The sequence below is a fragment of the Taudactylus pleione genome, unplaced genomic scaffold, assembly GCF_031769625.1.
Source record: "Taudactylus pleione unplaced genomic scaffold, aTauple2 ptg000758l, whole genome shotgun sequence".
NCBI lineage: Eukaryota > Metazoa > Chordata > Amphibia > Anura > Myobatrachidae > Taudactylus > Taudactylus pleione.
The window spans coordinates 7,621,153-7,693,241 of NW_028285160.1; the positions used below are offsets into that span (position 1 = coordinate 7,621,153).

The following is a 72,089-nucleotide window of genomic DNA, read 5'->3' on the forward strand; positions in this document are numbered from 1 at the left end:
AGACCCTACTGCTAAAGATTTTACCTTTTACTCACCTGTTCACGATGTCCACACAAGGCTAGATATGATTTTTCTAAGTGTTGATCCCACTCAATTAATACTAGATGCCAACATTCACCCCAGCACTTGGTGAGACCACTCCCCATTTACAGTAGATATTGAATCTCCTTTTCCTCATAATTACTCTCAGATTTGGCGCCTTAATAACAGGCTCCTTATAAATCCTGTCCTACGGTCACAACTGGCCTCTGAGATTAAAGATTATTTCTCTTTTAACTCCAGCCCAACTATCTCACCCCAGATTCTCTGGGACGCTTATAAAGCTGTGATCTGGGGAACTTTGATTAAGTCGGCGGCCTTTGCTAGGAGAGCTAGGAATAAGAGACTACTTGAATTCATGGACCTCGTGGCTCAATTAGACAGAATCCATAAAACCTCAGGTTTGGCTGATGATTACAGTAAACTCGTGGCTGCCAGAAGGGTACTTGGCCTCCTTCTTACAGCAAAAGCTGAGACTTCTCTTAAGTGGCTTAACCAAACATTTTACAAAAAAGGGGATAAAGCTGATAAAATACTGGCATCTAGATTATGATCTAAACTCTCACAGAACAATGGAGTTGAATTTCAGACCAGCACACTAATCTGCGCTCTCTCACTGCCAAAAGGGGCCGGGTATGCAAATTCTGCGATCGCACTGTCTGGTGTAAGGACGCCCTCTATGTATTAGAGAGCGACGGCAGAGTGAGCGCACACCGGTATAAAGACGCTCACTTTTCTTTCTTAACAAACGTCATCTCCAGGAAGTGTATGATTAATCAGAACCATTGAGAGCCATCGGAGCTGCACGCAGCGTCTGAGGTAGACCCTACTCCACCGCAAGCACTGCGATCACTACAGGCTGAAATACAACCAAGTGACGTGTACAATGACGCTTCCATGCTAATAATGCACACCCATAAAACTCAGTTTTGACACCCAGACACGCCTGCGTACGCAGCACCACTCCCCCGTTCACAAGCACCTTCCCGTTACCACCCACAAACGGCACTACCTGTCACTCAAAGTAGCACTCGGTCTTTGTGTTAAGAGCACACGATTCACAATCGCAATGACTGGTTCGTGCACACGCACTGCGATGCATACGCATGCACAGACGGACGGCAATCGCCCATAGCCTGCTTCCGTAGCTTAGCGTCCGGGTCTGAATCAACCCCAATGTCCAGTAGATTAAATCCCCATCAGTTGAATGCATTAGGGATCCCACACGTATCACTGAGTTTAGAAAATTCTATACTAAGCTGTATAACCTCTCGTCTCCCTCGGGTAGCTCTCTCCCTGCTGTGAACTCTATACAGAACTTTTTAACCAGTTGTCACCTACCTAAACTATCCTCCTTGGCCCTCTTAAATCCTTATGTGTCAGAATTGAGATGCAGGAGATATCAGAGGTGATCAAGAACCTTAAGGCAAATAAGGCTCCTGGCCCAGATGGCTTTTAACTCCTTACTCTCCCCCCATCTTGCTTAAGTGTTCGGTGTGATGTCCGGTGGCTCTTTTTACAAGGAGTCCCTTGAGGCTAGGAATATTGTTATTCCCAAAGATAGAAAAGACCACTCAAACTGTGCTCATTACAGACCCATCTCGCTGTTGAACACTGCCTAAACTCAGTGTTGCCCGACTTGATTCATAATGATCAAGTTGGCTTTATCCAGGGGAGACAGACCAGGGACAATACCAGGTGAGTTATTAGTCTCATTCACTCCATCAGTTCTTCCCGCACTAAAGCCCTGGTGCTTTCCCTAGACACTGAGAAGGCCTTTGACTGGATTTGCTGGCCCTTCATGCTCCAGACACTGAGGGCCTTTGGCTTAGAGGGTATTTTCTCCAAGGCATCTAGGCACCCTACTCTTCCCCTTCAGCAAGTGTCTCCGTAAACGGTCTTCTCTCAGAATATAAAGTGTCCCTCTTTGCCGATGACGTTCTCCTAACCCTAACTTCTCCTCATATGTCTCTTCCAAAACTTTTTCAGATCCTGGCTGAATATGGTTCACTCTCAGGCTACAAGATCAATTTTTCTAAAACTGAGTCTCTCACCCTCAATATATCACCCATAGCCTTAGATCTCTTGCATCACAATTATAACTTTGCCTGGCACCCCTCTAAAATCAAATATCTGGGAGTTTATATAACAAGCAGGTATGACACCCTATACTCAGCAAACTTCCCCCCTATGCTTAAAACAATTAAACTGGATCTCCTCCGTTGGCAAGAACTAATAATTTCCTGATTGGGCAGGATAGTGGTAGTTAAGATGAATCTTATGCCTAGACAACTCTACCTCTTCCAGGCCCTCCCTGTTGCTGTACATAACTCAATTTTATTACAATTACACAGGTGGTTTGTCCAATTTGTATGGAAATCCAGACCTCCTCGTGTCAGTTGTCTCCTTCTCCATCGCTCTACCACCAATGGTGGCAACTGATGTTAATCTTTATTACCATGCTACCCATCTAAGTCAGGCAATAGCTTGGTTTATCTCCTCTATTGTAGGAATGGCTGCATCTCACACAAGGTTATTTCCTTTACATGCTCCATTTGTGATCACTGGGCCTGATTCAGAGACGGACGCTCTGAAACGTTTTTCTAGGGAGTCCACCTGATGAGGACACATGGTCTGTGGTGCGGGAGAGGGTGTCTAAATCCTCTATTTCCTCCTTAATCAAGGAGAATGCCTATAAGGTTTACTATAGATGGTACCTGGTGCCTGCCCTTTTGCACAGAATGTATCACTCAGCTTCTGATCAGTGTTGGAGAGGTTGTGGTGAGATGGGTACTTACCTACATATATGGTGGTGATGCCCTAAAATAGCCCAATTCTGGGATGGGGTTGTTAGTCTCCTATCAGAAGTTCTTAAAGTACCACTGACTAAGTCTCCCTGGTCTTACCTCCTTGGCTGCCCACTTGAGGGTCTTAATAAACATGCTGATAAACTCTCTTCACATATTTTAAATGCAGCTCAATGTCTAATTGCAAGACAATGGGAGGGTATTGACCCTCTTTCTCGCCAACAACTTATAAATAAAATTTGGCACGTGGCGGCCATGGAGAAAATATCAGCTTATCTCCACAATACCGCTCATAAATTTCTCATGGTTTGGTGTGACTGGTTCTTATATAATAGAACCACGCCACATGGGACCCTGCCCTCAGGCTTTTCGTATCTCCTACTGTAACGACTACAATTTTTTAATTTATTTATTTTTTCTCCATTCTGCCATGGTGATTTTTGTTCAGGCTACCTCAATGTGTAACATAGGCCCAGATTAGGCCTCCTTCCTATTTACCCAACCCCCTCTCCCCCAACACTCTCCTCTTCTCTTCCTTTTCTTCTTCCTCTCTCTTTTCCACGCTCTTATGATTCCCATTTGCTCTCTTCATATGCTTTGCACAGTTATTTACAGTCTATTTAATTATGTGTTTTGATATCGAGCAGTTTTCATTCTCTATATATTTTTTTTCAGATCAATTTATTGCTATATGTGCCTATATGTTACTATGCAAATCTGTATCTTTTGCTTTTGTTTATTCCCGATATCTTTTATGCCTATCCATATATTGTTGTACTATTTTATTTTTGTAAAACTCAAAATAAATTTATTGAAAAAGAAATAAAAAAATGCAGTCAGCCCCACTAAGCCCTGCCAGTGATAGTTGATACTTCAATGTGTCTAGCTTGTACTGTTCCTGTCACCTCTGTGTCCTGGAATAGTTCTACTACCTGCATCTCAGTGCATAGCTCCCGGTTATTCCAGCCTGTACTGGATTTGTTTATAGCCCTGTCTCAGTGGCTTTTCATTATTGCTGTTCAGGCTGTTCGCTCCTGCTGCATTTACTACCTGCAGGCTACTCCACCATTAGCCCTGATCAGCTAATGTGTTGTATATATACCATTGTCAGGTTGCCTCTGTCCAGCCCTGTGATTTACCTTTTGCGGCCCCATTTCTGTGGCTTACTATTGAGGTCAGTCCTGCCTCAGTAATTGCTCTGTATACTCACCTTCCAGCATAATCTGCGATCTCCTGATAATTGTATGAGCCTCTACTGTCTGGAAGGTTAAGACCTTGCAGTATCCTAAGTATCAGTGAGTGTATCCAACTCTAAGGGAACAACGTGTAGTTGTTATAGACAGAAGCCCTTCCTAGCGTGACTCTAGGGGTCTTATACAAATTATTCATGAGCATCATAACACCCTCCCAGGGAATTGGACTGTCCATCCAGGAGACTGCTGCATAGGGATCTTGTCTAACTGCCTCTGGAGCCCAAATTAAGACAGAAAGAGTTATAAAGTCCTCCAGCAGAATCCTGTAAGGAAAGTTTGGGAGGTAAGCATTCCCCAAACCCAGTGACCACTCCCCAGTGTCTATTATGGACACAAGTTAAATGTGTGCATGCATAGCACGTGTTTACCTTGATTGGATAAGGTGCACCTCAAGGTTAAGGTATATCCTCTGAAAAGACAATCTGTTAATGTATGGGAGCAAATGCCAATCGTCCGTTTGCTTCCAAATGCTGGAAAACATACAAAAAAAGTTGTTCAAATTGGTTAAATCAAAAGGATGTTACCAATTTGTCTGAATGACCATTTCAATAGTTTTCCAGTGTTTATGAGCAAATAATCGCTTGTCTTTTGCTCCCATACATACTTATTTTTGTTTCTGGCCACTATAAAGTTGGCTGGTTGTAAAGTCTATAGATTGTAAGCTTGCGAGCAGGGCCTTCCTACCTATATAACTGTCTGTTATTACCCAGTTTTGTTCTATTAATGTTTACAATTGTAAAGCGCAACGGAATATGCTGCGCTATATAAGAAACTGTTAATAAATAAAGTTAACCTTTAGATGTATGGGCAGCTTTACTCAAAGGAGTAAATCTGCACTAAACCCATAAAAAATCATTGCCTGACATGTAATAAAATAAATTGAGTTCCTAATTGGTTCCTATCAGTGGTGGCTCTAAAGCAGGGGCTGCAGCACAGCCCTAAAACTAAAAGAGGGAGAGCACACCAACTGCACCCCCAAATGCTGCCCAGCCACCTCAACATTGCTGGCCGAGAGTCGGCAGGAAGCCACTGGGGACCAGTTGGGTACAGCACACACAGGAGCAGCGACGGATCACCTGTCTTTTAGCTTTGGCCTGCATTGGAACCCCCAGCTTCAGAACCACAAATGGTTCCTATGGTTTTAGTGAAGACATTAAGGACCTCTGTAAAATCTTTTGTTTTTTTCTCAATCCTCACAAAGGACCTAATTTAAGTACTGTATTTGTATTTCTCAACTAGCTAAATGATGACATAAACAGTGTATTTTGTGGCATAAAATGCTGTTTTCTGCTGCATTAGCCTTTCTACATATGCATACAATTATTAAGGATTACATAATGCAGAGTAAGAACTACGCTAGTTCATTTAACATAAATTGCAGCTGGTCGAGGGCAGGTGCACATACATGACAATGATGATGAAGAATGCAGTAGCAAACTTTGTGATTATGAATGCAAGACTGACGTTTTCTTTCTTGCTCAAGCAAATATAAGGGTTCAACTGTACGCAATACGGTGCCAAACATCACACGTTGTTCGGCTGCGCACATAAATGCATATAAACATGGAGATTAATACAAACGCCAATACTGAATAGTATTTGGAAACAAGATCTGTGTTTAGCAGTTTCACTTCTATTGTGGTTATTGGATTAGCTATATTAGGCAATTTAAATCATTGTTAGGTGAACTATAACTTGATTGTAGGAATATTCAATGTCCCGCAAATCTGTAAAGTCAGTTGTAGTTGTTTCGGGTTGTAAATCCAACATATTTGCTTTTTGTGGCTTTATCTTAGTTAGTATACTAGACACAGGAATGTACGCTCATACCCCCAGACTGGATAATGGGCCTGATTCAGCAAGGATCGCTATTCTGCTTATATGCACGCAGCGCAGTTGCTAATATCAGCGGTGATATGTAAATGTTTGCATTCGCATTGCGATCGCAGCCTAACATAAGGATGCCCACTTCCCCTTACTCACATCCGTATACTTGGGCAACATAGCGAATCAATCGGTAACATCGTACCCATACGCACAGTTAAGGCAGGTCAGACCTCACTCAGGAATTGCTTACTTTGCGCATGCTATCAGGCCTCAGGCTGAATCAGGCCCAATATTGCCACAATCAATTACGACCACCAGCAAAGGACCTCTCACATCTGAGGGAACATCCAATACAGGTAATAGTCCTCCAAAAAGCTGTACAGCTAGGCACTGTGATAACTTGGGGTAATTAGCTCGGTAGATTGGGGTCAGTGGTGCAGTGATTAGGTGCAGAATTAGAGTCCTCACATGGCATTCCAGTAAAATAAATAAAAATGGTGCTCTTACTTCCAGCATGCAAATCAGGAAACAGAAAATAAAAATAATAAACAACCTAGCCCCTATTCAGGGCGTCTAACTCACTTCTTGAACCCTCTCTATAAGGGTGCAGCTAATCTGCCAATAACGTCTCAGCCTGCTTCTCTGCAGGTCTATCGCCAGCTCCAGCCGGGCTTGGCTGCCACAGCTACACAAACACAGTCAGTCTCTGTGCCTTCCCTGTATCCTCCAGGTATACAGTAGGCCCTGGCTTCCTCAGCCTGCAGCCCAGCTGCTTCAATGTCACACAGCCTGAGAGTTTGGGGTCCCCCCCTGCCTCCTGCAGGTACAGACCCAGGCCTCCTGGCCCCCCAATGGCTTCCTCAGCTTCACTGGGTTCTCTGGCTGCCACAGTCCCACATAGACTGTCTCCAACAGCAGCATGACTGGTCTGCCTCCTCATCAGCCCACACCTGAGCTCTCTCCACAAGGCAGCCCTTAGGCATCTTCCCACAATACTTTTCTGCTCTGTGTGGGTGGATTTGTCCTGCCCCACACAGAATCAGCTGCTCACCAGTGCCATCTCTGGTGATACTGCCACAGTACACACTATGGGCCTGATTCAGATACGTATGCTAATGCAATCACAGCTGCGATCCCGTACACAGCTAATGCATGCAGCTGTCTGGAAATGCATTGAGGCATCCACTGGCAGCTTCCCAGATCCAAGGAAATACGTACAAACACACAGTTGTGGTCACAGATCCTATAATCGACCATCTGATCATCATGGTCTCGCATAATAGCCACAGGAATCGAGACACTGGTGCCAAGTTTTCTGTGAACAGGATCACGGTAGTCTGAGACCCCCCCCAAAAAATGGCTGTGACGCACCTGTATTTTTGCCGCCACTCCCCATAACTACCCCTAAACGATCTCTGAATGTAAATCACTTTGCTAAGAAATCCACACTGCGAGCGGCATCGCTAATGCAGTCGACCAATAATCACTCAACTGCATAAATATTGGCATTGTGTCCACATCTGAACCAGGCCCTATGCAATTATTTGGCAATAATCAGGTAATCAGCCTGTTTTATTGTGCAGTGTGAAGGCCTTATGAATGTTTCAGCGATAAAGCAGTAAAAAAAAAAAAAGACCACAAATGCTCTCCTTCGATTATCGTATCGGTCAGACTTGCCAGAAGATATTGGCAAAAAGGTCCCGATATCGCGTAGTGTGTGGGCATTCACGAAAATCAGACCGGGGGGGGTAAACGTAATAGCCTGCAGACTGCAGGAATGGGCGAGTTCCGTGCGAGACTGCCAGATGTTTTAAAGTAGCAGTCATTTTAAAGCAGGGATGGGGAACCTCAAGCCCGGGGGCCATATAAGGCTCTCGGAGTTATTTGGTCTAAGGTCCTTGGAGTTAGCAGGGTGCCCTTTTGACATCGCTGCTATTACACCTCACCGCAGCATCTTCAGGTTAGGTTTAGGGTTCCCGGGGGGGACTTAGGTTTAGGCGGCGGGGAAGGGGGGGTTAGGTTTAGGCACTGGGGAGAGGTTAGGGTTAGGCACCCCTAAGGGAGGGTTAGGAGAGGGAATTAGGTTATTCAATACTTACCTTAGGGATGATCGGGATTTTCACCCATGTCGGGCAGCCGTTGTCGGGATTTCAACCGCCGGACAATCATACTGATTCCCACATGACGGACTCATGAATTTTTGTATGCAAGACTATGGGGTTGCAACAAAAATAAGTGAGTTCAGGGCTACCGTAAATGCCACATAGGTGCAAACTTACTCGGTGCTAATTGAATTGATCCATATGTGTGAATAAGCTCTCCTAGTGGTAAATTGCGAATATTAAACACCTTGATAAGCGTGGTATTCAAATCACCTTTGGATCCAGGAGTTTCCAGTCAGGGATGTGCAGTCGGGGTAGGCAGAGCCTCCCCTGTCATACTCCTGAGATTTAATATAAAAATGATTAGAATAATACAAAGATATTTTTAACTCATAAACATCTTTGTTTATTGTAATCATTTTTATAGTTAACACTCACCAGCTTTTTGTAGCTCCCTGGGACTGCAGGGAGAAGAAAGATGAGACAGCAACAGCTCAGCCTCGCTTCTGTATAGTCAACCACTGCTTGCAGAGTTGGGCTGGGCCACACCATGGGCAGTACATAGCACAGAAAGAGAGCTAATAGAGGCATACCTCTGAGTATGGTGGCATGCCTTGAGCACTTATGGACACCTTGGATGTGTCATGTGACCAGGAGAAGTGCACTGCAGTGCTTAGAGTTCGGAGCACAGTCAGAAGCAAAATAAGACACAGAGATGCAGGTAGGAGAATCAATGGACACTGAAGCTTAGTGTAGTCAGGGGGGAGTTACAGTGAGTAGGGGGTGAGACAGGCTCCAACAATCAGACCCATCTCTATGTGTGCCTCCCTAGCCATTGACCTCACCGCACGTCACTGCTTCCAGTATACACAAAGTATGCACTTCAACGTTAAACAATATGTTATTATTAAACTAAATGGTCCCTTGTTTTTTGTGTTACATATAAGCAATGTTTTATTTATTTTATATAAATTATTTGTTTTACAGTGTTTCACACAAAAACCTATATTTATTATACACAACACATATAATCCTACATTATAATTGTGTGTCACAACCCTGGTGAGCAGGACATACCTCAATTCAGGAAGTCTGCACCCAAATCCAGGTGGCATATACAGTAGCAGTGAAACTAACCTTTATATCTTAGCACAGACACTGTGGGGTCTATTTATCAAGTGTGAAAAGTGTGGAGAAGTAAACAAGTGGAGAAGTTGCCCATAGCAACCAATCAACTCCTACCTAATTTTTATAGACTGTATTATTTATTTATTTATTAACAGTTTCGTTGTATAAGACATACATACATACATACATACATGAGGGTAAGATGGCCCTGCTCGCAAGCTTACAATCTACAGGGAAATAGGTGTTGATACACAAGGAGAGGTGCTACATATTGCAAATTTGTCCAGCCTGATTGCAGATTTTCTTGGTGGGCTGTATAATCCAATCACACTGGAAAGTTGGCCTAGGGTTAGGAGGATGTTAAATTGAAGAAAGAGAAGATGTGATAGGTGTTTACTATAAGAAGAGCGTTAGATAGGGAGCTATAAAAGGTTAGGTGGGCGGTCCTGGAATCTGATAAGCTTGTCTGAAGAGGTGAGTTTTCATAGAACGATTGAATGTTTGGAAACTAGTGGAAAGTCTTATTGTGCATGGGAGGGCATTCCACAGGGTGGGTGCAGCCCGAAAAAAGTCCTGTAGCCGTGCATGGGAACAAGTAATGCGCAGGGATGAGAGACGCAGATCTTGTGCAGAGCGGAGATGTCAGGTTGGAAGATATTTTGAGATAAGTGAAGAGATGTATGTTGATGTGGTTTGGTTAATAGCTTTATGTGTGAGTGTAAGTATTTTAAATTGAATACGGTATAAGACCGGCAGCCAATGGAGGGACTGACAGAGTGGATCAGCAGACACTGAACGTTTGGTGGGAAAGATCAACCTCGCAGCTGCATTAAAAATGGATTGTAGTGGGGAGAGCCTGTTTTTGGGAAGACCAATAAGAAGACTATTGCAATAGTCAATGCGTGAAATTATGAGTGCGTGTATTAGAGTTTTTGCAGTGTCTTGCGTGAGATATGGTCGAATTTTGGCTATGTTTTTTAGATGTATGTAACAGGATTTAGTGACAGATTGAATGTGGGGAACAAAAGACAGTTCAGAGTCAAGGATGACACCTAGGCAGCGAGCTTGTGGGGTGGGGTTGATTGTCGAGTTGTCAACAGTAATAGAGGTATCAGGTTGGTAACTGCTATTAGCCGATGGAAATATAATTAATTCTGTTTTGTATATATTAAGTTTGAGGTGGCGAGATGACATCCAAGATGAAATGGCAGAGAGACATTCAGTGACACGGACGAGCACAGATGGTGACAAATCTGGGGAGGATAGGTAAAATTGAGTATCGTCCGCGTACAGATGATACTGAAAACCAAAAGAGCTGATTAGTTTTGCAAGAGAGGTGGTATATATTGAGAAAACCAGAGGACCTAATACTGAACCTTGTGTTACTCCAACTGATAGAGGTAGCGAAGTGGAGGTAGAATCAGAAAAGCGAACAGTGAAAGCGCGATTAGATAGGTAGGATGAGAACCAAGTAGGGCTGTGTCTTGAAGACCTATGGATTGTAGTGTTTGTATGAGAAGAGAGTGGTCAACAGTGTCAAAGGCAGCTGAGAGATCTAGAAAAATTAGAAGTGAATAATGGCCTTTAGCCAGTGCCAGATTAATGTACACATGGGCCTGGAGCTGAAATTTATGATGGGCCTATTGTGTGCCGCTGCAGGGGGTGTGACAAGTGCCGTAGCAGTGTGACTGGTAATGTGGGGTCATGTCCAGAGCAGTGTGGTTGGGGTTTACATAGGGGTGTGGCCAGTGCAGTGTTCTCTTAGGACGCTCAATGCAGTGCTGCATTTCCAGGTGCCGGTGGCCTCAGTACTTTTGCGCAACAGCATGACGTCATGCACTTAAGAGGCACAGGGCCGTCACAGGGCGCTCCGGAGCCAGTCCTGGTACGCCGATGTGTATGTGTAGGCCGGCACTCCTGTGCAAAGTATAGCGCTATGGCGTCTGGTGCCCTCCTAATTACCTCTGCCTGTGAAGGGAGGGAACCATGTAGCAGTCGAATGGGCGGCACTCTGGACGAATTGTATAAAACACACTAAAAATCCATTTAAGTTATCAACAATTCAGAACTTGTATTCGTCCTCTCAGTAATCCTGATGTAAGAATGAATACAAGTTCTGAAGCGTTGAAAACTTAAACAGATTTACACATTCCCATACCCACACACATACTCGTAAATTGGGAGGGTACAGGAATTTGAGGCACACTTAAGGGGGCCGAAGCAGGTGTGGTGAGATATGTTGACAGTCATAATGTCAACATTCATTATGTTAACATGAAAATGTCGACATCAGGGGTTAGGCACTAGGGGAAGGTTAGGGTTAGGCTACGGGTGGAGGAGGTTAGGATTAGGCTACATGGGGTGGTTAGGCACCCCATGTTCGCTGACGACATCTATCATTGCCCGTACTTACAGGGCAACCTGACAATATCGTCAGGTTCTGCAAGTACGGGGATGAGAGAGGGTGACGTCACTGAACAATATATCGATCAGTGTGGGTGCTCAATGTCATTAATGACATTGAGCACATCACTGTTGGGGAAACACTAGACGATATTGCTCATGGAGCATATCGTCTAGAGGATACCCGCCTTTAGACTGTGGGGGGAGGAGGTTAGGGTAAGGCACTATAAGGTAGGGGTAGGCATTAGGGTTAGGGGGGAATTCTCACAGGAAGGCTAGAGAAGCAGAGGTCATGACTGCTGGGACCCAGAAGCCGCACTAGAGTCACTGCAGCCGTCAGGAGCAGGTTAGACAGCACTGGGCCAACAGGGATGACATGTCGACATTCCATCACTGACATGAATAACTTCAACATTATGACCATGTTGACAATCTCCTATCAACATGATGAATGTTGACATATCACACCACACCCGCTTCAGTCCACTTAACTGTGCCTCAAGCTCCTGTACCCTCCCTATTTACCACTGTGTGTGTATGATATATATATACACATATATATATACATACATACATATATATACATACACACACATATGAATATATACACGCACTATATATAAAAATATATATATATATACTGTATATATACACACACACCTAATTTAATGTATATATATATATATATAGATATGTGTATATATATATATATATATAGATATATAGATATGTGTGTGTGTGTGTATATATATATATATATAGAGAGAGAGAGAGATATGTGTGTATATATATATATATAGATATGTGTGTGTATATATATATATATATATATATATATATAATATATATATACACACACACGCATATTTGTGTAAAAATCCACAAAGAAGAACTGCACACACTTAATAGAATTAGCAGATGCTGAGGTCACATATTGTAGCATATATCATATTCAATCCCAAGGGATCAAAAAACGAGACCAGCACACCTTTAACTTAATGCATGTAAAATGGAATGTATTAAAACACAGCCAAGCTTAATCGGGTTATACACAAATGCACGTCACATCTGCTATGCAGTAGATTCCTGTTATACTTATCAGTGCCTGGTGACCATATGCATATATTCAATCAAGAGCCCAACAGGCGTTTCAGTGGCAAACCACCTTCATCATGAGCACAGAGTAAAGGGGCCTATCCATCAGAAGACTTTTTGAATAATCCGACCAACACCAGGAGGTTTTGGTCGCTTCGCTCAGAAAATCATCTAATGGATAGCCGGCAAGGACCAGCGATGCGCGTGCACGCTGGGTCCCTGCCGACGCCGACTATCTGTGGAACATGCCCGTCAACCTGACGATGATCGTCAGGTTCGGAATGTTCTCAGATAGGAGGTCGGTCTCCTGCACTGAATGACGTTCAGTGAACGCCGTTCAGTGCGGGCACCGCACCTAGGCGACCTGAAGGACTGAACGCTAGTCGTTCAGTTTTTAAGTCACCTAATGGATAGGCCCCTTAAGTGTAAAAGCATGGTGTTAAATAGGGAGTGTGGCGCCAAATCAAACAAACATACATAGATCTCACCTGTCACCGGGGGGCCAGACTACATGCTGGCCGCCGCGTCCCGGAATCAATGTCACAGAGAGTTCCATCTAACCAGCCGGACACATGGTCAGGCATAATAGGTCCGCCCAGAGGGACAAACACGCTGCAAAGGGGCCAATGCCAGTGTGTCTCCTGGGGGCCGGACATGATGCAATGTGATCACGGCCATCAAACAAGGACCAATAGCTAGAAGCACGTGACTCACATACATCACGTTTGTTTCAGTCAATGGAACATCAATGTTATAGGCGTTGACATAAATGTTATAGGTGTTGCCATAGTAATCAACATAGGTAAACATAGACAAGATCTAATGGTGGGTACACACTGGGCGATATTACTGAGCGACTGCACGATTACAACATCGTAATCGTGCAATCGCTCAGTAATCGTGCACAAATCGTGCACTTTTATGTCGGAAACAACCAGCGATGCGCACTCCCGCTGGTCGTTTCCAACATTGTCCATCGCCTGAACATGCAGCACAATCTGACGACCTCGTCAGGTTGCTGCATGTTGGGGAATGGGGGAGAGAGCCCGGCGCTGAACGATATCGTTAATGATATCGTTCAGCGGCTGTGCTCAATGTCATGAATGACATTGAGCACAGCCTGCCAGGGACACACTACACGATATCGCTCAGGGAGCATATCGTCTAGTGTGTACGCACCATAACAGTGTGAGTGTCTGACAGGCACCAAAAACTTGGCAAACAGACTAACATATAAGACAAAGATATTAAGCGCCAAGATACACAGATGGCCCAATCACCATATTAAATAAATGTGAACATATAATATGGCGCACTCAAATAAAACCCCAAAAGAGAAAATAACGACATTAATAAAACTAATAATTATTAATGGAAAACAATTCTTAATGATTTTTTTATATATAATATGCATATATATATACATAAATATATACACACATATGTATATGTACATATACAGTACACACATGTATATATTCACACTGACCTGTATAAACGGACAAGCTGGGCTGATATACAAGTAACCTTGTAGGAGGTGCAAGGATTACTTTGTCAGGGCTCCCCTGCGTTTGTACTACACTTCACTCAGTGAATGCTGCACTTTCTCCCTGTACTTTGGATTCTTTATATATATATATAATATATATATATATGTATATGTACATATACAGTATACACATGTATATGTAACATATACATGTATAATATGTTCACACTGACCTGTATAAACGGACAAGCTGGGCTGAGCTTCCTTCCCTCTTCAGCTAGGCGATTGGTTGAGAGCAGGAAGGAACAGGGGGCGGGGCTTCGGCGGACCAAAGGTGGGCGGGGCTTCATCTGCCGAGTGTGGGCGGAGCTTCGGCTGCCGGGGGTGGGCGGTGCTTCAGCCTGGCCGGTGGATCGTCCAAGAGGAGGGGGTCAGAATCGGCTAAGCTAAGCTGTTCTGGCGGCTGTTAGGTGAGTGGCCTGGGCTGTTAGTTGGTAGTGTCAGGAAAGAAAAAAAAAAATTTTTTCTTGCCTGCACTGCAATGCAATCTGCGTGGGCCTATTTTCAATGTGAGGCCTGGAGCTGTAGCTCCACCCGCCCCATTGTTAATCCGGCCCTGCCTTTAGCCTTGGCAGTGACTAGATCATTTACTACCTTAGTCAGTGCTGTCTCAGTGGATTGTTGGGAATGAAAGCCTGACTGAAGTGGATCCAATAAGTTGTGGGTGTTAAGAAAATGTGTGAGGCGAGTGTAGGCAAGTCTCTCCAGTAGCTTGGAGGGGTAAGGTAGCTGGGAGATAGGACGGTAATTTGAGAGAGAGTTAGGGTCAGAATTTTGTTTTTTTCAAAATGGTAGTGATCACTGCATGCTTGAACAGTGATGGAAAGATACCAGTAGAGAAAGAGAGATTACAGATTTTAGTTAAGTATGGAATATGCACAGGAGACAGAGCTTTACTGATTTGTGAGGGTATAGGATCAAGAGGAGAGGTAGTAGAGTAGGAGGATGAGAAGAGTGTAGCTACTTCATCTTCATTAGTGGGGTCAAATGATGAGAATGTGCCACTGGGTTCACGTAGGGAATTGAACAAGACCCTGGCTGTGGAAGTGCATACCATTTCATTTCGGATATTATCAATCTTGTTTTTGAAATAGGAAGCAAGATCTTGTGCACTGATAGTAGCAGGTGGGTTGGGTGACAGAGGGGTAAGAAGTGATTTAAATGTATTAAAAAGTCACTTGGGGTTAGAGGCTTGGGCAGAGATAACAGATTGGAAATATGTCTGTTTGGCATTATCCAGTGCATTACAATAAGAGTGGTAGATCATCTTATATGTGAGGAAGTCACTTGGAGTATGAGACTTTCGCCACTGACGTTCTACTTTACGTGAGAGCTTTTGTAGGTGTCTTGTGAATTTGGAATGCCATGGTTGACTTCTAAGTCTACGTGGAATTTGATGGGTAGCTGGAGCTACTTCATCAAGGGCTAGTTCTAGGGTCTGGTTGAGGTGTGATCCAGCAGTGTCAGGAGAAGTGAAATTAGAAATAGGTAAGAGTGATTGTTGCAGAGAGGTGGATAGTTGTTCAAAATTAATAGCATTAATATCTCTGCGGGTTTGAGGAGGTTTGTTTGATTTGCTTGGCATTGAGGTTGATGTAATGGAGTAGAGTGTGCAGATGATAAGGTTATGATCTGAGAGAGGGAAAGGAGAATTAGTGAAATTAGAGACTGAGCATAGTCTGGTAAATACAAGACCAAGGCAGTGGCCATCTTGATGAGTAGAGGAGTAAGTCCATTGGGAGAGGCCAAGAGAGGATGTTAAGGAGAGAAGTTTGGAGGCGTGAGGGGATTGTGGACTGTCAATGGGGATATTGAAATCACCCATAATAATGGTGGAGATGTCAGAGGATAGAAAGTGGGGGAGCCAGGCAGAAAAATGTTCCAGAAATTGATTGGGTGGTCCAGGTGGACGATAGATAGCAGCAATGCGCAGAGAGAAAGGAGTGAAAGTCCTAATAGAATGTACTTCAAATGATGTAAATGTAAGGGATGGTACCTGTGGAATAACTGTGTATGTAAAAGATTGGGACAGAAGTATTCCTACTCCACCTCCTTTACTATTACCAGGCCTGGAGTTGTGTGTGAAGTGTAGGCCACCATATGAGAGTGCTGCAGGGGAGGCAGTGTCTGTGTGAGCCATGTTTCTGTTAATGCCAGAAGATTGAGGTTATTTGAAATAAAGAGGTCACGGGTGGATGTTAGTTTGTTGCAGACAGAGCGTGCAGAACTGTACTTGATAAATACTACTTGAAAGCTGATAGGTTGCTATGGGCAACTTCTCCATTGGTTCACTTCTCCACACTTTTCACTGCTTGATAAATAGACCCCTATGCACTGCAGACTCATGGTCTGATTCAGAGATGGATGCAGTTCACATTGCTGCTGTGAAAGACACCTCCTGACAGCATCACAGATCCTAGTGCTGTGTCCGAGACGCAGCATCGGCTATCTGAGAAATCCAAAGGCTACTCAGAATGGCCGAACCAGGCTTTAGCACGCCCAGAAAATGGAGTAACACGCCCCCATTTCTGGGAACACAGGCCCTGATTCAGAGCAGGACGCTCTGACAGAGCGCTCGCTCTGAATCAGGGCCGGGCTATTTTTTTTTTAGAACGGCCTCCTGGTCGTTCGCATAGCTGTGGGTAACCACCCACAGCTATAGCGAGCGGCCAGGAAGATGGTCGCGATGGTCAAGACCATCGGGCTTGCGACGAGACCCTTGTGGTAGGGTCTTGTTGCCGCAAGCCCCAGAGAGATTTCGTCTCTAACAGAGCCGAAATCTCTCCCACTGACATCACTCGTGATGTCAGTGGGGCCGCTCCCAAACGGAGGCGTTCACATGGGAACGCCTCAGTTTGGGCAGCCACTCCCCCAGCCCGCCCACCAAAGGAGGCGTGCTGTCACTCAACATCGACAGCACGCCCCCTTTGGTACGAGACCCGGAGCAATGGACTGCCCATCGCTATCCGGGTCTCGCGCATGCGCACGACGGAGCCGTCTCCATCGTGCGCATGCGCTCTGGGCCACCATCGACCCGCTTGCGACCGGGTCTGAATCAGGCCCACACGCTGGCGCCACCCAATCCCCACCTCCAAAACGGTTGACAGGCTGCAGCTTGGAGACACTGCGAGTGAACTCGCAGGTGGAGGCCTGCACATGCGCAGTACACATCCTGAATGAGATGGTTGCTAATGCGATCGCAGCTGCGTTTTCATATGCAACACAGCTGCGTTCTCATATGCAACACAGCACGTCTGCAAAGATCACCTGAGCATAAATACACCCACTGCTGCCTTCTTACCTGCGTGCAACGACTCATAACTGTGTAAATCTCTGTACCATCGACGCACATCGTGGCCATCTTGCCCTTGTGGCAGCTCTGACCAGCCACAGACTCTGGAGCTCTCCTCTCACGCAGAGGGCTCTCATGTTGCGTATGCACTCGCAGTGGCAAATTTATGCACGCCCATGTAACAGCATTTAAAAAGACAGGCACGTCTGCGTTTTTCAGACTACTCGGTCACCACCCCCAAATGCTGACAATTTGTCACTCACTCTGCAATGGATTCCTGAGCGTCTGTAGTCACAATGTGATCGCTGCGCACACCTAGTGTGGCATATACGCATGCGCGATGAGAATCGCTCGATCTGCATACGTAATCGCCTTTGCATCAGACTCTGGGCCTGATTCAGAGCCGGACGCTATTTGCGCTCGCTAGTTCAGAAAAAGGGTCCGGCTATTTAAATTGAGCGCTCGCTCTTTGCGGTCTGTTGACGCCTCTATGTCTGAGCGAGCGAACGAAACATGCGCTCGCTATTTTGTAAAGACGCCCCTTGGCCGTTCGCATCATACGTCATCTCTGCTATTTATTAGATTAATCGAGTACATCGAAAGGCGTCTGAACTGCTCGCAGTGCTTGTGGTTGGATTTTCCTACCGCAATCATGCGAACAGTTCAGGCTAAGAAACAACCAAGTGATGTGGTCGATGACGCTGCTTTGTTAATTATGCACACCCTTAAAACAGCCGTTTTGACCGTTTGGCATGCCTGCGTTCAGATCACCACTCCCCGTTTTCAAGTACCTTCCCCTGTTACCACCCACAAACGCCTCATTCTGTCACTCAAATTAGCAGGCACTCGCTGTTTTGCGAGCGCTCGATTTCCAACCACAATGACTGGTTGGCGCATGCGCAGTTGTGCGAACATCGTTCGGAGCGAACGAGCGGCCGCTTACAGGCGGCTCTGAATCAGGCCCATTGTTGGCATAAACATCGATGGTCAATTGTTTATGGTCACCGGGGGAACCATCGATGGTCACCGATTGTGCACGTGTAGATCATGGCTGCCATCAGACTGTCAAAGTTCGAAACTTTACCATCAGTGTCAGACTATTGATGGTTTCATAATACAAATTAAATTGTAGATAATTCAATATTTTGTAAGGTATATTTCCCCTTCAGATTTTGCACCAGGAAGGGACGTGAGGGCGGAAGTGCAGTTTTCTGCCCTAACTGTCCACCAAAAGAAGAAGCTTGTACCCTTGCGTGCTTGCTTCGCTCGCCACGCTTCGGGCTCGGTGGCTCGCCACAAGATTGTATACCCCCTCTAAGCCCACGTGGATGGTAGGGAATGACATTGGAGAGTAAACCGATGGCGTCAGGGTACATCTACGAAAGGGGATCTAGCTGTAACCATGCTCCTTCCTCCCTGTCTACCCCATCTGTGTCACACCTGTTTGTCTGCCCCTCCCCTTTAGAATGTAAGCTCTTACAAACAGGGCCCTCTAACCTCTTGTTCTTCTCCTTACTTTACTTTCACCTACTTCTTACTCCCCACTAGGGCACCTAACACTTGGTTGCTTTGCTCTGCTGCTTATCTGGGTGTTATGGTTGCTAATGTAGCATTGTATATTATCCTTGTCCTGTATTCTACTGTAAGTCACTGGGCAACCTATTTGTTTATGAACTCTAAGGCCCGTATTCAATTTGAGGCGAAAAGCCATCTCTGCGTGTTTTTGGCGGAAACTTTTCGCCGTTGACGTCATTTCCGCCTGTTTTGATGTTACTCCGTATTCAGGGCCTGATTCAGAGACGGACGCTCTGAACGAGCGCTCGCTCTGAATCAGGGCGTTTTTTTTTTTTTTTTTCGGCCTGCTGGCCGCTCGCAAACCTGTGGGTGACCCAGTGGGCAAACATCGACCCGGTTGCGAGTGCTCAGCGCTTGCGACCGGGTCTGAATCAGGCCCACAAATTGAAAGAATTTCCGCCTAGGCGGAAAGTCAATGCAATGTAATAGGCGGAAAAGTTTCGCCTATGAATGGGAGGCGGAAAAAAGAGCAGAATTTGGGGTGCAACGTTGCGGGAACCCCCGTACAGCCTTCAGACAGCCCCCCAAAGGTAAACGATCAAAAATTAAAAAAAAAAACACTTAAGAACACCCCAAAAAATTACTTTGAATTTGTGGGCGTAAAAAAAAAATGTTGGGGGACAAAGTGAAAAACTAGCAAACTTGACTCTGGGGAGGTCCCCAAGTATTTTTTTGATTGCAGGTGATTGCGGCGGGTGGATTTTTCATGATTTTTTCAACTTAACTTTAGCAACTTTTAAATATGCTGACCCCCTTATTCAAGTACCACAAATTTGCTGGGATAACTTATTTTCTGGAAAATATACTCCTGAATACTATTCTGCACCACGTATATAAAAAACAAGAGATATGGTAAGAACTTACCTTTGTTATCTCTGTTTCTACGAAGTCCATAGGGTCCACAGGGTTGACCTTGGGGTATAGCTGGATCTGGATCCACGGGCACCACGCAGTTAAAGCTTTCACTGCTCCCAGGATGCACTTGGGTCTGTCCTCCTCTATAAACCGCCCCCGAGCCACAGGCACCTCAGTTGGTAAGCAGCCATGGCCGGAGGAGGAGACTAAACAGAGAGAAGGAAGACTGGAACACACAAGAAACCATACTCACAGAAATGGGAGACAGAAAACCGGTGACCAGTCACACAGCCCATTTGAAGCCAGGTGCGTCTGGACCCTATGGACTTCGTAGAAACAGAGATAACAAAGGTAAGTTCTTACCATATCTCTTGTTTTCTACTTAAGGGTCCACAGGGTTGACCTTGGGGATGTCCCAAAGCAGTTCAACTAAGGGCGGGGATGCTCCTGTGCAGAAAGGAGAATACTGCGCCCAAAGGATGCATCCTGAGAGGCAAAGGTATCAAACGCATAAAACCTCAAAAATGTCTGAATTGAAGAACAAGTGGCCGCCTTACATAGCTGAACAGCAGAGGCACCACGTCTAGCAGCCCAAGAAGGACCCACAGACTGAGTAGAATGAGCCTTAACAGAGGCTGGAACAGGTAAACGTTCCTGTATATAAGCCTCCCTAATAACAGAACAAAGCCAACGGGCTAACGTTTGTTTGTTGGCAGGCCAACCCCTCTTATGAAAACCAAAGAGGACAAACAAGGAATCGGACTTTCTTACAGAAGCAGTCCGATCAACATAAACTCTGAGAGCACGGACAACGTCCAATGAAGCCTCACCAGCTGTAAGATCAGGAGATTGAAAAGCTGGTACCACAAGTTCCTGATTGATGTGGAACTTAGAAACTACTTTAGGCAAAAACTCAGGACGAGTACGAAGCACGGCCCTGTCCTGATGAAAACTTAGGAAGGGGGGACTACATGAAAGTGCCCCCAACTCGGATACCCTCCTGGCTGAAGCAATTGCCAGGAGAAACACAGTTTTCAGTGTTAACCACTTGAGGTCAACGGACTCAAGAGGCTCAAAGGGAGGTCCCTGCAGGACCTGAAGAACCACCGCCAAGTCCAATGGAGCCACTGGAGGCACAAAGGGAGGTTGAATCCTAAGCATATCCTGGAAAAAGGTGTGAACATCAGGCAGGGTAGCAATCCGTCGTTGGAACCAAACAGACAGAGCCGATACGTGAACCTTCAGGGAAGCAAGACGTAAGCCCAGGTCAAGACCTGACTGTAGAAATGCCAAAATCCTAGAAACCCTGAGGATCAAAGTTTCTGGACTCACATCACTGAAAGTAAGTGTGCCACACTCTGTGGTAAATCCGTGCAGAGGCAGGCTTGCGCGCTCTCAGCCTGGTACCGATGACAGAGGTTGAAAAACCCCGGGACCTTAAGACGGCTGTCTCAAGAGCCACGCCGTCAAAGACAGCCGACCCAGATCCGGGTAAAGGCAGGGCACCTGAGACAGCAGGTCCCGACGCTGAGGCAGAAGGAACGGAGAGTCTACAGACAAGTTTCTGAGATCGGAATACCAAGGACGTCTGGGCCACGCTGGAGCCACCAGCAGAAACATGCCCCCGTCCTGTTTGATTTTTCTGAGTACCCGAGGTAGCAGGGAGATCGGAGGGAACAGGTACGCTAGGTGAAACGTCCATTTCACCGACAGTGCGTCCACTATGCTTGCGCCTGCATCTCTTGTCCATGAGTCGTACACAGGCAACTTGCAGTTGTGACGGGAGGCCATCAGGTCCAACTCCGGCAGTCCCCATTTGTCCACAAGAAGTTGAAACACCTCTGGGTGAAGCAACCATTCCCCTGGATGCACGTCGTGACGGCTGAGGAAGTCTGCCTCCCAGTTGAGGACTCCCGGGATGAAGACTGCAGAGATTGCCGGAAGGTGGCACACCGCCCAAGCCAGGATCTGAGATACCTCTGACATCGCAGCTCGACTGCGAGTCCCTCCCTGGTGATTTATGTACGCTACCATGGTAGCGTTGTCCGATTGCACCTGAACTGCTCTTTCGTGAAGAACGGTGCCTGACGACAGTAGAGCACGGTACAAGGCCCGCAGCTCTAGAACGTTTATGGGAAGAGCGGCTTCCTCCGCCGACTAACGGCCCTGTAGAGACAACGAGCCGGTCACTGCCCCAACCCCGGAGACTGGCATCTGTTGTAAACAGAACCCAGTCCGGGATTCAAAAGGGGCGACCCTGGACGAGATAACCTGTCTGAAGCCACCACGCCAGAGACCGGCGCACTTCCGGGAACAAAACCAGCATCTGGGATCGGATCCGGTGAGGTAACCCGTTCCACTCCGATAGAATCTGCCCCTGCAGGGGCCTGGAATGGAACTGGGCAAATTCCACCATGTCGAATGCCGACACCATGGACCCCAGGACTCTCATTGCTGAATGGACCGACACTCTGCCACTGCTCAGGCAACTGTGTATCCTCAGTTGTAGGGAGGACACCTTTTCCAGAGTCAAGAAAATCCTTTGTTGACCAGAATCCAGAAGTGCTCCCAGATGGACCATCCGTTGTGATGGGATCAGAGAGGACTTCTTCCAATTTATCAACCACCCGTGTGCTTGAAGACAAGCAATGGTCAGGTGGAGATGTCGAAGAAGCACCTCCGGGGAGCTTGCCAGCAGCAGATCGTCCAGGTACGGCAACAGCCGTATACCCTGACACCGAAGGTGGGCAGCCATAACTGCCATCACCCTGGTGAACACCCTCGGAGCCGTGGAAAGGCCGAAAGGCAACGCCCAAAACTGGTAGTGATGGTTCAGGATAGCAAACCTCAGATACCGCTGATGTGTCGGTGCTATGGGCACATGGAGATAGGTGTCCTGGATATCGAGGGAGACCATGTAATCCCCGGGTTCCATCGCCAGAATGATGGAACGTAACGTTTCCATCCTGAACCTGGGAACTCTGAGGTATTTGTTCAGAGACTTCAAATTCAGGATAGGGCGATGAGAACCATTAGGTTTCTGCACCAGAAACAGAGTAGAATAGTATCCCGTGCCGCGCTGAGACTGCGGAATGGGAACAATGACCCCTGCTTGTAGCAAGGATTCTATAGCTACCTGAATCTGGACAGCTTTGGTCTTGTCCAGAGAAGGACGTACAGAAAAATTGGCGGGGCGGCCTGAACCGAAAAGACAGGGCGTACCCCTGAGAGACTACTTCTCGAACCCAGGCATCCGTGGTGGTATTGTGCCAACACTGGGCGAATTGGAGAAGTCGGCCTCCCACTCTGGGGTCCCCCAGAGAGAGGCCCATCCCATCAGGCAGCAGGTTTATCCTCCTGCTTGGAAGAAGGGCGCAGAGAACTCCATGCCTGCTTCTTGGGCTTGGGTGCAGCCTTGGTCGCCGAATGTCTCGGGAAGGACTGACCCTTGGCCTTACCCTGAACCCGAAAGGACCGAAAGGCAGAGCTCCGAACCTTAGCCGGCGCTGAACCCAAAGGTAGGAAGGCCGACTTGGATTTAGCCAAGGTATCCACTATTTTCTCCAAGTCCGGACCAAATAGCAACTCACCATTAAAAGGCAATGCCTCCAGACCCTTTTTAGAGTCCGCATCTGCTCGCCAAGACCTCAGCCACAAGGACCGACGAGCAGACACAGCTGCAGCCGACACCCTAGAGGTCAGCAGACTAGCATCCAACGAAGCTTCCCCTACATAGGAAGCGGCATCCCTCATTTGTCCAATTAACGCTCTCTGGATCTCCGGAGCTTCCTCTAGAAAAGTATCCTCCAAAGCGTTAGCCCAGCTCTCAATGGCCTTAGCCACCCATGAGATGGCCATGGACGGGCGCGCCACCGCCCCTGAAAGGGAGTAAATGGATTTCAAACATATCTCGACCTTCCTGTCTGTGGGATCCTTCAAAGAGAAAATAGACGGTAATGGGAGCGTAGAGCTCTTAGTCAAGCGGGTGACGTGGGAATCCACAGCCGGTGGAGTTTCCCACTTCCTGCAATGCGCTTCAGGAAAAATATGAGATATGGTAAGAACTTACCCTTGTTATCTCTATTTCTACGAAGTCCATAGGGTTCCACAGGATACCTTGGGGTATAGGTGTGACGTCAGTCGCAGGGCACCAAAGAGTTAAGCTTTCAGCCTCCCAGGATGCACTAGGTCCCCCTCCTATACCCCGCCCCCGGGCCAAGGCACCTCAGTTAGTTACCAAGCCATAGGCCGGAGGAGGAGAAGGAAGAGAGAGAACAAAGATCTGGACACATACAAGAATCACATTCTCACCAGAGGGAGACGGAAAACCGGTGACCAGAGCAAAGCCCATCTGCAGCACAGGTGCGACAGGGCGGGAGTCCTGTGGAACCCTATGGACTTCGTAGAAATAGAGATAACAAGGGTAAGTTCTTACCATATCTCATATTTTCTACTTCAGGGTCCATAGGGTATCCACAGGATACCTTGGGGATGTCCCAAAGCAGTATCCTTTAAGGGTGGGGACGCTCCTGTGCAGAAAGGAGAATCCGCCGCCCGAAGGAAGCATCCTGAGAGGCGAAGGTGTCAAACCTGTAATACCTCACGAAGGTATGGACAGAAGACCACGTAGCAGCCTTGCAGATCTGAACTGCCGAGGCACCACGTCGAGCTGCCCACGAAGGACCCACAGACCTAGTGGAATGAGCCTTCAGAGAAGGAGGGACCGGTAGGCCTTCATGAAGATAAGCTTCAGAAATAGCCATACGGATCCAGGCTGCCAAAGTTTGCTTTGAAGCAGGCCAACCCTTTTTACAGAAGCCATAGAGGACAACAAAGCGTCCGACTTCCTAAACAAAGAAGTGCGGTCAACATAAGTCCTTAAGGCCCGCACAACATCCAAAGAGGCCTCACCCACGGAAAGACCCCGTGATTTAAAGGCCGGAACAACTATTTCCTCGTTAACATGAAACTGGGAAACAACTTTGGGAAGAAACTCGGGCCGAGTGCGGAGCACTGCCCTGTTCCCATGAAAAACCAAGAAAGGGGGTCTACAAGAAAGAGCCCCTAACTCAGAAACTCGTCTGGCTGAAGCAACGGCCAGAAGGAAAACAGTCTTAGCTGTTAGCCATTTAATATCCACTGAGCCCAGTGGTTCAAACGGCGGTCCTTGGAGAGCCCTCAGGACCACAGCCAAATCCCAAGGCGCCACAGGTGGAACAAAGGGCGGCTGAATACGGAGAACACCTTGCATAAAGGTGCGCACATCCGGGATTGTAGCAATCCTACGGTGAAACCAGACAGATAGGGCCGAAACCTGTACCTTCAAAGAAGCAAGGCGAAGCCCATGATCTAGTCCCACTTGCAGGAAGGCGAGAATCCGAGACAGACGAAACTCCCGCGGTGCATAACCTCTCGGTCGACACCACTGGAAGAACGTATGCCACACGCGATGGTATATCCTCGCGGAAGACGGTTTCCGAGCTCGTAACATGGTACGCACCACAGAGCTGGAAAACCCCCAGGACCTCAGCATGGCCGTCTCAACAGCCACGCCGCCAAAGACAGCCGAGTCAGGTCCGGGTGAAGACAAGGACCCTGAGACAGAAGGTCCGGTCGTAGCGGCAACAGCAGAGGACTGTCCACGGACAGACCCTGAAGGTCTGAGAACCAGTGCCGTCTGGGCCACGCGGGAGCTATCAACAGGAGCGTCCCTCCTTCCTGTTTGAATTTCCGGATTACCCGTGGAAGAAGGGAGACCGGAAGGAACAGGTATGCGAACCTGAACGTCCACCGGACGGACAGAGCATCCACCAGAGACGCCCCTTCGTCTCTTGTGCGAGACCCGTACACCGGCAACTTGTTGTTGTGCCGGGACGCCATGAGGTCGATTTCTGGAAGACCCCACCTGTCCACCAGTAGTTGAAAAACGTCCGGGTGCAGGGACCATTCCCCTGGATGAACGTCCTGGCGACTTAGAAAGTCTGCCTCCCAATTTAGCACTCCCGGGATGAAGACCGCTGATATGGCCGGAAGATTGCGCTCCGCCCAAACCAGGATCCGAGAGACCTCTACGAGAGCCGCCCGACTGCGAGTTCCTCCTTGCCTGTTTATGTAGGCCACGGTGGTAGCATTGTCCGACTGGACCTGCACCGGGTGACCCTGGAGAAACCGCTGTGCCTGCAGGAGAGCATTGAAGACCGCACAGAGTTCCAAGATATTTATTGGAAGCTCCGCTTCTGTCGGCGTCCACCTGCCCTGGAACAAGTGTGGACCCGAAACTGCTCCCCAGCCCCGAAGACTGGCGTCCGTTGTCAACAGGACCCAATTTGGAACCCAGAACGGACGTCCCTTGTTGAGGTGGGTCGTCTTTAACCACCACGCAAGGGACAGGCGAACCTCCGGGGTGAGCACAATCGTCTGGAACTTCAGAGACTGAGGCAGCCCGTTCCACTTGGACAGGATCAGGTGCTGCAGAGGTCTGGAGTGAAACTGGGCGTATTCCACCATGTCGAACACCGACACCATGGAGCCCAGTAACCTCATCGCAGAGTGTAAGGACACCCGGCGGCTGTGCAGACAACTGCGCACCCTTGACTGTAAAGCAGAGATCTTGTCCTCCGTCACGAAGATCCTTTGCTGTCCCGAGTCCAATAAGGCTCCAAGATGCAGAATCCTCCGAGACGGGATTAGAGTGGACTTCTGCCAGTTGATTAGCCAGCCGTGCCGTTGCAGCAGTGCAATGGTCAGGTCCAAGTGGTGTAACAGGAGCTCTGGAGATCCTGCCACCAATAACAGGTCATCCAAGTACGGCAACATGCGGACTCCTTGCAGCCGCAGAGAAGCCGCCATGACCACCATAGCGTCCTGTATGTCCAATGACACCATGTAGTCCCCAGGTTCCAGCGCCAGAATGATGGACCGTAGGGTCTCCATCCGAAACTTCGGGACCCGCAAAGACTTGTTGAGTGCTTTGAGGTTGAGAATCGGACGATATGACCCATTGGGTTTCTGTACCAAAAATAGATTTGAATAGAAACCCTGGCCCCTCTGGGAGAATGGAACAGGCACTATAACTCCAGCCTGGAGCATAGTGTGCAATACCTTCCGCAGCTCCGTAGCCTTGTTCCGGTCTGATGGTAGACCCGTGGTGAAGAATCGAGCCGGGGGTCTGTGCCGGAAGGAGAGGGCGTACCCGTGAGAGACCACCTCCAGAACCCAAGTGTCTGTCGTAGTGAACGACCAACACCGGGAGAACTGCAGCAGGCGGCCTCCCACCCTGGGATCCCCCAAGGGGAGACCCGGACCGTCAGGCCGCAGGCTTGTCATCTGGCTTGGGGGCCGGACGTCTGGTACTCCATGCCTGTTTCCGGGGCTTGACCGATTTCTTAGGGCCAGCCTGTCGAGGAAACAACTGTGGTTTGGGCCTGCCCTGGGCCCTAGATGACCGAAAGGACGATGGTCCAGAACCAGAAGGAGCAGCGGCCGACGGGAGACAAGCAGATTTGGCTGCCGCCAGCGTGGCCACAATCTTATCCAGATCCGGACCGAAGAGAACTTCTCCGGTAAACGGCAACGCTTCCAGACCTTTCTTGGATCTGCGTCCGCCTTCCAGGATCGCAGCCACAAGGTGCGACGAGCAGCTACCGCTGCTGAAGAAATTCTAGACACCAGAGTACTAATGTCTAGAGCCGCCTCGTTGATGTAGGTGGCCGAATCACGGAGATTGCCAATCAACTCCGCCTGTTCGGCCGGACAGTCGGATTCAAAAGAAGCCTCTAATGAATCCGCCCAGCGCTCCATCGCTCTGGCAACCCAGCAAATGGCCATAGCCGGCCGTGCTGCCCCCCCTGCAAGGGAATAAGCGGACTTCAGGCAGATTTCTACCTTGCGGTCCGTAGCATCCTTAAGGGAGGACATGGATGGCATCGGCAATGTGGCACTACGGACAAGACGGGTCACGTGAGAATCCACCTGTGGAGGGGATTCACACTTAGCAAAATAATTATCCGCGAACGGATAAGCCACCGCCAGGCGTCTCTGCGGCTGGTATCTTTTGCCAGGTTGTTTCCACGCCTCCTCTAAATGGTCCACCAACTGACCCGAAAGAGGAAAGACTGTGGCATCGCCCTTCACATCTTTGAAAAAGGCATACTTAGATTTAGCCGCTGGGGGAACTTCGTCCTCAATCACCAAGGCTGTGCGGACCGCCCGAATAAGTCCAGGAATATATACTTTGGACTTAGCATCAGCGTCCTTAGTATGGAGAGGTTCCTGATCGTAAGGATCCAGAATCTCCCCATCATCAGACGTCCCTTCGTCATCCTCATAAGGAGCGGACAGAGACGCCACCGGCCTTTTATGAGGCCGCATCACAGACTCCCCTTGCAACACATCCGACAAGTGCTGTACAGAACTCGTCAGGGAGTTAACCCACGCTGGCTCCTGAGAACCCGGGAGCGGGGAAATAGGGAGACTGTGGGGTACCACCAATTGTCGTGGGAACCCCTGCATGGGTGACGACACCACAGACTGCTGGGACAAACCCATCGGAGTAAACGCGGGCTGCGGAGCTAACTGGCCCACTAAAGCTGTTAACGCCTGAGCGAAACAAGCCCAGGGCGGCTCCTGTACCGGTGCTGTAACCGTAATAGGCCGCGCCATGGACAAACACTGCCGGCAAAGGCCCTCCGCGCTACCCTCCCCCTCCGCTAACGGTACTTTGCACGTGGTACACTGTAGCCGGAGGGGAAAATCACTTTCAGACATGATGGCACCACGTATGTGACCTCTCTCACCAATTAAGTATTAAATAGGCGAGAGACCACCCTGCAGCACCGCACCGCAAGGGCTTTAGCAGAAAGAACAGGGACAGTAATAAAGCTGACAGTTTAGAGAAGAAAAGTTACAGGCAGCGCTAGCACAGTCACATACAATGCAGAGAAATAACAATTCCTGCACTAACAGCGCTGATCACTCAACTACACAGACACAGGGCCTGGTAGGACACAGCGCTGCATACACAGACCTGAGCCACAGCGGAGGAGAGGTATGCGGGGGGACCCAGACCACGATGCTTCCTTCCAGACTTCCAGCAGCGTTCACCATGCGTTGCAGAGAAGATGGCCGCCGAGGAGCAGAGAGAAGCTGGCCTGGGGGAGGAGCGCTGACACAGGACCAGTCAGCACAGTGCAGAGAGGGCTGTGTGCAGCGGGGGAGGCGCCGGCTGTGAGACAGGGAAGGCGCGCTCCCCTGGCATGCATTTAACCCCTGGGACGCTGCAGCGCTACCGCTCTGCTGCGGTCCGCTGTCCCAGGGGGTAGTGGAAGCGCAGGTTGGTCGCCTGGCTCCACGCTGCAGCCAGTCCCCAGGGAGCCCCCTGCCTGGGGACTTAGGACCATGTGATCAGCGGGGACCCACCGCGGGACCCCGCTGCTTACCTCTGTCCCCCTTGAATCCGGCCATGGTCCGGAGCATCTGGGGTCACCGCTAGCTGTGACCCCAGACGCCCACCAGCATCCCCGGATCAGTACCGGCGTTCTGGTACCGGCGGGGTGTAGGGAAGACAGCATGGACGTCAGGACTGACTGTCCATGCTGTTCATCCAGATGTGCAGCCACAGCTGCATGAAGAAAAAGCTTCAGGGGCTCTTCTAGCCCCCACTCCAACAGGTGCACCCGACTCCGGCCGGGCACCAAACTAAACTGAGGTGCCTTGGCCCGGGGGCGGGGTATAGGAGGGGGACCTAGTGCATCCTGGGAGGCTGAAAGCTTAACTCTTTGGTGCCCTGCGACTGACGTCACACCTATACCCCAAGGTATCCTGTGGATACCCTATGGACCCTGAAGTAGAAAGGATAATTCGATGCCAACCTCTTTTGTGGTTGGAATCTCTTACTGAGCAACTGCCAGGCCCCCGCCATATGATCCGTCAACTGGTCAGACAAGGGAAAGACACTCGACGTAACCTTAACATTTTTGAAGTTAGGGTACTTAGATTTCAGGGCCGGTGCATCATCCTCTATATGAAGGATAGCGCGCACCGCCCTAACCAATGCCGGCACATTAATGGAAGATTTAGTCTCTATCTCCTGGGCCGCGGCGTCAGAGTCAGTGTCTTCATGAACTTCTCCATCATCCGAAGACACATCCGAGTCCGACAGCTGCGCTGTTAGAGAACTCACAACCTGACGCTTGGGCGCCTTAGGGGGCAAATCACTCTGCAACATCGACTGAAAAACAGAGGATGAGGCCGCCAGACTCTGCACAGAGCTGGAGAGTACATCCACCCAAGGTGGAGGCGCTGCATGGATAACCCTGAAAAGGCACCATCGACTGCTGAGTCACAGGGGGGGACTGGACATACACAGGCACCCCCGCATAAGGACCCACAGTTTGAGACCCGGAGGGAGACTGCAATAAATGCGGAATACCCGGGGAATGGGGGGTTAGGCTGGGGCAATGCTCTAACAGGCACCGCTAAACGGTCCGCAATAGATGCCAACACCTGGGAAAACATCGCCCAAGGAGGATCCTGTGAAATAGGGGGCACAGAGGGGCCGGGCACCAGCTGGCACCGCCCGCACAGACCATCCTGATAGATCCCCCCTATCAAATCCAGCAGCACAGCGCCTGCAGGAAAACAGCACAGGAGCTCCGAGTGCTCAGTCTCCTCATCAGACATGATACAGAAATGCTCAATGAAAACGTATCACCAGAGGGAATATGGTGAAAACACCTCCGCACTCACAGCATGCAACACAAAAAGCCCACAATATGGAACTGTGCAGCACACAACTGTATGTGACCGACCTCGCAAATACTTGATTTATACAAGCGAGGTCCACAGAAAAAAGCCCTTCCCCCACACACCTGTCGGGCCGTATGGAAAAGGAAAGGGATAGGTACAAGCTGACAGTAAGTTAGAAATAAGTCACAGACAGCAGCACTAGCAAAAGTCACATACAATGCAGTAAGGATTTGACTCACCGCACCTTCCGCTACAATCAACCTCCCAGATTCAGTGTCTGGGAGGGCTATAGCGCTGCGTACACTGTCCCTTTGCAGAGGAGAGGTACACAGGGGGACCGGTCCATGCATCGCCTGGGAGTCTGTGTTACAGCCTTGAAGATGGCCGTCAGAGAGCTCTGAGGAGTGGCCGCATGAAGAACAGCTCAGCGACGCCAGCACACGTGAGAGAAGGCGCGCTGAGCTGAGGAGCCGCTAAATCAGGGAAGGCTGCCTCCCCTGGCTAGTGATTAACCACAGGGACGCTGGTTCCCCTCCAGCCATTATTCCCTGATGGTCCGGCGGACGCGCGGGGTATGCCTGCAGAGGGGGGAGCCCGCCGCCGCTACTAGCGCCGCTGGTCTGTCCCCAGAGACCGGCGGCTAGAGACTGCATTTCCCCCGCGTGCAGCGTTGACAAGCGCTACACGCGGCTTACCTGAATCCCCGTGAGCCCGGAAGCACTCAGTGGGAGGTCCCGGAGCTAGTACTGACTCCGGGGTCCCGCTGCGATCCCCAGATCAGTACTGGCGTCGCAGCGCCAGCGGGGTTGTTGGAGCGGCAGCGTGGACGTCCAGCTGGACATTCTGATGCTGCCGCTCAGAAGAGTAAAAAATAAAACAATAAATCTTCTATCTTCTTAAAAATAAAGTTTAGGGCTGTCATAAACAGCCCCACTGCGACAGGGTGACCCGACTCCGGCTGGGCACCAACTAAAACTGAGGTGCCTGTGGCTCGGGGTATAGAGGAGGACGGACCCAAGTGCATCCTGGGAGCAGTGAAAGCTTTAACTGCGTGGTGCCCGTGGATCCAGATCCAGCTATACCCCAAGGTCAACCCTGTGGACCCCCTATGGACCCTGAAGTAGAAACGCAATTTAGCAGCTATTGAGGCCGTTTAAAAACACCAAATACCTTCAGCAAGCCAAATGGGGGGGTACCATAGCTAACCCCCATGTCAGAACATCTTTTGGGGGGTGTCAGGCTGATTTCCCCAAATCTGACACTACTTTCCGCCTGTTGAAGTTTCGCTGGGTCTCATGTTCGCGTACTTTCAAATTGAAAACGGGGTAAAGCGGGCACGCGCGCAATACTTTTCCACCTACTGAACAGGCGAAAAGTCTGGGCCACGGAAAAGTATCGCGGCTCGGCTCAAATTGAAAACGGCTCTAGGATGCTTCTGAACACTTGTGGCGCCATATAAATAAATAATAATCTCCTAGCACTACCTAATCCTCCAGTTCTGCCATCATTAAACCTTTCTTCTGGTGATTTATGGCCAAAGCCAGGGAGCCCAGAGCTGAGGCAGCAGCATACTGTGAGTGACTGGGGAACAAAGGCTCCTCTCCATAATGCAGGCCGAGGCCAGGGTACCTCTACCCGCACTCAGCCTGGCTTTAGTTGGAGAAAATTATTTTGTCAAGGTATAATATCGTTATAAAGCTAGAACATAAGGTTTATTATGTACTAACAGGTGACCCCCCTCACACACAGTCCATCCTGCTCCTGTGTGCACTGAGCGTCAGGGACATAATGGCGGCTTATTATTACTTATTTTTGTAATGGAGCTGTTCCAGTAGCGGCCAATAGTTCATGCAAGCGCGTATGATGTATGCATGATGCAGAATACACATAACAAGGCATCAGTCAGTGCATTACGCCTGGCGCTGCTGCCGCCACATTGGGCGCCATTGTCTACTCACGCTCCGCCCACCTCCGCCTCTAACCTTATCAACCGCCACAAGACGAAGCGGGCGCCATTTTGTGTGAGGTGTTCGGCAGCAGGGACCGAGCGCGGGCTGTGGCTGTGGGACGCCGCGGACAGTCGAGCGAGGAGGACGCCGTGACCGCCGGGAGGAGCAGCAGCAACCGACTGATTACTTGCCCGTTCCCGAACGAGACGCCGGTGACAGAGAGTGGCAGCCATGAGTGATGCGCAGAGGAATAACTTCGAGGGCAGAGTAAGTATCCCAAGTTCCCCGACATTACACGCGGTGTTGTGTTCTCCTGTGTCCGTCCCGCACGGACTGCCGGCTGCAGTGACCGGTTGGGTAATGAGCGAACTAGCCGGCGGATCCTGAGGCGGCGGCATTGTCTGTCTGGGAGAAGATGGCTCCTGCTAGACAGGCGGCATTCCCCGGGTATGTATAGGAGGTGGGGTGAGGTGAGCTCCGCGGGTCTACTATATTTATAGGAGGGTTCTGTGTGAGTTCCCCGAGTATGTTACAATGTAAGCAGAGCGCTGTGTGTGATCCCCGGATTTATTATATATAGGAGGGGAGAGATCCCAGGGTTTGTATATATGTATGTGTGTGTGTGTGTGTATATATATATATATATATATATATATATATATATATATATATATATGTGTGTGTATATATATATATATATATATATATATATATATATATATATATATATATATATATATTAGTATGTGTGTGTAAGAGACCCCAGGGTATACTTTATATATAGGTTTGTGTGTGAGAGAGATCCCAGGGTATATTATATATGGGAGGGTTTGTGTGTGAGAGGTCCCTGGGTATGTTGTCTATATACGAGAACTCCCATGTGACTTCCCTGAGAAAGAAATATATTTATCTTAAGACTTTCGGGTGAATTCAATGCGCTATTGAATAGCGACGGGAGGGACTCCTGAAGCTATTCAATACACCGCGCTGTTTGGACGCACTAAAGATTTCTTCTCGCACCCCCCTTTGGGATGCGAAGAGAAATCCGACCAAAGTGCTGTTTTTCTGCATAGCGCGGCGCTAACAGCCGCGTGCCCGGCACTTTGGTCAGAGAATGCCGGTTACCGCGTCTTAACACCTTTGTTAAGGCGCGATAACCGGCATTCTCCGACCAAACAGCCCACTGAATTGAATGGCTCTGGGAGCCCGCTCCCGGCACTATTCAATTCGCGTTGAATTGAATCGCCCCCTTTGTGTGTAAGAGCTCCCTGGGTATGTATAGAGTGGGTGTGAGATTCTCCACCATGAATCCGGGTGATATGGAGTTCTGTGAAAACTCCCTAGGTCATCTATTGGATGGTGCTCTGAGAGGGCTCCCCAGGGCATAAGATGGCTGTGAGCGCGCTCCCTCAAGTATCTCTAGAGGGACTGAGTGTTTTTCCCCAGTATGTAAAGAGGATGGGATTGAGAGCTCCCTGGGTACATATAGATTGTGTGTAAGGAGGGTGTGGGCTCCATGGGTGCATATAGAATATGTGGGCTCCACGGGTACATATAGACCGTGTTGGTAGTGGGCTCCCCGGTTATGTGTAGAATATGGGGTGAGCTCCCTGATTATGCATAGAACGTGGGGATTGAGCTATGTATAGAACAGCTGGGATGGGAGTGTGATGTATGTATAGAACATGGGGGGGCGGCTTACTGGGTACATATATAGAATGTCTGAAGGTGCCCACACACATACCGATGTACACATCGGCTGACCGTGAGTACGATTTATGCACGTTTTCCCTTGACTCTCCCGGGCAGCTCTGCACACGATATGCACACAATTTGGTGTCCAATCTTCAAACGATCTCTCCTGCATGCAGACTTTTTACTGTGTATTGTATCCTAGATTGTCAGATCTGCCCTACAGCACGGCAGATCTGACAATGCGACCAGCGGGGACGCGCATTGCATCGTGATCATGAGTGGGGACTCACGATTTCCTCACGATTTTGGCATATTTTACACAATCTGTTGTTCCAATGTGTCGGAATCGGGTAAAATATCGCTGTGTGTGGGCACCTTGAGTTTTGAAAAAAATTATCTCTGAATTTTAAGGGGACCATTTAATTGTTTTCAAGGCAGTGAGCAGAAATTTGTGAAAAGTTCTGGTTTACTTTAGGTGAGTTTAGCCAATTTGCATTTGTCTTTTTTGGCGTGACATGCACGAACAAAACCCATCTGTTTAGATGGGTTCTATTGCCCCATCTGTTTAGATGGGCGGGATAAGGTTTGACCAGGCAGCAAAAAAGTTTTGCAGATATTCAAAGTGTTAACCTTATTTAAATACAAGTATTTTTAATAAGTTGGCATCGGGTTATGTTCATGAAATCAGCTCTTTACTGTGCATTGCAGAAAATCAAAATCAATGTGCACTGATATAACTTGCACTCTTTTTATAGGCTGCCCAAAACTGGCCTTGGTAGCCTGGATGATGGAGTTAATTTTAATGCACTTATGGGGCGATAGTTTTAAGTTATCGTAAGTAATGGGTGTCCAAAATTGAAATTCAATTGTTTTTGGACACCCATCAATTATTGCGCATGTTGCATCCAATTAGACCGGGTTTTCCCATGTAAAACGAGTTGAGTATGTGATGCCGGTAGTCAGAATCCAACGGCAGCATCCCGACAGGGTTAGGATACAGACGTCGGTTGGTATCCTAACCCTCCCTTCCTGGTGCCTAAGCCCTTGGCACCCTAACCCTCCCCCTAGTGCCTAACGCTAACCCTATTTTCCTTCGGGGTTTTGGGATTCAGGCATTCTGACTGACTGAATCCCTGCGGTCGGTATTACCGCATCCCTGTAAAACGGCTAAACCAGTCTACAGTCATCGTTAGGGTGCCCAAAACTAGGACTTACCACACATCTGCTCGTCACCTCTGTCGGGCACCCAGCAATGACTGCTGCCAGCGCAAACTTTTTAATATCCCCCTTAGAGGAAGTACACCTGTAACCAGCAGTGATGTTATAGAGAAGCAGTTGTACATTGCTGGAATTTAGTAAATGTTTATTATCGTGGCTAAGCTCTTGTACCAGTAGAGTGGGAATTGTTTGAGCTTTCGTACTATATATTGCAGTGTTTGACTGTGCATGTACAGCTAAAACAGAATTGTTGATCATGAGCTTTTTACTTTTTGGATCAGTTTTAAAATCTGACTCCTATATTTTGTCCAAATATCCAAAGCAAAAAAGTCTTCATTTTTGTAATGTATAGAAGAGCTCACACAGAGCTCTTACCACTAATAACCTGTGACTTTAAAATTGCTACTCTTCCAGCTGTGGTAAAAATGCTATAAAATTTAAGCATTAGCCCTTTTTAAAGCTGTAAGCGTGTCCATGATACCACCCATTTATCCTTGTAGAATTAAATCACGGTGAAGACTGTAGCAGTTTGTCTGGTCTACAAGTAGTTTTATTAAACTACTAAAGGATGGGTATGGCGTGGTCTTGTTTTTTATTTAGTCTCTAACTTTTAAATTGCTGGTTTATTTATTGATACCCTATCTCAGAAGAAATGCTTGTTGCTTCTACAATACAGGTTGAGTCTCCCATATCCAAAATGCTTGACCAGGGTATTTTGGATATCGGAATATTCCGTATTTTAGAATAATTGCATACCATATTGAAATGTCTTAGGCATAGGGCCCAAATCTAAACATAGAATGCATTTTTGAATCTCATACACCTTATACACACAGCCTGAAGGTCATTTTATACAATATTTTCAATAATTTTGTGGCTCAAACAAAGTTTGTGTACATACATGAAATTCATTTGTTTCATTTACACCTTATACACAGCCTATAGGTCATTTTATACTTTATTTTTTAATAATTGTGTGCCCTAATAAAGTTTGTACATTGAACAATCAAAAATTTCACTCTGTCATGCTAAAAAATTCAGTATTTCGGAATATTTGGATATGGGAGACTCAAACTGTATATGCATTCTGTGATGCTAGATGAGATCGAAAGAAAACAGGTCATGCAAGAGTCTTGGCTTTGGTGTATACTAATTTGCTCATGCTGAAATGATTCAAACTAGTTACACATGATCTGGACTCTTTCAAAATTGCCTCAGTGAAATCGAAGTTTAACATTTTAGTGGAGAAAAAAAAAGTATTCAGCAAATTTCTATTTTCTACATAGAGCTTTATTTTAGGCCCAGTAGTGTCCTTTCCCCATTTGAAAATATTTGTACACTTAATAGTCTCAGAGTATAAAAAAAAGATTATGTAAATAATGTTCACTCTAAAGGTGCCCACACACATACAGATGTACTCACGATCTGACGATGTGTCCAATTTCCCTTGAAACTCCCCGGCAGCTCTGAACACGATATGCATACGATATGCTGTCCAGTCTTCAACAGATCTCCTGCAGCCAGAGTTTTAAACAGTGCATTTGTGTCTAGATTGTCAGATCTGCCGTACTGCACGGCAGATATGAGGATGCGATGTGCGACCTGCATGGGCGCGCATCGTGATCGTGAGTGGGGACTCACGATTTGGACATTTTTTTACCCGATCTGTCGTTCCAGTGTGTCGGAGTCGGCTAGATCGGGGGAAAAAATTGCTGTATGTGGGCACCTTAAGGTCAATTTTGTGCAGTGCACCTATCATCAGCGCATCTACCTGGGCATGACCTCTTGGGGAGAGGCATGGCCTTGTGGCACACCCCTCTTTCCCCTGCTCTACGGTTGGGCAATTCAGTTAAATGCAATCTTGAATAGCAGTGGGAGTGTTTGCCTGGAGCTATTCAATTGTCCCCATTGTGCCGTGTAGTGGAGTTGGGCGGTGCAGTTTGATGCCTAATGCCAGCCTGGCATTGGGCACAATAAACTGCATCTCCCATCTTCATTGGCATTGCCAGGTGTTCATTCGCAGTAAACTGCAATCAATTGCCACCTGCGATGCTGTAAGTGCACGCGCTAAGCCAGTTACTAACATCACAACACTAGTTTAGTTGTATTTCAGCTCTCCGGTGAACAGTGCGGCCAATTAAATAGCTCTGGGAACACATTCTCTGCGCTATTCAACATCACATTTAAGTGAATTGTGCCCTGGGGGCATAGCCAGCCCACAGAGATGATACTTTCATCAACTCCTTACTCCCCACAAGGACATCTAACACTTGCTTGCTGACTCCCTGCTGCTTAATTTGAGTGTTATAATCGCACAGTAGGCGAAATTCAATTGTTTACGCGGTCCGCAACTCCCGTCTAAAGTGACAGGAGATCGCGGTCCGCTATTCAATTGCTGCCATTTTTCGCGCTGATCGTGCCCAAAGTGGTCGGGTTTAGCCGCGTAAAACAGCTACCCCTGACCAAAGTGCTGGACGCAACCGCGAAAAGTTATGTTTGGGCACCCAAACAGGTCACTTTTCGCAAATTTCACCTCTCACCCCCCTGGGGCTGCGAGCTGAAATGAAGCACTGACAGCTGATCGCGCCCGACAGGAGCAACAATTGAATAGCTGTCGGGCGCGATGGGGGCTGGAAACAATTGAATTCTGCCCACTAGTGCTGAATTGACTTGGTCCCTTTGTATGTTCACTGTTGGTGAACTTTTTGGATAAAGCCCAGATGCTCTGCTCTTATGATTATGTAACAATTAAGAGCTTATTAAACACAATTATTACTTACTCTTCATTTTTAATATTTTAATTCTGTTTTAAATGCTTTGTCAGTTTTCGCTACACAGGTAAAATGTGAAAAATGGAGCAAGTGTGTCTTTAATGCTGTGCAGGATTTTACATAGAATCACAGCAGTCTGATGTGGTGATCACACTTTTGGGATGATTTAATTGTTTGAGAGAATCAACTCCCATCTAAAGTAGCCAATTCAATTATTTGTACAACCAGCACAACGCTGGTCACAGTAGCAGCATTTTCGCGTCCTAATACACTGGATTATCAGAGTTGAGTAGCTTCTCCTGAGCTAAGTGCTGGGCGTGTGCTGCTGTTAAGACCTGCCCAGCACTTGCGACCAGCCTGAAATACCTTCTTTACGTGTATTTCTGCTTGAACCTCAGCAGGGTGCTAGCAGAAAACCGTGATAAGTGCAGCCTCGGGGGTGGTTGGCTGCTTTAGAAGGGAGCTAATTCTCTCAAACAATTGAATGTCCCATAGGGGGCAATTCAACGTAAATTGAATAACGCTGAGAGCTAGTTCCCGGCGCTTTTCAATTTGCGTTGAATTGATTCGCCCCCTTTGTTAGGAAATGGATCAAAATGTATGAAAATACAGTGCTTAAAAATTGAGTAGGGAGTGGCACCCCACTGAAACAGCCAAGCGGGAGTGCTTTTTTTTTTATCAAACTTTCTTGTGCTTCCCATGCTGTTGATTTTACCAGTACAATCCATTTATGCGCAAGAAAGTCCATTGTTTTATTGTGTAACACAGAATTACTCTTTGCATGCTGAAAATACCTGAATTTTGTGTTCATTCTTGCACCCTGCACCTGTAACTCATGCAGTTTCTGTTTGGGGTGTTGCTCTCTCTGCTCTGCTGCCTCTAGCACACACATCCAGACCAGTGTGCTAGAAGTACCAGAGCAGAGAGACACCTCAGACAGGAAAGAGGAACTACACGGGTTGAGAGGTGCTAGAATGAACACTAAATAGCAGTTAGTGGAACACTGCATACCTACAGAACTAGCTCTCACCTATTGATGCCCGACATTTAAATGGTAAACTGTTTTGCTCTCTAACAGGAGAGTCAAAGATGTGAAAGTGCTGCAGACACATTCTCGGGCCAATTCATTTAGCCGCCTCTAATTATTGTAACCCAACCTCTCAGGTTTTCCTGTGCACCTCTATGGGGTGTGAGGGAAAAGTCTGTTGACCTGGCAGCTGTTGGTTCTAATTTACCCCACCTTAAAGCTGGCCATATACCTAAAGATTGGACGGAGAAGGGGCGGTTCAATTGTTTGAGGAAATTAACTCCTGTCTAAAGTTGCTGAGGCTAATCCAATTGTTTGAGTGTTTTGTCCTGTACTGGTTATGACTTCCACATTTTTTGCGCCCTAATGCTGCGTTAAGCAGCTTCTCCTGTACTAAGTAGGGATGAATGGGTTCGGATTTACTCTGTTCTCAAAACGGCTTTCTATCGGCTATCACGTGTTTTGGATCGCCAATAAAATAAATCCGAACTTGCGGTAAAGTGGCGATAAGAACCGAGTAAATTTGAACCCGCTCATCCCTAGTTCTAATGGCGGGGTGTGCTGCAGTATTGGCGTGCCCCGCACTTGCAACCAGCCCCAAATCCCTTCTTTACGTTTCTTGCACTTCAGGAGAATGCAAGCAGAAATCAGAGATAAGTGCAGCCTCTGGACTGGTCGCCCAAAACAATTGAATTGGCTCCCAGCCACTTCAGACAGGAGAGATTAATTAAATGTGCCCCAAAATTTGGTAATGTATGGCAGCAAATGACAATCTGCTTTTTTATCCTAAACATCGGAAAAGGATGAAAACTGTCATTCTAATCTGTTGGTTAAACAAATTTGGATAAATGATAATTTTTGTCTGTGTTCCAGTGTTTGGGAGCAAAAATCTCATTGTTGTTTGCTCCCATACATTACCAGATTTTCATTCCAGCCAGATGGTTGGCAGGATGATCTTTAGGTGCATGTCCAGCTTTCAGTTGTAAAATAGAGAATCATTAACTTGAAATCCTACCTTTGTACCATATTACTGTATGGTCTAGCAGTAGCACAGTATAACTGTTTTATATCCTAAACTAAATTATATAGGAAATAATAAATTTACACACCTAGGGCGGAATTCAATTGTTTTCATCCCCTATCGCGCCCGACGGAGCTATTCTATTCTTGCTCCTGTCGGGCGCGATCAGCTGCCTAGCGCTACATTTCAGCTCGCAGCCCCAGGGGATGAGAGCTGAAATGTGCGAAAAGTGACATGTTTGGGTGCCCAAACATCACTTTTCGCGATCGCGCACAGCACTTTGGTCGGGTTTAGCTGCTTTACGTGGCTAAACCTGACCTCTATGGGCACGATCAGCGCGAAGAACGGCAGCAATTGAATGGCGGCCCGCGATCTCCTGTCACTTTAGACGGGAGATCCGGACCGCGTAATCAATTGAATTCCGCCCCTAGTGTATTAAGAAAAATGTTTAACTATACTCTTTCATGTTGGGTCATAGTCTAATTGTATTGCGCTATTTCAAGTCATGGCATAGCCTGAAATTGTTCTGTGTTTTGGCTCTTCATTTTTTTAAATCTCTTTTGGCAAACAATGAATTGGTATCGGTGAGATAGTTATGGCCTAGTTTAAATCTAGTTTTTTGTATGATAAAAAAATCTTTCCAATGATCATTTTGGTGTAAAACTTAAGTAAAGCTGGCCACACACTAGACCAACCTACATCCAACTAATTGATTGTTTGGAATGAAAATCTGGTAAGGTATGAAAGCAAATGACAATCAGCAATTTGCTCTCAAATGCCGGAAAATGGACAAGAAAACTGTTTGAACAAATTGTTTAGATCAAACATTTAACAAACTTGTCTGAACTACCATTTTCATCTGTTTTCTGCCATTTAGGAGCAAATTGCTGATCATCAGTTACTCCCATACGTTACCAGATTTTTCATTCCAACCAATCAACTAGTTGGATGAAAGTTGATCTAGTGTGTGGCAAGCTTAAGTGTTTTGTAATGTGGATTTGGGATATGTTGACTTTGTGAGCTATTTCTTCTGCTAATCTTCATTTCAAATAAGTAGTCTGGTGTGATTGGATTATATTGTGGTGATCCTTTGCATTTCTCCCAGATTTGATCTGCGATTTTATGAAACTTTCACTATACTTGGTGAAAGTTTGATAAGGAGTCTACGTTTGGTTTGGCCAGAGGAAACATTACTTTTATTATGCTAGTCTACAGGTGTACATCTGGTGGTTATGCATTATTAGGATGATGATCAAGTGACTTGGTCCTTTGTGAGTGCACAATGCTTTTGAGCATATCTGAAGTGATGGCTTTTCTATAAAACTTCTGTTAAGTGTAGTGTTAAAGTTAATAGGCAGGACAGTTTAGATTACCTGTTTCAATAGGCGTTCTATATTCGGAGAGTTGCACTATGACAGATGTCCTGAAAATAGGTGATCGGATGATTTCTGCGGGGAGACCGCACCAAATTCTGTTTATACTCTGTCTGCTGGCGTTTCATAATTTCATTGCCGCAGAAGAGTATCTAGTCCCTATTTGCTTAAATATACTAAATGTTCTTTTTCCATTAAGGTTAATGTTCGTGAAGAAATTGAAGAGTTTATTCCAAGAATGTTGAAGAGAAAGCAAGATAAAAGAAGGCTAATGAAAAGTTGTACAGATCAGAAAATTTCAATTGAATGGGGGAAAAATTGAACAGAAGATTGTTCATATAGAAGCTCTTGAATATGTTTAAGGCTTTAATGAATTGGTTGAATTGGGGAAGAATACACGAAGTTGAAAAATGAAAAAAAAAAAATGAAGAATGAAGAAAAGTTTAAATCAAGAGTGTCGTAGAATTAAAAGAATCTGGAAGAATGAATGGGTCCTAGGTTAAGTAAATGTATGGTTTATGTTCCCAGTGTCTGTATGATCAAATTAATGATTTGCATGACTTAGTTAACAGAAAATTTGGTCATCTGGGTCAAATAGGGTACCACTAGAGGAAATTTATATTAAGTTTTTTTATATGTGGACATTTGGAGGGTTAAAATGTAACCTAACACTTTGTTTTCCAGGATTATATAATTTTGTTTTCTTTGTATTAAGATAGGAATTTATTAGATCTGTTCTATTTTTAATGTACTTTACTTTATTAGGAATCCCGCTCCCATTCAAAGTCACCCACTGAAAGTGCTGCCCGGGCAAAATCCGAGAGTCGATCTCGCTCCCGCAGTGGATCAAGGGCTTCAAAGCGGTCTGAATCTCATTCCCGATCCAGGTCAAAATCTCGGTATGTAACTGTATGGGATATTCTCCCAGCTAACAGAATATTAAAGCTGTTTGCATCCTAACTGTTTAAAACTACTTAATATCTTTATGCATGGTAACTGATAGTTGAGGAAGAGCCATTTAATATTGCAGCAAAGCATTTGGCAAGTCATAAAGTCTGAACCAGATGCTACTGCTCATAGCAAACTGTATATTTCATTACTTATTGGTGCATTGTTGGTTAATTATCAATGCATTTAGCACCATCATACAGGCAAGTTAACCTAACTACATATTAGTGTTCACTCTGTCAGAGGTTCCCAAACTTTTTTGAATCACTGTGCCCTAGAGTATCGGGGTTGTTTTCACGGCACCCCTAAGCCAATAGTTTGTAGTTGAAAAATTCCGAAAAAATTTAATAGAGTAGTAAAGTGAAGTAAATTGTGCTACCTGTCTTCCTTTGGTTCAGTTATGTGGTGGTGGACAGGTTTGTGCTTCTGTTAGTCCACATATTTACATTACATTGACCATGATTAATTTGATTTGGTGCTGGACCACCAGCCTGAGGCACCCCTGCAAGTGTCCTGAGGCACCCTAGGGTGCCAAGCGCACTCAGTTTGGGAACCAGTGCTCTAGGTGCAGGGTGCAGATCAGTTAGGAAGGCATATTTTAATCTTGAAGGTCAACCTTTTAGACTTGATGTATCGCTGCTGTAGTGATCCATCACTTCTAAAATGTTGCCCATTAAAATATGCTTCCTCACTGAACAGCACCCTGCACCTAGAGTAAACACTATTAACATTCCATGGTTTCGGTCAATGGTTACTTCTACAGTACATCATTCTATAGATGTATTTGTCATTGAGATGTCAAACATTCAATGTGTATTGGGAATAATACTATAATGCTGAATCATTTGTATGAAAAGTGCTCAAGAACATAAGTGTACCTGGACACATCCCTAGATCCGATGCTGACGGTGTATCTGCATTAGCTGGCCCAAATAAAGCCTTTTTTAATCTGAATTAGGGGCCTAATCATCATACCTAAAAATTCTCTGAAGGTAATTGGGTTTAGAGCTCGCATGGAGTTCTACCTAATTACTGGACTAATTCATCATTCCTCCTCTCCATAACTATTCAGAAAAGCTGTCATTTTTGCGATGACAGCTTTTTGGGAAATGGTTTTCCCTCTCTACACTAACTTACTGCAGCTGTCATCTGTACTGCGCATGTGCTGTTATAACTGTAAAACCAGCGCATGCGCAGCACTACCGCAGACGGACTTAACCAGGAGATATCAGTGATTTCTCCTGTATTAAGTCTCTTCATGAATACTAAAATAAAGCTAATTAAGGGAAAAGGTCCTTAAAAACGTTATTTTAGTGTTGATGAATAGGCCTCTTAGTCTCTTTCCTCTGCAGTGCCATTAGATGAAATAAGTATAAAAGATATTGGTGGTTTATCATTGTCAGCTAACACTAGAAAGTTTGTACGGTGGGCTACTTAAAGTAAGCAGCGGGCGTCTGCGGTAGGCGCCCGCTGAATCACAGTCCGGCGTCTCCAGGGCTGGCGGCTCCCTAGGGATGGCAGTATAGTGGAGCCAGGCGGATGCCTGCGCTCTCCACCCGACCCCCAGGGATACTGGGCTGGAGCGTTGCAGAACACGCTCCAGCATCCCGGGGGGTTAATGGCCTGCCAGGGGAGGATGCCTTCCCTGTAGCGCACAGGAGGCTCCTCCCCATCACTGCTCTCCGCCGCCTTACGCTGAGGTTTTGGCAGGCTGAGGTAGTGATCCTCCCCAGGCCCGCCTCCCTTCATCCTCCGGCGGCCATTTTATGAGCAAAGACGCTGTGGTGCAGGGTGCGGAGCCTGGGTGCCCCTTACATACCTCTCCTCCCAGTAGAAGGTCAGCGTATGTAGCACTATCACTGCCAGGCTGTTGGTCTGTGTAAGTGATAGTGCATTTAGTGCAGGATTTCTGCATTGTATGTGACTTTATGCTAGCGCTGTGTGTCTGATCTTTTCTCCTGTCAGCTATTTTACTATCCCTATTTCTTCCTCCTGACCAGCCCTCTCAGTGCCAGTACTGTTGGTAGGAATTTACCTCAGTTTAAGATTTATTTCTGTGAGAGGAGTGTCACATACCACTATGTCCAGTGAGGACTCTGGGGGTCATTCAGACCCGCTTGCAAGCGGGTCGATGTTACCCCAATGCGCATGCACAAGACGGACATAGCTCCGTCGTGCGCATGTGCGAGACCCGGACAGCGACAGCCAAGCTGTCGCTCCAGGTCTCGCACCAAAGGGGGCGTGCTGTCGATGGTGTCTGACAGCACGCCCCATTTGGTGGGCATGCCAGGGGCGTGGCTGCCAGACGGAGGCGTTCGCATGGGAACGCCTACCGTCTGGGTCCGGCCCCACTGACATCACAAGTGATGTCAGTGGGAGTGATTTTTGGTCTGATAGAGCCAAAATCACTCCAGGGCTTGCGGCCACAAGACCCTACCGCAGGGTCTCGACGCAAGCCCGATGGTCGCGATGGTCTTGACCATCACGACCATCTTTTTGGCCGCTCACATATGCTGTGGGTGGTAACCCACAGCTATGCGAGCGGCCAGGAGGCCGCTCCATTTTTAGGTAGGAGGGCACTGATTCAGAGCGAGCGCTCTGGTCAGAGTGTCCGGCTCTGAATCAGGCCCTCTGTTACAGGAGCACCTCTCCTATTTTCCTGCTCCAAATGTAAAGCAGGTGTGGGGGAGGGGGCGGTACTCCAGGATGGGTTATGTGCTGCATGTTTGGCCATCCCCGGTACCTCTGCTGTACCCAGCACCTCTCAGGAACCACCTTGGGCTTGTTTTGCACAAGCCCTGACTTTTCTTGTAAATAGGCTTGCAGCCCCTCCTACGTTTCCACAATTGGGGTTTGCACAGCAGGCGGTAGTCCCGCCTCCTGTTCTGGGAGTTTTGGGACCGATAGTAATGCAGTGCCCCCCACAACATGTCCTTAATCAGGCTGATCCTGGTTTGTCTGATTCTGGGGTGCGGGGCTCTCAGCAGGATCAATCTAGACCTGCTAAAAGACCGTTATTGTCATATCCATCTGCTCAGGATGATGAGGATGATGGCTTGTCTGATGAGGGCGAAATTCTAGATTTGTCGGACACTGACACTCCTCAAGTAGGGGCAGAGGCTAAGTCTTGTATTTACATTCCAGGCCTCATACGGGCAGTCCGTGCGGCCATGGTAATTACTGACGACAACTTACCTGCAGTGCCTACTCATGCTTATTTTAAAGAGGTTAAAGGAGCTGCAGCAGTATTCCCTCTATCTGGTCAGCTAGTTGATCACATGGAGGAGGCCTGGAAATCTCCAGGAAAAAGATTTCAACCTCACAAGCGTCTGGCTCGTACATATCCCTTTGCGGAAGATTACTTCACTAAATGGGAGTCTCCTGCTCAGGTGGATGCTCACGTGACGCGCTTCGTAAAGAGCGCAACTTTGCCTATGCCGTCTGTCTTCTCTGACGGATACTACAGATCGTAAAGTGGAGGTGTGCCTAAAGTCTATCTATTCCCTTGCTGGAGGAGCATCTAGACCAGCTATGGCTGTCTGCTGGGTGGCCCAGGCTATGGAAAGGTGGGCGGACACTTTGGAAGCATCATTTGCTTCTGAGGGTACCAGCGAACAGGTTGTGTTAGTTGGTAACCTTCGGGATTCCGCTACGTAATTAACGAAGCAGCTTTGGATTTGAGCCTGCTTGCTTCTAGGATTTCTGCGGCGGCTGTGGCCGCTCGACGCTCCTTGTGGTTACGTTCGTGGAGGGCGGACGCTGAATCCAAGAAAGGCTTGGAATGCTTACCCTACAATGGGCAGGTCCTGTTTGGACCAGCTTTGGACAAAATAGTAGACACGTTGGTGGCTGCCAAATCGGCATGTCTACCCACAGCCCCGACTCCGTCGGGGTCTAAAAATCCGTCCTTTCGGCCCTATAGCCCTCCGGGAAAACCTAGGGTTCAGTCTTTTCCGAGACCTTCAGGTCCCAAAAAGACCGCTAAGACCAAGAAGCAAGTTTGGCGTACCAGACGTCCAGCTGCCAAGCCGGAAGACAAACAGTCAGCCTGACGGGTTGGGCCTCCCCTTGGGGGATCCCAAGGTGGGAGGCCGACTTCTGCAATACACCCAGTGTTGGTTCAAAACCACCACAGACACTTAGGTAAGGGAGGTGGTATCTCAGGGATATGCCCTCTCCTTCTGCAGAAGGCCTCCTCATCAGTTCTTTGTAACAGCTCGTCCTTCAGATTCAACGAAGGCTCTAGCGATCCAAGAGACGGTGCGTTCTATGCTTCAGATGGGAGTAATAGAACCTGTTCCGTTATCCCTGAGAGGGACCGGATATTAAAAACCAAATGGATCATACCGTCCTATACTCAACCTCAAGTCCCTGAACAAGTTTTTAAGGGTCCCTCTGTTCCGAATGGAGACTCTGCGTTCTATTGTTTTAGCTATGCAGCCTGGGGATTTTATGGTGTCCCTGGATATTGAGGATGCTTAACTGCATATCCCCATTGCCAGGGTTCATCAGCGTTACCTCAGATTTACAGTGTCGGACCTCCATTACCAGTTTCAGGCTCTACCGTTTGGCCTTTCCTCGGGTGTTCACAAAAGTAATGGCTTTCATGGCGGCACACCTGCAGTTGCAGGGAGTTCGCCTGTTACCTTACTTGGACGCGTTTCTGTTGTTGGCAGGGTCGCCACAAGTCCTTTGCTGCCATCTGCAACTGACAATATCTGTATTGCAGGCTCACGGCTGGATAGTGAATTGGAAGAAGTCCTCTAATTCCTTCTCAGAGAATGGTCCATCTCGGGGCATTGTTGGGCTCTCAACAACAGAGGATCTTCTTGACGGAGGAAAAGATAGCCCTGTTGCAGTCCAAGATACGCAATGTTCTAAGCAGTCGCCGAGTGTCTTCTCTCAGCGATGAAGTTACTGGGTTCCATGGTGTCAACGTCCGACATGGCGAAGTATGCCCAGTTCCATTCCAGGCCTCTACAAATATTGATTCTGTCCAGATGGGACAGATATCCCCGTCGAATAAAGACGCAGATGATCAGGCTCACCCCAGAAGTGCGCCTGTCTTTTGATGTGGTGGTTACAAAAGTCTCATCTCAGCAGGGGCCGTCCGTTTTGGATTTCGCATTGGGTCCTTCTAACAACGGATGCCTGCCTTCGGGGCTGGGGTGCTGTGACAGGCCCACACGTCTTCCAGGGCTGGTGGACGTCAGAGGAATCGGACCTGCCGATCAATATATTAGAAATTCGAGCATTGTTCAGGGCACTGCAGCATGCAAGACTGTTTCTGCTAGGGAAACCTGTGCAGGTTCAGTCAGACAACGCCACCACGGTGGCTTACCTAAATCGTCAGGGAGGAACTCGAAGCCAAGCGGCTCTAAGGGAGGTGTCCCGCATTCTGACTTGGGCAGAAGGCAATCTTCCGGCCATTTCGGCCGTCTTCATTCCGGGTGTTCTCAACTGGGAGGTGGACTTCCTCAGCCGCCACGATGTACACCCGGGGGAATGGTCTCTTCACCAGGAGGTTTTCCAACTCCTGGTGGACATGTGGGGTCTTCCCGAAATAGACCTCATGGCCTCCAGACACAACCACAAGCTGTGGGCGTATGGATCCTGAACAAGAGATGCAGGAGCTCTCCTGGTGGACGCTCTGTCGGCACGATGGAACTTCCAATTCGCGTACCTGTTTCCTCCGTTCTCCCTGCTGCCTCGAGTAATTTGAAAGTTCAGGCAGGAAGGAGGCAAGAGCCTGCTGGTGGCTCCTGCGTGGCCCAGGAGGAGTTGGTACTCGGATCTCCAGTGTCTATCCATCGACACGCCTTGGCTGTTACCTCAGAGGCCGGACCTATTGTCTCAGGGTCCTTGTCTCTACCCGGACTTGAGTCGGCTATCTTTGACGGCGTGGCTCTTGAGACTTCCCTCTTGATGTCCAAGGGTTTCTCTAGAGCGGTGGTCAATACCATGTTACATGCTCGTAAGCCGGCTTCAGCTAGAATTTACCACAGGGTGTGGCATACCTATTTTGAGTTGTGTCGCCCTAAAGCGTACGATCCTCGCGAGTTTAGACTATCAAGAGTGTTGGCTTTCCTTCAGGCAGGCTTGAATTTAGGTCTACGCCTTGCTTCACTGAAGGTGCATGTTTCTGCCCTGTCGGTTTTGTTTCAACGAAGGATTGCTACGCGGCCTGATATCCGTACCTTTATGCAGGGTGTCCTTCGCATCCAGCCTCCCTATGTCCATCCGGTAGCTCCATGGGATCTGGCTGTGGTCCTGAAGGCGCTACAGGATCCTCCATTTGAACCTCTGGGTTCTGTGGTTCTGAAATGGCTTACGGCAAAAAGTGTTCCTTTTGGCTATTGCTTCAGCCAGAACGGTGTCAGATTTGGGGGCTCTTGTGTCCCCCTTTTCTAATTTTTCATTCGGATAGGGCGGTACTTCGTACCCGTCCCGAATTCCTTCCTAAAGTGGTGTCTAGTTTCCACATTAACGAGGAAATTGTGGTCCCAGCCTTTAAATCATCTGATCTCACAGCTGGTGAGGCTTCTTTGGATGTGGAACGGGCTCTGCGGATTTCCGTGGACCGTACCAGTTCTTTGAGAAAATCGGACTCTTTGTTTGTCCTATATGGATTTCATAAGAGGGGTTGGCCTGCCAATAAACAGACTTTGGCACGCTGGATCTGCATGGCGATCTCTGAGGCATACACTCATGAGGGACTTCCAGTACCACCCTCTGTGAAAGCTCATTCTACAAGATCTGTGAGACCTTTGTGGGCAGCTCGACGTGGCGCCTCAGCTATTCAGCTTTGTAAGGCGGCCACGACGTTCTCGGTCCATACTTTCGTCGAGCATTACGCCTTTGACACATTTGCTTCTCAGGATGCTTCCTTCGGGCGGCGGATTCTCCTCTCGGCACAGGAGCGTCCTCTTCCTTGAAGGATACTGCTTTTGGACATCCCCCAAGGGATCCCTGTGGATCCCTAAGGACCCTGAGGTAGAAAACAGGAGATATGGTAAGAACTTACCTTTGTTATCTCAGTTTCTACGAAGTCCTTGGGGTCAACAGGGCGCCCGCCCTGACGCCCTGTGCTTCCGTAGGGGGGTGTTCTGGTCACCAGTTTCTGTCTCCCTTTTCTATGAGAATGTGAATCTTGTGTGTTCCATACTTTCTTCTTCCTTTTTCCCCTCTCCCGGCCTATGGCTTGATACTAAAACTGAGGTGCCTTGGCCTGGGGTCGGGGTATAGGAGGGGGCCCGGTGCATCCTGGGAGGCAATCTTTGACTCTGTGGTGCCCATGGCTGGAGCCAGGCCCTATATACCCCAAGGTATCCCTGTGGACCCTAAGGACTTCGTAGAAACGGAGATAACAAAGGTAAGTTCTTACCATATCTCCTGTTATTTGATTTGAATATGGAAATATGTATCGTCCAGTGGTACAAAGTCAAATAAACATCTGTAAATAACTGGTTATAAGCAAGCAAAAGTAAATACGTTGTAATGATACTCAGGTGGCAGAAAACCGGTAATATCGACCTGTTTAAACAAAGATCTACACTGTATATTACATGAATTGTATAGTAATGCAGAAATATAGCCAATACAAGTAATCTGATAAAAAAACAAAAGTATTTATTGAAATTTGCGCTAAACCAAAGAGCCTGAAAAGGTGCACATGCAAAGTGGTGTCCGTAAATCCACTAAACATACGTGGTTATGTCTAGTGTATATACCTGGAGTATTTTGTGATGTCTCTCGCTTTTGGCTATGGGTTAATATGGAGGAATACAAAGTAGTGTGATGGTCAATGTTCTCATATCTATTTGCATAGAATTGACATGACCTCATTGTCTTTATTTAAACCCCTGGGTCTTTAAGTTCATACATCCACCTAAGCTCCTTCATATTCTATTTATAAAATCACTCCCTCTCTAGTTGGGTTTTATCTCATGTATCTCTATGAATGTTAGTGATTTATCATCACTGTTATGAAATTCCTTAAAGTGCTTTGACAAGTTATGGTCTTCTAGGCATTTCTTTATGTTGTGTATGTATTCGCTAATACGAGTTTTCAGTGGTCTTATAGTACGGCCAATATATTGTTTCTTGCAACCGCATTCGAGTAGATAAATCACTCTCTTTTGCTGTTGCATGTAAGTCTGTCTTTTATTCCGTATGAAGTGCCTGTGTAATGTGATTTTGAAAGTATTCGTTGATTTCATACTACGTTTAGTGGTATTAATACATCCAGGGCAAGTACCACAGTTAAAAAAAACAATTTTTTGGGTCTTTCACTACTTATGCTAGTTTGTCATCTGGTGGTAGGGGCAATATAGTTGTGTACCAGGATAAAAACCAATGATCTGCGCTATGTGTAAAAAATAAAAAAATAAAAAAGGGGGGGGGGGGAGAGGGTAGTAATGTGAGCAGCTTGATAAAAATTGCTAAATTTGAGTAAAAATATTACAAGCGCTAAATAATTAAAGAGAAACAATGCATAAATTAAAACAATGTTTACAGCCCCTTTGGGGGAGTATGTTTGGAGCAGGTTGAAGGAAATGGGGAACGCTATTTTCCGTGTCCACACAATAACTTCCAAATCTTGGCTTGGTGAGTGACTATCTCTTACTTTATTTAGCGCTTGTAATATTTTTACTCATAGTTGTGTACCAGTTTGGATCTAAGATCTGGTGCTTACCTATATACAATATTTGGAAAAGTCTGGTCTGGCTATTGTCTGCTCACCGTATCAACTGGCAAATACTGTAGTCTATAAAGATGCAACTTTTTTCTTTTTATATATATATATATAAAGGTCAAGATCTAGAAGACGCTCTCACAGGCGATACTCCCGATCCAGATCTCGATCCCATTCACACAGAAGACGATCAAAGAGCAGATCATACTCACCAGATAATAGACGCCGGAGGAGTCGCAGTCATTCTCCAATGTCTAACAGGAGGAGGCATAATGGCAACAGGGTATGTTTGTAGTTTGTGTCCCAGTCTGTATATCTTCCCATCTCTAACCACTTGCCAAATTAATACAATGGTGCCATAGCTTTCTGTCAACTGGGTGACCTATGGAGGATGAGATGAGTGGTTTCTTTTGGCTCCTATTTGGAGTACATTAGACTCTGTGAGCTTCCTGGTATGAAAATAAAATCCTGTGCCACGTCCCACACTGACTTGCAGGAGAGGAAAATCCATATCTGCTCTCCTGCATGCTAATATGGTGATCTTTGTAAATTAGATCTAATAGAAACTGCTCTTAAATCCAGTTTATATGTCATATAATATAATTCTGGCAAAAGGGAACATTCATCAAATCTGAGTGTACACCCCCAGTGTAAAACAAGTAAATGGTGGGTGAAATAAGAAGTTTGTGTGTACAAATACATTGTATTCTGAAATTTTTAAATAAATACACATGCTCTAGAACATCTTTTTTGCATTTTTGGTAAACTAACAATACAATGTCTTGTATTGTTTCTGTAATATTACTCCAGTTACCTAGAATAAAGATTGACCCAACCCCTTCCCCAACCCCTTCCCTGACCACCACGCAGCTCTGTGACTGACTGGCTCTCACTCAGATCAGGTTACACTCTCCTATGTTGAAGCAGAATCCATGCTTCCATTTGTGACAGATTTTTTGCAGTGACAGCCATAGCAGCCATATTAAAATCTCCCTTACAGATCGATATTGCAAAGGGAAAACAGAGTAATAGGAGGACTTCCGGGAAAAATGACCATCAGCTTCATGTTAAAGAGGTACAAAACTTGCTGTTTAAGAAATGTATGTGGGATTGCTGCTGGGCTTGCACTAGTTGTAAAATTTTTAAAAACAGAATCTTAAAACAGTGTGTTCCCTAACTTTGCCAATGTTTCTATATAGCAGACAAAAGTGTATACAGATGTACTGCCCAAAGAAAGGGCTATTATGATTACATTTTTATTTTGGTAAACTGGGTTCTGACAGAAATAATTGTTGCTCCATTTAGGTGCGAGCAGTCGGTGGCAATCTGCTCACTCCTCCTGAAGTGGCGAGCAGAGATGTGCGAAAAGTCAGTGGTTTGGGTATCCCAACGGTGGGTCGCCCTAACCAGGACTTTAACTGGTTTAGCAGTTTTATGTGGCTAAAACTGGTCTGATTGGGCGCCCAAAAACAATTGAATTGCAACATTGGGCACCCATTTATAAGTGCATTTTAAAAACTGTTGAATCACCACCTTCAAATGTAATAATTAAGCTTGGTCATGATGTACAAAACCATATAAACTTGATTTTCATTTTGCTTTTAGGCAAACCCAGATCCAAACACATGTGTTGGAGTATTTGGCTTGAGTTTGTACACAACAGAGCGTGATCTAAGAGAAGTGTTCTCGCGCTATGGCCCCCTTGGTGGTGTCAATGTAGTTTATGATCAACGGACTGGGCGGTCACGGGGATTTGCATTTGTCTATTTTGAACGCATTGAGGATTCCAGAGAGGTAACTTTATGCAAATCTGTTAATGTGTATGACTGCACAGGATTTTATACTGATGTTTGCGCATGCTCCTATAGTATGGTGTGAAATGTATTACTGGCTTAAATATTTGTTGTGCTATTCTAAACCACTCATCTCTAAGAAAAAAAGGTGCATTGAGGTCTGTCTTCACAGATCAAGAATTTTTTTTATTTTTTAAATCCTTGAGGCTACATTGACTACAGGCACATTTCACAATGCCAGTAATCTACCCTGATTGGTACATTAAACTTCATGAGTTTGAATGAAACCTAAATTCATATCTGAAAGTGCAGTATAAAACTAAGATATGTTGATTGTAAGCCAATTACACCACCAGGATGTAAAGGGTCTACTCATTTAGGGTTTGCTAATCAGTTGCATGCTGTTATCTGTCTGCTTCTGTTGCCGGGTGCAGTGTCTGTTACTTTATGCAAAGACCGTTGCAAGCCCCCACCTCTTGTACAGCTCTGTGTATAAATGTTCAAGGATGAGACACCCATATTCAGTATCTTCAGATGCTACACTCATGCTGGTGATTCTTTAGATGCCACCATTGGTCTTACAATCGAGATGCACCAGCCCCATGCTAGGTGCAGTTTGTACATCAGAATATGGCCTCTAATGTGAGCAATTACTCATCTGAGTTGGTAACCACTTCAGTGACTTGCCTGTGACAATCCCGTAAGACTGTATATCCATGCGTCCACATAGCCACCGCCCAGGAACACCCAATTCATTTTCTATACCTTTCTGAGATACTCCATCACAGCTGGACTCTGGATGCATGCATAGTAGGACACATTTGCTCAGCTGTGTTCTGACTTTGGCAGTGCATCTGATTTTAAGGCTCGTTTAAGTGACTTGTCAGAATTTGATTGCCATACAGAATGTAGCAAACTGCAGTCATCAAGATCAGACTCAAGTGCCATCATAATGCTTCAAACTAGTGTAAATTGCAGGTCAGAGTAAAGCTCTGGGACATCATGAATGTGGAACCTCTGATTATATATTGTACAATGTCTGTAGAGCCATACCTTTAATGTCTGGGTCCATGTGTTTCTGTGCTTTACAGATGAATTATCAAATGGCATATCCTGCATTCATTTCATTTACTTGAAAAATCACTTGCCTGGCATGGTCGCATTTTATCGCCAACACCAGGCAGTGCTTTATCTGTTAATTTATCTCCAAAAAGATCACACGTTGAATATCAGTCTTTGCAACTGTATTTGGTTCACTTATTAAGGTAATTTACAAGCAGTTTTTTAAATTTATGTCCTGTTACTCTTTCCTGTCAGTTGGAATGAAGGGTGACTTTATAATGTGGTCATGCAGAGGTTGGTTTGGCTCCCACCTCTTCACCTTCTCTGACAGAATGAAGGCCATGCATCCTGACATAGTCATCCTCCCCCATCCCAAAGAGAAATTCTAAGCTCTGTACAGTAGCAAATATCCTAAAGCTAAACTAACCCTAGCACTATGTATCACAGTGCATTTTCACATTCACTTCCCTGTACTCAGTAGGGATATAAAGAGGTCATGTCATTTTTTTTTTTTTTTTAATTGCTACGATGCAACTTAACAATTATCAGGGAGCCCGTACAACTTGGTTGGGACAGTATTTGCAGGTACACAGTGGCACGGAGTGCCCAGTTGAACTTTGTTTTTAATTGAGCAATTTTATATTAAAGCTTTCATTGGAGCGTTTATCTGCTGGTCATCCTGTGATTATCATTAAATTTACTTCCCTTTAAGAAAAATGCAGTATTGGGTTTTGTTTTCCCTTTATATTGGGTGAATTTAGAAAAGCCATATTGTAAGATAAAGCTGCCATATTCACCAGCAATAAGGCTTTCGCCACTGATAAATCTGCTCCTAATGCTGGGCACACACTGCCAGGTAAAATGCCTGTCAGACCTTTTTATCTGGCAGGCTGACACCCTGCAGATATCGTGGACATACGCTGTGAGATATCTCAGTGTATTGGCCCCAATACGTGCGCTCCGCCCCTAGGGAGGAGATATTTCCCGTTCCTTCCCTGTGGAGGAACGGGAAATGTTCGTCGGCCGCAGCTGGGCATACACTGCCGGATGCGGCCGTCATTTAATTTGCAAAATATCACATCGGACGGGCAAGCTGGACAATCCTGGTTTGGGTAAAAGGATTTAATAACTGACACTGACCCTGTGCTCCAGTTTTCAGGCCTAAAATAGCACAGGGAACACACAATGGGGCAGATGTATGAAGCTGTGGAAAGTGATAAAGTGCAGAGTGATAAATGACCAACCAATCCGCTCCCACCTCTCATTTTTCAAACACAGCCTGTAACGTGACAGTTGTGAGCTGATTGATTGGTCGTTTATCACTCTGCACTTTATCACTTTCCAGAGCTTCATACATCTGCCCCAATGTGCCATATGTAAAACATACATTAGCTATGTAATCCAGCGTGATGCAACTGTATGTATTCCGTACACATCACACAAGGAGTATGCAGGGACCTGTACACCGCGGGGTTACCTGGGACATGCTTACGAGAGAGTGGAGTGGACAAATAGCTGCAGGTGCGCCGGGCTGCCGCTAGGTGGCAGCAGCGCATGTATTATCATCGTACAGTACACTGAGAGCTGCGCGTCCGGTGCTACGTACGTCCATAACTTGTGCCCGGTAGCGATCAGAGGATCCATACGGACCTCCTGCACTGCTATGGCCGGACCATGACACACGGATACTGTGGCGGCCTCCGATCATTAGTGGCACAGCGTTGGTGGGGGGAGGTCCCAGCAAGTGACTCTCGCCAGGCTCCTCACAGTCGGGGTTTCTTTGTCATGTCAGTGCACACGAGCAGAGCTGCCACCCAGACTGAGGGCCGGACATCACAGAGCATATCGCGTTACGTACACCGGTCTATTCCGTGGCTCCCATACAGGACGTCCGACATGGCTCGTTACAACATGGTGGAGCTCCAGACATGCCGCCATCTTAGCGCAGCGGGGTGGAGGGTGAGTGGGCGGGAAGCAGCGAGCACTGAGATGGCAGCCACCGCGAGATGGGAGCCCGACCACGTGCGCAGGGGAGCGCGCTGCTTCCTTCATGCACGTGCCGGGCTGCCTGTAACCCCATCCCTGCCGGCGCGAGCACCTGTAATGCAGCAGCGCTCCACACACTGCACTCTGCCTGTACTGCTATGGTCTTGTGCTTTATAGTGGTTATGTTTACCCTTTCAGGCCATGGAACACGCTAATGGAATGGAGCTGGATGGCAGAAGGATCCGTGTGGACTATTCCATCACCAAGAGAGCGCACACCCCCACCCCAGGCATCTACATGGGGAGGCCCACCCAGTGAGTAACTGGTCATTCCAGGCCTAATGCTCAGCTTGGTAATGCCTGGACTTTGATAATGAATAGATTTATGTTTAAATAGAAGAATATAAAGACCATATTACAATCTTTAAATTCATACTTCCGTTTGCATGTATTACCCAGTTTGCAAATTGTTGATCGTATTAAATTATACTTTCATATGGAAAAAGACTGGTATACTATGTTTGAGGGGACAAGTCTTTCCCTTAGTCATAAAGGTGGTAGTGACTTTAGCGTAGCAACTCTTGGTGGTCAATTAAATTTGCAGCTGTTGTGATGATGTGGAAGTGCAGGTACCAGTACCTCACCTCACTCCTGACCTCACCCCAGACGCCTGGAGTTTTGTATACAGCACTTTTTGCAGCGAATGCCCATATCCGTGATTGCAGGTGACTGGCGTTGCATCACCCCTGGACTAGTTTTGCCATTATTCTAAAGTAGATCTATGATTGTTTCTGCAGTGGAGCAAGTAGCAGTGGTAGTGGACGGCGTCGCGATTATTATGACCGAGGTTATGATCGTGGTGGGTACGACAGATACGATGAATCAGACTACAACAGATACAGGTAACTTGTGTGGGGGTGGGATGTTCTTTTGTGACATTTCTACTTATGCTGTGTGTATTATAGGGCCGCCTGCATTGCTAATACGTCAAACTATTTAGCTGTCCATTCGTACCTAAACTTGTAGATTCTATAGGTGTTTTCCATTAGACCATTCCCACATAACCTCACAATGTGTAGCTTTGTTTTCCTATCCATATGTCACTGTTAGACCATCTTTTAGATCACCATCTTTTTTTTCTAGTGCAATAGATTTTATTTTCTGACGGATAATGAATCACATTTGAAAAGCTTGGCTAATGGTTACACTTGTCTGGTGTTCCAGGGGGATAAAATTGATGCATATTTCAGTGCTTCTGGGTGTGTCTCAAAACCTTAGTAGTAATGTTCTAGGTCTGTTATCCCCAACTCCAGTCCTCTCAGTGGATTGGATTGTGCAAATATGCAAGTTTGGCTATACAGGTCAGCTGATGGTGTGGTAGTGCCTGGCATTGGTTGAAGATTACATACTGTACATCTTGTATGTATCAAGTTAGTTGAGGAAAAGTGCAAGATAGATATTTCTGGACTATATTCAGCAAATGATTGGAGGTTATGCACATTATCCTCCCAAATGCACTAAAATGTCTTCTCAGTTTTGTGTGTAACGTGTCGTTCTCCTCTCCTAGCAGGAGGCGATCCCCTTCACCATATTACAGCCGCTACAGATCCAGGTCGAGATCTCGTTCCTACAGTCCAAGTGAGTATAGTTGTGGGGGTTTTTTTGCGCATACACACCTTTTAGCAGGAGCCATTTGAACTTGTGCAAAGCCTCCATTATATATATATATATATATATATATATATATATATATATATATATAATTTTTTTTTTTTTTTTTTAATATTAGCACACCAAATTATATTATATTGCACACAGTCTGACACGCCAATACAACTTGCACAGCTGTGCCTGATGCCTGTACACAAAATGCTTTCAAAGAAGGGCTGTAAATGTAATCCTTAATTAAAATGTTAGGAGAAAAAAAAATGTTGTATTTGACAGGAAGGATAGGCACTCTGAGTAGGTGGAAAAAAGGGTTTCACTTATTTATGAAATATACATCGCGTATGAACCCAACAGCTGTTTCAATCCAAATGTTTTATACGAGGTGCAGTACTTAGGTCTTGACAAACTGAAGCTGCTGCAGCATAAGATCAACATTTCAGTATATTACGGTCTTCAGGATCACGGTAAAATACTGAAGTGTTTATCTTCTACTGCTGCAGCAGTATCTGTTTAAGACAGTGTTGGCTAACCTTGACACTCCAGCTGTTATGGAACTACATAACCCAGCATGCACTGCTACAGTTTTGCTATTAGGGCATGCTAAAACTGGCAGGGCATGCTGGGATATATAGTTCCACAACAGCTGGAGTGTCAAGGTTAGCCAACACTGGTTTAAGACCTGAGTGCCCCATTAATCTATATATTCTACACACACCTCTGGGGTGATAAGTTAAGTATCCCAACACTGGATACCAGCATCCCGAAGGTAAGTAACGGGGTTGGGCACTGGGGGGAGGCTAGGTTCAGACACCAGGGAGGGGGAGGGTTATGACTCCTACCGACAGGTTTCTGTATCCTAAGCCTGTCGGGATGCCGGTGTCAGGATTTAGCCCACCGGGAGCCCGTACTCATCCCCACCACTGTCCACGTGTGTGTGTGATGGTATACACCACTGCCCACTTCAATAGCTGCTATTCCCTCAAGTCTGGTGACTTCTAGGGTTCATGGGAGGGTTTGGAGATGAAGCTAAGTGTTTATAGGACATGGGAAAACTACACAGGTTGACAATGATGTATTTACTGTGTGTACTTAGTGGTTTTATAGGCACTTATAATGCATTACTGTGAACTGCATTCATCTTGTGGTGATCAGTTGATTGTAAGGAACTTAAAACTGCTGTGAGTATTGTAGTTATGGACAGACCAAAATGTGGTAAATTCTGGGCAATGCTGCTTGGGCAGAGAAACAACCACTGAGAGCAGCTGCCAGCACAGATTGTAGGAAAGTCCCAGCAATGTAAATAAACTTTTATGTCAGATATAGCACTGACTCCTCCTTTTATTAAAAAAAAAAAAAAAAGTTTTGTTTGTCACTACAAGATGCATGTAGTCTGAGGTAAATGTGGGGGAGTTAGTTGCCGTAACGGCATGGAAACACCGCCAGCAGCCCTGAAACTTGCTGCCTGATCTTGTTCCAGTTTTTTGTACGCGGCCTATGGAGCTGCAAATAGAAATTTCCATGCGTCCAGCAGTACCATTAATGCGTCATCTGGCCGCACTTTCCACATCAGTTAATTGGTTTCTAATTTAATTGACCCCTCTTTGTGGTTTTTTATTTTTATTTTTTTTTGCAATGTGTAAATGGATAAAAGCATAGGTTAGCCATGAATAGGTTTTAACACCATAAACAGAAAATTGCAATTCATTGTTGTCGTCGTTTATTTGATCAAATCTTTTTAAAGCCATAACTTGACCATCTGCTTCTGTGTACCTTTTCTAACTGCAACTTCATCTGTATACATTGTAAATGTGAATTTTTTTAATTAAACTGAAAAACTAACTTTTTTTTTTTTTTAATTTATAGGACGTTATTGAAAGTTACAAGATGCAGAATTTTTAATCTGTGCATCCAGTTGAAAATACCATTTTTAAGAATTTATTAGAAATTTTCAAATCGGAAATATTCTGTGAAGCAGAAATTGCAAGCTTTGCTTTAGTTTGTGTAGCATCCAACATCCAGACAGATGCAAGTAAAAATAAGATCCTTTTTTTTTTTATTTTATTTTTTTCCTCTTCGTGGAAATTTCAAAAGGCAAGCAAGATATAACTTTTTTTATTTTTTTTTTATTTTCTTTCCCCAACCATCCTGCCCATTTTCAATCCTTATGTTTTAGGTTTATCCCATTTTTGTGAACAAACTGTATTTAATGAGCATTCTAATTGCAAGATAACTTTTTGTTTTTGTGATGGTTACTGTGTATAGTAAAAAATGTAAAAAAAATCAAATAAAATGTGTAAAGTCTTTTGTTTGCTTAAAAAGAACACATTAAAATCTTCCTGTTACCACGCTGAGCAGTTCAAGCACAAGGCTCTAAGTAATATCTCCACCTTCTGGTTTATGCATCTTTGCAAAATAAGATCACTTGGTCACCATCAGATTTATTGCTGCAAAGGAAGATCTAGGGGAGAGCTGGTTTGTAGCCTCCCATTCTGCAGTCCTAAGCTCAGTCCCTGTGTATATTGCGGTCCCTGGAGTCTGAGACAATCTTTCCAGTTTTACGTGCAATGTGGTTGACTTAATTGAACAGCTTCATTAAATGGCAGCGTGAAAGACATTTCTATAGTTTTTTGGGACAGTAAACTTATAGGCCACTGCTGGCAAGTGGTTTGTCCAAATAACTTGTGCAAGACCAAAATATACTTTGCTGCCAACAACACAATGTCTACTGTCAGAGGGAAGAACATGACCCCCAATAGATTCAGCACAGTGGGCTGAATGGGCCAGCCCTTTCAGCAGTTGACATACTGACCTGTGAATGCTGTTCCCCAGTCGCACCAGAGCACTCAAGCTGCATGCAGTGTTGGTGTGACAGGAAGCACGTTACTGTTTCAGTGTGTGATGTCTCACACTGCAGGTGAAGGGTTCCTTTATAGATTTGCCATAATTGTCTGCAGCAAAGGGAATATTAAGGTACCCATCCACTAGGCGATTACATTGAACGATAACGTCATAATCGTTAATTGTTTGAAGATTGTTCACTAAAACGACCAGCGATGCGCGTGCCCGCTGGTCGCTTTAAACCATCTATCGTGCAAACATGCTGGTCAACCTGACATCAGCATGTTAGCAGATGATTGATGTTCCTACACTGAACGAGCAGTCATTCAGTGTAGGCACATCACATAAACAATGCATGATTACAATGTCTATAATCGTGCAGTTTTTTGCCTGTCTTCTAGTGGATGGGCAGCATTAGAGTCTGTAGAAAACTAGGGGTTATATTTAACTGAAGTGCAGGTTTCTACTTAACATCTATCTAGCACCTTCTAGAAGATAATAGCTTGTATCTGGTTTAGGATACATCCCCACTGGCAATTAAAATTGTAAATTTAAAAAGTTAGCATGTCAGTAGCTGTGAAAACAAAAATTGCACTAAATTAAATGGTAAAGGTTTTGTTTTTCCATGTCTTTGACTTGTGGCCACATGGTTTTGTTCCCTTTCAGTTTATTCGGCACCTGACAGTGGTTACAAATCTGATTTAGCACAATGGGAGCACACTGTAAACTTGGACATGCAGTTTACCTGGAGATAACATTTCCTGTTGTCACCCCTTTTTACATTTACATGCTGCATTACCACTTGGGTAGGAGCTATGGCATCTGCTACATGTAGCCAGTACCCTTTGTGATCGCTTCCCCATACTATACAAATTCATTAATTGCATGTGTTTTCAGTTTGTAGAACTTTTTATTTCACATGATCGGTGCAAATGGCCTAATATTTGTTTCAAGACTTGTCTTATGGAATCTCACAACTAGTGTAACCTGAGAAGAGCAAAAACATGTTGATAAACATGGATGATGGTTGCTTATAATATTTCTACACCTGAAAAGCGTAATGAAATTTTACATTTTGTGCATGGATGTAGTGGAAGTAGGTTGGTAAATACTAGCTGTATCCTTTCCATTACTGTATTGCATACAAGTTCCAACTAATCTCTGCTCTGGCGCAATACGGTAAAAGCTGGTCCTGTTCTTTCCTAACTTGCTCAATACAAGAAAAATAACATATACAAAATACACAAATTTCAGGGTAGAATCAGTACATTTTACTTGGTGTTGACCCAGAGTTCTTCATTCTTTTTCCTTGCGGGTTATCCACCTAAAAAGAAAAACTAAATGTGTAGACTGTTCAGATTCCTTAATTTCGTGAAAGAGAAAATAACCACCACACTGAAATTATGATAGTGATGGAATTGTGGGGTAACATGCCCTACTTCATAAATAGTAAATATATAAATATATTTTGTTACCATCTATATGTACTTTCTTACCTCTGCTGGTCTGGAGATGGTTTTTTTTTTACTATTTGAGACCACTTACCTTGGCTCTTTAAAGCAAATATTATTTTTATACTTCATGTAGAATAAATGTGTGTTTGCTAAATATCAACAAAGGTTTTTATCATAGATTGGGGACTGAGGGGTCTTGGAAAGATACCTTTTTATATGAAAAATCTATACATTCGCTAAGTGAGTAGGGTACTCTTTATAAAAATACCATGATAAGCATGTCACTATGGTGGTGCTGAGTGAGTAAGACCTATTTGGATATATCACGATGGGTGTATACTACGCGTCTTTGGTGTCGTTCTTGGCGAATCCAATCGATAGATATAGTTGCATACAAGTGTATACTACGTATGACGTAAGTAGGGTACGTTACCCCACGATTCAATCACTTAAAGAGATACCGACCTTGAAGTGTAGAACGCTATCATAATTTCGGTGTAGTGGTTCTTTTTACTCTTTCACAAAATGTAAGAATCTGAAGTCTACATATGTATTTTTTCTTTTTATGTGGCTAACTCACGAGGAAAAAGGAATAAATTCAAGTAAAATTTACTGGACATTACTTGTGATATCGGGAGCGCTCTTTGATTCTACCCTGAAACTTGTGTATTTTGTAGAAGTTCCAACTAATGTCTGAGACACGAACCAAAAAAAACCTATTAAATTACATTTGAAACTGGCACCTCATGGAGGATTGCAACTCCAGAATTTTAAACAACAAGGAGGAGCGTTAACTAGATACTCAAATTCTGCCTGTATATTTGGTTTTAATAACTACTCCATTTCAAAAAGTGACAAATTTATTCTATTTATTAGGGCTGTTCTCCCTAAACAATCCTGCTGTAATTAAAGTCCAGTTTTATGAATCCAGTGGGTGTAATAAAAAAAAAATGTATATATTGAAAAATTGGCCTTTTATAATGGAGATATTTGTTTACTTGCCATATAAATGATCAGAAACAAAGTGTGATGTCATACTGGGGGGAATTCAGTGCGATTACTAAGTGCAGGAGGGGGTTCCCGAAGATATTCCATTCGACGCAATGTTTGGGTAGGCTAAAGGATTTCTTCTTGCACCCCTCTGGGCGTGCGAGGAGAAATCTGGCAAAGATGCCTGCCGCACGCTGTTTGCTGGCTTAGCGCTAAGAAACCTCGCGGATGGCACTTTAGTCGCGAGCATCGGCATTCTGACTAAACACTCAGGTTAAGTTGCGAGAACTGGCATTATCTGACTTAACCAATTCCGAACCAGGCTAACGGTGTGGTGTATTGAACATCTGCAGGAGCTCCCTCCCGTGGCTATTCATCGCATTGAATTTCATTACCCTCCCCCCACACAGCTCCAACTGAAAACACTGGTTCAACATCTACCTACAGAGCTGAGTGCTGTGTATGTTGCACACCACTGTCCCACTGATCAAGGTGAGCTCCTTTCTACAGCAGATGGTGTAGTGAATTATAATAAGCTGTTCTCCTCGGTCAGTAGGGCTGACTGCAAGCATCGGTCTCTATCGGCTGTCCTGTTGACAACTGCCGCTACACAAGTTCCAGCCTCCGATAAATACACAGTGATTAAACCGACTGGTACAGGTAATGGCTAAGCTACTGACTCATTTCGTTCTATAAAGAACTTTTTCGAAGTGTGCCTTCCTGTGAGACACAGCCTAGCCTCCTGGTGTCACTGCTGTAACTTTTACATAAATGAGTTTGGAAAAAAATATGTTTAAAATGTTTTAAACAATTTTCAGTGTCTGGTAGAATATATTCGTGCACAGGTTCTCAAACTCTGTCCTCGGGACCCCAAACAGTGCATGTTTTCCAGGTTTCCTCACAATCACAGGTGAAATAATTAGCTCCATCTGTGAATCTTTTAAAATGTCGGAATGAATACGGAATCTGTATGAAATACCGCCTGGCCGACAGATGAGCAGAGCCCGGCAGCGGAAGCCCAACAGCGCTGGAAATCCCAATAGTCGCTAAGGTAAGTATATACTAACCTACCCTCCTTAGGGGTGCCTAGCCCTAACCTCCCCCCAAGTGCCTAACCCTAATGCCCCCTGTAAGTGCCTAACCCTGCCCTTCCCTGCTGCCTATACATAAGTCCCCCGGGCGGGTGCCTAACCCTTGCCTCCCTGGGGGTGGGGGGGGGGGTGGGCAAGGGTTAGGCACCCCTAACCCGAATTCCCCCCAGGTGCTCTAAACCTAACCCCTCCACCCCCGCGGCTGTCCGCTCGCGGCACCTGGCATCCCTTCGATCGGGATGCCGGGCGACGGAAATGTCAGGCGTCTATATCTAGACGCCCAGCATTTCACTCTCGCCGGGATTTGACAGTTGGGAAGCCGGCAGCCGGTTTCCCGATTGTATACCATGAATACACCTGTGCACCTGCTAGGTTACCTTACAAATGTGACCCCTGTGGGGTCCTGAGGACCAATTTTGAGAACCTCCTGTATTAATGTACTATGGATGGAGAACCTCTTCCGCATCTACTGAGCCTAATGAAGGCTGGCATGTAGAAACAATGCGGGGATAACTTTCGCAATAAACTAAATACATTTTTTTTTTTTCCAATTACACCAAAATTAATTTATAAATTAATTTATACTAGGGATGTGTGCCAACCCCCGTGTTTTGGATCTGTATCTCCTTCAAGGATTTGGTTTTGCAAACAAAGTGTTTTGGATCTAGGTTTTTTAAATAAAAATAGATCCGTTTTTAAATCCGCTTAAGTCATGTCATTTATGCAATCCAAAACATGAAATTCTGATTTAAAATCAAAACCGCGATCCGTATTTAACAGTATCTCCTCAGGAGATTAGAACCACGACTCGGATTTACAAAATTTGGGTGGATTTGGATTTCTAGAGAACGGAACTGCACATCTCTAATCTGTACAGCCTACGTGGCCCCCCTACAGGTCATAATGGTTTGGTCAGACCCTTTTTACTCCTATTCCACGTGTAACAGGTGTGAGTTTTTGTTGTAGACACACCTCCTGTTATCTGCTTTTGGCTCCTGGTACTGGAGGACCCAGTCACTAGGTGTAAATACTGTTGGTTTACAGTAACCATGTACAGTCCTCCCAACAATTTTCATGGGTCACCTTTACCTTTATATTTCATATTGCGGTGAGCCAAAAAAAATTGTGGGTCCCTGGGACCCCTCACTTTACTAAATTGGGATCCTATCTGACCTTTTATGGATCCCATTGGAATTAAAGTTTTATGAAAATCTAACAACTTAAACAGAAAAAAATAATGAATGCTAAACAGTTATGTAAAGCATTTAGCTTTATTATAGTATAGTAAGTACAACATTTTGTTAATATTTAGTGCACAATGAGACATTTTCCTTAATAGATTCAGATGCTGGTAATCAACATTAGAGCTGCCCATGTTAAGGTGTCAATACATCTGCCCAGTATTTCCGCGATCCTGCGGCGCGATTGGAAATGCTGATCTGCTGGGTGGAAACGCCGGCCAACCAACAGCGATGTTCAGTGATCCGTTGCAGGATCGCTGAAATATTACATGTTAAATGTCCCCGATTTGACGATCGCGATAATTTTTTGATCGCGGGCGTCAAATCGGGAAAATCGAACATGGAGTTCTGCGATCCCGCGATGCTGGGTTGTGGGATCGCGGCAATCCATCGCTGATGGATGGGCCCCATTAGCCAACTAAAGTTTTAGGGGCCCATTTATCATTGAATATGTGAGGTAAAATCCCTGAAAACACCTATTTCTACTTCAGGGTCCATAGGGGGTCCACAGGGTTGACCTTGGGGGTATAGGTTGGGAACCAAATCCGGGCACCACGCAGTTAAAGCTTTTAGCTCCCAGGATGCACTTGGGTCCACTCTCCCTATAACCCCACCCCCAGCCAGAGGCACCTCAGTTTAAGTTGGTGCCCGGCCGGAATCGGGTCACCGTTTAGTGCAGTGGGGAGCTGATTAGCAGCCCCATAGCTTTATTTTTTTCTAAAGGACAGAGTTTTTTATTTTTCCTTTGGATTCTTCAGAGCGGCAGCGTCAGACTGTCCATAGGACGTCTAAGCTGCCGCTCCGTCACCCCACTGGCGCTGAGACGCCAGTACAGATCTGGGGATCTCAGCGGGACCCCAGAGTCTGTACTAGCCGAACTCTGCGGGCGCCCAGGACTGCTGCCGGATTCACAGGGAGCAGGTAAGGCGCGGGTCACCGCTTGCGGTGATCCGTGCATTTGAAATGCAGTCCTGTGCCTCCGGTCTCTGGGGACAGACCGGAGGCGCCGGCAGTGGCGGCGGGCCCCCCATACCCCGTGTGTCCACTAGACCACCAGGGACTTAGTGTTCGGTGCAGGGAGCCGGCGTCCCGGGGGTTAATAGCCGGCCAGGGGAGACAGCCTTCCCTGTTACAGCGGCTCCTCCCCTCAGCTCAGCGCGCCTTTCAGTATCCATAGTCTGGCGTCGCTGAGCTGCTTCCTCCGCGGGCCACGCTTCTTCTGAGGTCTCCAGCGGCCATTTTCTCTGGTGCAGCAGAAATCTCTGGAGATGGCAGTGAGTCCAGTCCCCCTGCGTACCTCACCATCAGGTCAGTGTACACAGCGCTGTAGCCTTCCCAGACACTGAATCTGGGTAAGTTGAATGCAGTGTAATAGTGCAGTATATTATATGACATGTTTATGTATATATGTGTATATCTGCATTGTATGTGACTTATGCTAGTGCTGACTGTACTTTATTCTCTCACCTGTCAGTGTATATCTATCCCTTTCCTTATCTGCCCTAATGCAACTGTACTTGGGGTGGTTCTGAAACCTCACATTTATATACTTGTTAATATTTGTGAGGTTTGTCACATACTGTTGCGTGCTGCATGTTGCCATATTTTGAGTGGAACTGTGTGTTGCATACGCTGAAAATGGGTCCCTGCAGCTAATTTTTAGTTTCAGTCAGGACCAGTATAGCGCTGCTTGATCACAAGGCTTGGTCAGATATGTCTGACCAGGAGATAGAGCGTTATACTGCACCCATTTTTACTATCCTGCAAGCCATGTGCTGCAGGTGTTAGTGCGGAGGATTTAACTCTTAAAGGGTTCGGTATATGGCGTCATCGGGTGCCGGCCCCTTTCACGACCCCCTTGGGCGGTTTGTTTTCTCGGGATCCTCTTAATTGCGGATCGCCGGGCGGGCCCCATTGTTGTACCTCACTTGGGGTTACTTCACCATACTGCCCTTTTTCATCTCAGGGTATCTCGCAGTTTCTTGCACTCTTCGCCTGTGACACAGACTACCGCTCCCTACAGGGGTTTTTTCGAGTATATGAATTCCCCCTGGTGCCACGATAGTCTGTCATGCCCCTGGCAGGGATTACCACAACAGCCACCCTGGGTGGAAGTCGTTTTTCTATGAAACGCAAATTGGCGTGGTGGACGCCCTGTGCTTACTTCCCACTTGGCTCTACCGTGAACTGGATACTGTTTTGGGCTCTTTCCCTCTTACACGGGGGGGAAGCCTATCTCAAGTATTATTATCCCTGTTTTAGGGCTGGTAGCAGGTCCATTCTGGTTAGAGTGAATGTTGACCTGCACCTGTATCATACACCCTCAGTATTACGTGCCTTCTGGGTCCCTGTTGCTGACTAGCGGGTGGATCGCATGGCGGGACTCTGGCTGTTGCCAGATATGAGGTATTACAACAGTGTTTGGTCTCCTGTCCCAAATTCCCTGAGGGTCATCATGAGCCCCTCCTGGGGTGGATGGGCGTGTTACTCGTCGGATTACAGACGTTACTACGCATCCCATTCCTGCGTGGTCGGATACTTCTGATCCGTAGGTGGTAACTCTGCCTGAAATCAGTATACTCGCTTTCAGGGGTTGTTACCCATCCTACCATGGCGATAGCATGGTTGGTTAATACTATTGCATACTGAGCTGATGCATTTGTAATGTTTTTTCCCCTCCAACACGTCTGGGGTTCAAATGTATTTGGTCGCTCACGTAATATATGCAGTTGTCATAGGTGGACATGCCTATATTGGATACCAGCTCCAAACTTTCAGAGTTCCGGCTGCGACGGTATCCTCCGTAATACCCTATGGCTGCGCTCTGGGAATGCAGAGGTGCAGATACCATCTATAGGGTATATCTGACCTTGACAGTGGCAGTACAAATTTCCCGCTGTCAGCTATGCTCGCTGCGGGGCCTCAGACTAGTAAGTCTTTTTGTCCTCTGGGTCAGCCTAAAGGTCTGTTTCTTCATAGACTGTCGGCCTTTACAAGGGCCGACATATCCAGTTCCGAGCAGGCCTGGACTGCCAGCCGATCCTGCTTCTGAACCTACGGATATATCGTCAGCCTGACGAGACAGGCCTACCACTGGGAGATGGCGATTTCTCAGTTTGCCCGGTACTAGTGTCTAGTTGCCGCGGCTACGTGGGTAGGAGGGTACGCCCTCTCTTTGCTCAGGCGGCCTATTTCCATGTGATGGTACGCAGGCCCTTATTCGGAACAGGGCCTTACAAATCCAGAAAGCTATACAGTTGTTGCGGTAAGCGGAGCTAATTGGGCCATCCCCACTTTCTCAGCGAGGGACTGGTTGTTCTGCTTTCTTTCTGGTGCGGTGGCTGAATGGTCCTCTTTGGCCTATTCTCTGTCTCAATTCCCTGAACCAGTTCCTAAAGCTACCTGGGTTCAGGAAGCAATCCCTATGCTCCATCATACTATGTTTGGAACCCGGGGACTTTATGGTATCACTGGATATACAGGACGCGTGCCTACGGGTACTTACAGAGACCTTACCTCAGCATGGACTGAGGTTTGCTGTATCACAGCACTTACGATTTTTCGGGCTCTGCCTGTTGGGACTGATCTCAGCCCCACAGGGGTTTACCAGCATTTTGGATTTTCTGACAGTTCTTCTGTTCAGTATATCCCAATGCTCCTGTACCTGGATGGCCTCCTGCTCTTAGCAGGATCACCGGGGTACTTTACAGCCGGGTCTGGTTGACTGTGGCTTCTTCAGGGTGCAGACGTTTAATCAATGGGAAAAACAAAAGAGTCCTCCCTGCATCCCTCTCTGGGTATTCTTCACCTAGGAGCCCTGCTGGATTCTCAGAATCTGAGAATTCTTCTGGCATAAGACGGCATCTTCACTCTTCCATTAGGAGTACATGGATGTCTGCGCAGTCGCCATATGTCTTTACACTCTGGGATGCATGGTCCCCTATTCAGTGTCTGCCTTTGGAAGGGTGGAATGGGCTTAGTTCCATTCTAGGCCTTTCCATAATTGGCTTATCTCCAGATGGAACAAGTTTTTTCTGTCTGATCACTGTTCAAACGATGATGCTCTTCCCGGAGGCAAGTCGGTCCCTTTTCGGGTGACTATGGCCATCTCGTCCAGGGTATTCTTTGCGAAGGACAGTGTCTGGTTCGCATCCATTTCAGTGCAATTGGATGTCTGTCGATTCCACCCTGTCAATTAACTTGTTGGAACTTTAGCCTATCTTGGGCTTCACTCTGGCATAGCCCTTGTTTCCCGGTGAACCTGAAAAAGTTCAGTCCGACAGGGTCAGAACAGTGGCTTCCTTTTTAGCAATACTGTTCGTTGGGTGGCAATGTCAGGTATGTCATACATTCGGACATTGTCTGAGGGTCTCCTCCCGACCATCTCGACAGTGTTCATTTCAGGTGCTCTCCATTGGGAAGCAGGAGTCCTCAGCCGTTACGACGTGCATCCCGGGGACTAGTCTCTTCCCCAAGAGAGGTTTCATCTCCTGGTGAGCAGGGGGGGGGGGGGGCCCTCCTGAGGTGACACTCATGGCCTTCTGACTCTATCACACTATGGTGTTACAGTCCAACTCTGGGGATTCTGAAGCAACCTTCAGTGACTCTTTGTCGGTGAAGGGGTTCTTCCGATTTACGTACCTGTGTTCTCCAGTCTCCATTCTTCCTCGAGGGAAGTGTTTCAATCGAGACAGAGATGCTTTCCTGCTGGTGGCTCCTGGTTGCCCCAGATGTCGGGGGTACTTGGTTTTTTGGAGTCTCTCCATCGATACTCCATTTCTGATGCTTCACTACCCAGACCTGTTGTCTCAGGGTCCTGGGGTTTGCCTTGGACCTGGGTCGTTTGTCTTTGACTACGTCCCTACAGTGGTCTTACGGCTTCCATGGCTTTGTCATCGTTGGAATGATTGGAGCACATGGATCAGCTTTTGCGGGGACCTACCACAAACTGTGGCAGCCATAATTCTTATGGTATTATACCTATCAATACGATCCTCTGGTGTCCAGGATTTCCAGATATTCTGGCATTCCTTCCGGCTGGCTTGGGTTTCACCCTCGGCCTGGCCTTCCTGACAGTGCAGATCTCTACACTGTCAGAATGATTAGGTTATGGAATTGCTCCGCTCTGATATCCAGTTCATCCTTTGGAGTGTTTTCTGGATTATGCCTCCATTTGTCCTCCCTAGGGACTCCTTGGGAGTTAGGAGTGGTTCTTCGTTAACTCCGGGGAAAGTTAATGGAACCGCTGGTTGTAATAGCCATTACATGGTCTATTGCTTTGGCTTTCTCTCTTTCTATCAGGGAGTTTATATCAACCAGGTGAGTGTCGGAATTGGGAGCGTTCTCATGTGGCTCCCTCTTCTGGAGGGCATCTTGTTAGGGTGTGAGTTGCTCTCACCCTGTGTTTCTTCTTAGTGATTTTCAGGTTCCATATTATTCTGGAACTTATGGTGCGGCCATTCAGTCCCCAGTCCTCTCGGCTGGTGTGGCCTCATTGACTGTGGTCCGGCCTCTGTGGATTTATGTGATCCATTCAAGTTCCTGACGGAAATCGGACTCCTTATTGGTGGTCTGAGATTTCTGGTTTTAACAGGAAAGGATGGCCGGCCTATGGCCATATGTTGGCTGGACGGCCTCGTATGTCTTCTTCAGGGGCCTACCCATGGGTAGGCCTTTCTGTTGTTGCTGCTTGTTTTTTCTCGGGCCATGTAACCCTCGTGGGTGGCTCGCTGTGGCGCCTTGGCTGGTTTGCCTTGCTAGGTGGCCACCTGGTCTTCTGTCCACACCTTTTTAAGGTTCTAGGCATTGTTTTCCTTTGCCTCTCAGGATGCTTCCTTTTTGGCGGCGGATTCTCCTCTCGGCACAGGAGCGTCCCCTCCCTTGGTTGAACTGCTTTGGGACATCCCCAAGGTCAACCCTGTGGACCCCCTATGGACCCTGAAGTAGAAAACAAGAGATATGGTAAGAACTTACCTTTGTTATCTCTGTTTCTACGAAGTCCATAGGGTCCACAGGGCGCCCGCCCTGACGCACCTGGCTTCAAATGGGCTGTGTGACTGGTCACCGGTTTTCCGTCTCCCATTTCTGTGAGTATGGTTATCGAGTGTTCCAGTTTTCTCTCTTTTTTTCTCCTCCTCCGGCCTTTGGCTACTTACAAACTGAGGTGCCTCTGGCTGGGGGTGGGGTTATAGGGAGAGTGGACCCAAGTGCATCCTGGGAGCTAAAAGCTTTAACTGCGTGGTGCCCGGATTTGGTTCCCAACCTATACCCCCAAGGTCAACCCTGTGGACCCTATGGACTTCGTAGAAACAGAGATAACAAAGGTAAGTTCTTACCATATCTCTTGTTTTCTACTCCAGAGTCCTTAGGGATCCACAGGGATACCTTGGGGTATAGGCTTGGCTTCGCCATGGGCACCACACAGTTAAGCCTGTCATCCCACGATGCACAGGGCTCTCTCCTATACCCCGCCCCCAGGCCAAGGCACCTCAGTTTTCAGTAGGTGCAAGGCCCGAGCTGGGTTACTGCACAGGGGGGCTGTGTTTCACAGCCCCTGAAGGTCTTAAAGAGCAGTAGCATGGACAGTCCAGCGGACGTCC

At 46.5% G+C, this 72,089-nt stretch overlaps 1 protein-coding gene across 4 annotated transcripts; it reads left to right on the forward strand.

The window, feature by feature from the left end:
- Positions 1–32,648: 32,648 nt before the first annotated feature.
- Positions 32,649–60,153, forward strand: TRA2A (transformer 2 alpha homolog). 4 transcript variants are annotated; one of them, XM_088457379.1, is made up of 9 exons: positions 32,650–32,887; positions 42,491–42,624; positions 51,486–51,651; positions 52,369–52,443; positions 52,974–53,162; positions 56,408–56,523; positions 57,006–57,110; positions 57,779–57,846; positions 59,740–60,153. In XM_088457379.1, exons 1-9 carry the CDS (start codon positions 32,852–32,854, stop codon positions 59,748–59,750), a joined length of 900 nt encoding a protein of 299 aa, XP_088313505.1. In that variant the 5' UTR covers positions 32,650–32,851; the 3' UTR covers positions 59,751–60,153. The 4 variants fall into 4 exon arrangements, with proteins under 4 accessions (XP_088313507.1, XP_088313505.1, XP_088313506.1 ...); XM_088457378.1 differs by having other exon boundaries at positions 32,652–32,887; positions 57,776–57,846; positions 59,740–60,152; XM_088457381.1 differs by lacking the exon at positions 52,369–52,443 and having other exon boundaries at positions 32,649–32,887.
- Positions 60,154–72,089: the final 11,936 nt, after the last annotated feature.

Bases quoted from the DNA above. Each gene is read 5' to 3' on its own strand.
- TRA2A (XM_088457378.1), top strand. From the start codon at position 32,852: ATGAGTGATGCGCAGAGGAATAACTTCGAGGGCAGA. The intron at 52,444-52,973 runs GTACAAAACTTG...TTTTGCTTTTAG, and splicing joins ATCAGCTTCATGTTAAAGAG to GCAAACCCAGATCCAAACAC. The intron at 53,163-56,407 runs GTAACTTTATGC...TTACCCTTTCAG, and splicing joins GCATTGAGGATTCCAGAGAG to GCCATGGAACACGCTAATGG.